This window comes from Myotis yumanensis, unplaced genomic scaffold (genome assembly GCF_028538775.1).
Source record: "Myotis yumanensis isolate MYYU_CA2020_CCGP unplaced genomic scaffold, mMyoYum1.0.hap1 SCAF_6, whole genome shotgun sequence".
NCBI classification, from domain to species: domain Eukaryota; kingdom Metazoa; phylum Chordata; class Mammalia; order Chiroptera; family Vespertilionidae; genus Myotis; species Myotis yumanensis.
This window is the reverse complement of record NW_027223757.1, coordinates 86,200,383-86,269,686: the sequence shown is the minus strand read 5'-3', so window position 1 is coordinate 86,269,686 and position 69,304 is coordinate 86,200,383. Positions and strand designations below refer to the sequence as shown.

Here is a 69,304-nt window from a genome sequence, read left to right as displayed (position 1 = left end):
AATGACCGAGCAGCTGATTTGTGTGCGCCAGGCCCCCAGCTGACCGAACAGCTGGACAGGCTCACCAGCCAGGCGGGGGTCTTCAAAGGTTCTGTTTAACCCTTGACCATCACAGGGAAATATAGGGGGGCTGTGCACCTCTGAAGCTTTCAGGAGGCATATGGGGGAGGGGCCCAGGGTTAGGAGGAGACTCAAGCTTCCCAAGCTGAGGCTGAAAATCACTCAAGTATCAGGGGCAGGTTCAGGGTGGGAGCCGGGCCATCTGAGCCCTCGGCCCCTGCAGCTCCCAGCCTCACCCTGAATCCCACGTCTGCTCACTGTGTGTGTCCCCTGCCTGTCCGCAGCCCCTGAGCCCTCACAGTGACCTGTGACCCGCCTCAAGCACAGCCCTTGGAGAGAAGGTTGGGATTGGGGTCAGGGGGAGGGGTGCCCGGAATGGACCCATAAGCCAGGCCTGCCCAAGCCTGAGGCAGCTTGGTGATGGGTACAAGTCGACAGGGAGCCCTGGGAGCAACAACAAGTGTTCGGAGAAGTGTGTGCGTTGGGGAAGGGAGAAGCCACCGAAGCCGGCAGTCTGAGTTCTGGCGCTGGTTCTGCCTGTAACCAGCGCCGACCTAGGGAAGGGGCCCGGGGTTCAGCCACGAGGGCTGGGGGACCTGACTAGGTCCTTTCCAGCATCAGCTTCCTGTGGTTCAGGGAACCTGAGAAGCACACACAGAGGGAAGGACTCACCCCGAGAGACAGCCAGACGGATGGCTCTGAGAATGTTGATACGGGAAGATTCATAGAGTCCACACCAATACAAGCCCGAGTCCTTCTCTGCCAGCGCAGTCATGATGACGGTGAAGTACCTCTGTCGGGGGTAATCCCTGATGATAAATCTCGGGTCTCCATACTCCTGGCCGAGCCTGGGATGGTTGACTAATGAGGTACAATTTCCTGCTGATATTACTTTGCACCAGGTTTTCATCTTGAAGCCACTCTGGACTCGATAATCACACCTTAGGAAGACTTCCTCCCCTTCCAGTTTCTGCAGCAGCATCTCTGGCTGCTGTTCCCAGGAGCCTGAGAATAAAATCTCAGGTCAGGGAGCCCCCTGCTTGCCTCAGAGCTGAGAGGGGCCCCCTCCTCAGGAAGTCCTCTCTGCTTCACTCATTTCCCCCCCCCCCCCCCCCCCCCCGAGCCCCTTCCGCCTCTACCCTCCTCCCCACGCCCCTCAGGCCACCTCACTAGCATCCCTCCTTCTCTTCCCCTCGCCTCTGCCCTCACCTGAGGCCAGGAGCACCAGCAGGACAAGGGGCAGCAGGTGCGGCGCCTCCCAGGCCATGGCCCTCTGTCTGAGCTGGGGTGGCAGTGGCTGCCCTGAGGAGAGGGTGCCAGAGCTGGCGGGGTCAGCAGCTGCCCATCCTGTCTGGGAAGAAGAGCTGAGGAAGGCAAAGGCTGCAGGGGGGGAGGGGGCAGGGAGGAGGGAGGCCTGGGCCTATGCAGGACCCGCCCCTGTCCCACTGCTTCTGGGCCTGGTGGGGGGCTCTCTGAGGCAAGCCTGCCCACTGCTCCCTCCCCTGGGCTTGGGGAAATAGGTGAAAGCCCCAGAGGAAACAATGGTGAAATAAGAAGCCATTCCTCCTCCCTAGTACTCTCTGTCCCACCACTTCCTTCCCCGCCTCACCTTTCTCCTCGCCACCAAGAAAAGCAGGGCTGAGGGGAGTGACAGAGGCAGGGGACCCTCTGGAGGCCCCAGTGCTCAGAGGCCTCCTGCCCAGGCTGCTGGGAATTGGGGTGTCCTGTGGGGACTGGAGGGCAGGAGGAGGTGGGGAGTCATTTCCAGGGGAGGAGGTGCAGGGAAGGGCCCTGGCAAAGGTGGGAGAGAAAAGCAGACCTGGGGGGGGGGGGGGAGATGGGTGGGGGCAGAGGGGAGGAGGGGGCAGAAAGGGGGTCTCTGCCCTCCGTGTCCCCAGCTCCCAGCCACCACTATCATCACTCCTTAAGCATTTGCTGAAAGACCATACTAACCAAGCGCTTTTAGAAAGTAATTTGTACTTTACATCCCTGTGACTAACAGGGCACCTCGCCAATAATATTGCAGTCACTGGGTGTGGTGCCAGGGGGCACAGACAGGCTGGGGGACCACTTTGTAAAGTATGTGACTGTCCCCCTCTATGCTGTACACCTGAAAGCAGCACAAAATCACACGGAATGCAAACTGGAACTGACAAATAAAAATGAAAATATTAAAGAAAACAACATGTCATTAGAGGAGCTACAGGAACACAATTGTCACGGCTGCTTATAGTCATTAGAGAGACAACCAGGTCAGAGAGCCCTGCACATGTGCAGTGTGGCCTGTGGGCTGACAGGGGCCCGGGGGGCAGGGGAGGGGGGAGGACAGTGCTGGGACCAGGCAAGGGCAGGAGCAGCCCTCGGCCACCAGGAAGCTTGGACCACCCTCTGAGGACAGGCTGCACCTCAGGACCTTGGTTCCCTGCTTCCCATTCAGGGGCGTGGGATGCCCTGGGAGGGGTCACCTGGGGAGGGCCTTCCAACCTCCCTGCTCCCAGCACTGGGGCAAGTCCATCAGCCCTGCAGGAGGGGTGGGTGGCTGAACCCCCACCGACTGCCTGACCCAGGGTGTGCAGCATTTGCAAGAGCTGGGAGCCTCCGGCTTGCCAGCCTGCCTCAGAGTGGAAGGCGGCAGGCCCACCTGCCGGCTCCTCAGTTCAATCATCGGAACCTGCCAGTGGTGCCGGGGACTCCGTGTCCATCCTTCCCCTGGCCACCACAGGTCACACCCGCAGGGGACCCCATCTCAGCCCCTTGCTCAGGAAGTTCGGTTCTCACCGCCTGAGGCAGCCGCGGCCTTGGGCTGCCTGACACCCGGTCCTGCCTGCACCCCTGCCCTGGATCTGCTGGGACCTGGTCCCCTGGAGCTCGGGGACAAGGGTGGGAGAGGCAGATGGGAATGAGATGCTGGGACCTGGGGGAGGATGTCCCAGAGGCCTGGAGCTCCAAAGAGGCCACCAGGCCCCTGGCAGCCGAGGACCCAGGGCCTGGCGTGAACCTCCAAGTCTAGGAGCTGTGTTCTTCCTTGCCATGGGGTTATGAGGGAGCAGGGTCTACAGATTGGTAGCGTGCACGGGTCGGCCTGGTCCCGGAACCCCTGATCTGGGTGCCAGAAGCCGGTCCATCCTTGCTGCTTGACACAGTCGCTGCAGGGAAGAAACATCTGCACAGCATATGTTTCAAGGGACCTGGCGTATATGGCATACTGTTAATATGTTTGCTCCCCTTCTTAGAGCTATGTTTTCTAACCAGGGTCACCTCTCCGAGAAAGCTTGTTTCCCCAGGTGGGGATTTTTCCCTGGAGTTAGGGATTAACAAGACTAAGGAAGGGAATATAAATCAGTAAAACCCTTTAACTAAGTACTAGCCCAGTAGTTAATCACCTTAACTACGAACAATCATGCTTCAGTTACATAATCTTTACTTAGGATAATCTCCTTCAGTTACTTCCTTGTAGCTTAACCTAACAGTAGAGTAGTGACCTTGGAATGGAGATATCAAATGCCCTAACCTTTGGAATAGAATGGATTGGTTTAAAATCAAATGGTATAAATACAGATGTAACAGGAGAATAAAAGAGAGAACCTGTTGGGAGAACCTGACAGGAGAACCTGGCTAGAGAACCTGGCTGGAGAACCTGGCTATGCCGACCAACTGAACCTGCCTCCGTGTCATTCCTTCTTCACCGACTCTGTCCACACCTTTGGGAACCCCTGGACTGCTGGGGCTGGACCCCAACACCTGGGCAAGCCGGGTCGGTGGCCACCCTGCCTGACAGTAGGGCACACCCTGGCCTCTGCCTCGATCCTGTACCGGCCACCTGGGGACCATGTCCCCCTCTGCCCTCCCTTTCCCCTTACAATCCAGGACAAAACAGAGGAGTGGGGTCCAGGAGTCTTTGAAAATATAGAATATGACACTGTATTATAACTTGAAAAGAACTTGAGGGCCAGCAACCACAATGCACGTGCTCAGTTGCATAAAGTTTCTGTTGTTTCATTTTATTCTGAAAAGTCTTGAGGTAGGAATGAGTGTCCCCTTCACAGGAGAGGAAAACTGAGGCCCGGGAGGGTTAGTGACTTGCACAGGGTCACACGGGACAGGTGGCAGCCCTGGTCTCTGGTCCCGATCGTGAGCCCTGTGCAGCCCTCTCCACGGGACAGCCTGCCCTCCAAGGAGACAGGGCAGTTTGGCTGCTGTCAGGGTCCAAGGAGGGGAGCTCGTGGGAAGACCTTTTCCCCAGGGGAGTTCAACTCCCTCCAAGTTGCATAGCAGGTGGTAGCCACACCTTCCTGGTGGGGAGGACAGATGTCAGTCTGTGTGTGTGTGTGTGTGTGTGTGTGTGCACCAGGCCAGCCAGTTCAAGTTGAGTCTCCTCTCTGGCGCCCTCTCCTGGACACAGGGAAGTGGTGCCTCCTCCCGATGGTCCCATAGGATTACCCCAGTCCCCCTTCTCTCTCCATATCCATCTTGGAGTGGCCCCAGGAAGGCCCTGGCTGTGTCGGTCTCCTGACCATGGCCTTTGCTCTCCTGCCTGGGAGGACCCTGTCCCAGAGCCAAGTAGAGAGGCCACATCTAGACCCAGGTGTTCTCCAGCCCGTCCAGGCTGCAGATCCCTCTTCAGGGGACAAATGCAGCCAGATTCTCCAGCCTTCCCTGCAGGAGGGGCCAGACCAAGCAGGCCAACTCCTGGGCTGCATCTGGCCCATTAGTCTCACTCCCCTCCTCCCCACTCAGACAGTCCTGGGCTGTGGGAGCCCTGATCTGGCTCCCTGTGTCAGAGTGGCTCCTCTCTCCCCAGGGAAGGACACCTGGGAGGGGGGCTGTGGGGGATGGTAATCCCCCCTCACTTAGCTGTGGCCCCCATTCAGGGGACTCTTAAGAGCCTTCAGTTCCCTCCAAGGCAGTGATTCTCAACCTGTGGGTCGTGACCCCTTTGGCGGTAGAACGACCCTTTCACAGGGGTTGCCTAAGATCATCCTGCATATCAGATATTTACATTATGAATCATAACAGTAGCAACATTACAGTTATGAAGTAACAAGGAAAATAATTTTATGGTTGGGTCACAACATGAGGAACTGCATTTAAAGGGCCAGAAGGTTGAGAACCACTGCTCCAAGGGCTCAGACCTGCAGCCCAGGTAGGATGTGGGAGACAGTCCTGAGTTCAGCCTCTGCACTCCAGTCTGGGGTCAGGCTGGTCCTGCTGCTGAGGGGGGCTCTCAGCTGCCCATCACACCTGTCCCAGGAGGGATGGCCAGCAGGTGGCAGCAGTGAGAGGGTGGGCTCTGCTGGCTCCCAGGACTTGAGGGACCAGCAGCCTGGCCAGGGCACATGGGAGGTCAGGACATGGCTGCAGGGCCGGGCTGGACATCTCAGGGACCCCTGCTGCCGATGCCTCTGGTACTCTCAGCTCTTAGTCACTTTCTCCTCCCTCAGGGCGGCCGCTGGGACCCCACTGCTTCTGGGACTTTCTTCCCCACGTTCATGGGGAAGATGGAGGGGAGCAGAGGGTCCTGGTGGGGAGAGGGCAGCTGTCCATCTCGCCCCACTCCTCTCAGCTTGACGACTTCTTAAGAATACACATTTAAACTTCTTATATGGAGGAAAGAAATGTTGGAATGAATTGCATGGGGAGACTCACCAGTGTGGGGTTTTTGTCCCTCCTACAATAGAGGATGAAAGACAGAATGTGTATGTCTATCAATTACCTATGAGTTGCAGAGTCCTATAAAATAAAACCCTAGCCGAAACCGGTTTGGCTCAGTGGATAGAGCGTCGGACTGCGGACTGAAGGGTCCCAGGTTCGATTCCGGTCAAGGGCATGTACCTGGGTTGCGGGCACATCCCCAGTGGGGGATGTGCAGGAGGCACCTGATCGATGTTTCTCTCTCATCGATGTTTCTGACTATCTCCCTTCCTCTCTGTAAAAAATCAATAGAATATATTAAAAAAATAAATAAAAGATCTCCTTCTTTAAAAAAAATAAATAAAAAATAAATAAAACCCTAATATGCAAATCAACCGCACAGCAGAATGACTGGGGCGATAATGCCCACTGTCCCCTGAGAGGGAGGTGACGTGCAGCAGCAATCAGGGGGCTGGGCTGGCCAGTGGGCAGCCCAGGCCACCAGCCTAGGTGGGTGCCAGTGGGGGGCCTCCCCATCACACCACTCATGGGTCACCCCACAGATGGCCCTGATTGCTGACCAGGCCTAGGGACCCTACCCATTATATTGGGAACTGTCTCTTAGATCTAAAAATTTAAATCTAGCAAAGCTACTCTCACACTGAAGAAACAGGATGATGCAGTGATGACATGCATGGACTCTGGCTTGCACATTTTGTGGTCAGCCCTGATTCTGACACTTATAACTGTGTGACAAAGCCAATTACTTAACTTCTCTCTGCTCCAGTTTTCCACCCATAAGATGGGGAAAATGGCACTACTGCCTCAGCAGGATCATGTTATGTACTGCTTTTTATAATCAGGGCAAATAATTTTGCTGCCCATACAACAGCAAGATGCCTTTCACCTGTATGAAAAGTATGGTCACAGGTTCATGCAACTTCCCGGATTGCAAGGGGGATGTCCAACTGCTGGGTTAGGCCTGACATCCCCCATGGGGTCCCAGATTGATAGAGGAGCAGGTCGGGCTGAGGGACCCCTTGCCTCCCGTGCATGAATTTCATGCACTGGGCCTCTGGTTATAAAATAGTTGTCATTGAATCAGAATCAAAGAACCAGGAAGAATGTGCTAGAGACGATACAGTTTTCCATGGGAGTGCACATTTTTTTATGGAAAAGTGTAGCTTTGAGAGTCATTCCCAGAAGCTCAGAGGGAAATACCTATAAAATAAAGCACCTGCATCACTTCTATGTGTTTTCAAGGACCCGCACAAATGTAAATACATGTATGGAAAGTAGATTGAAAGGACATATGCATTAACTATATTAAGAGGATACCGATGGGGCATCGGGTAGGGAGTGCAGCGAGGGGATGGAGGTGGACAAAAATAAATTCCATAAAACCAGACCAACGGTAAAGTGCATCCATGGGTGACTGTGTGCATGGACTGGTATGCTGATAGCAGGGAGGCTGTGCACGTGTGGGAACAGGGCCATATGGGAACTGTACTGTGTCTTTAATTTTGCTGGGAACCTAAAACTGTTCTAAAAAATAGTCTATTTTTTTAAATGACCCACTAAATGAAACCTATATAATTTTATTTACCAAAGTCACCACAATAAATTTAATTTAAAAATAAAATGTTTTTAAAATGAGCATGAGAATGATGGGTCTCGCCAGAGGCTTCACTGGAGGGCCAGAGACGCCCCAGCTGAGTGGGTCTGAACAGCAGCGAGGGAACAAGCACAGGTTCATTTGGATGGTTCGTTGAGTCCCAGTTGTTGAATTTAATTTTTATAAAAGCCTAGAGACGTGGTGCATGAAATTCATGCATGGACGGGGGGGTTAGGGAGGGGAGTCATTCAGCCTGACCTGCACCCTCTCCCAATCCAGGACATCTCTCTCACAATCCGGAACCCCTGGCTCCTAACCGCTTGCCTGCCTGTCTGCCTGCCTGATCGCCCCTAACCACTCTGCCTGCCTGTCTGATCACCCCTAACTGCCTCTGCCTCAGCCCCCGCCACCATGGCTTCGTCCAGAAGGATGTCCGGAATGACGTCCAGAAGGTCGTTCAGCTGTCCAGTCTAATTACCATATTATGATTTTATTTTTTTATAAAAGATAGTTTGCCATTTTCTTAGGCCTCTGATTAGTTCAGTGGGTCTCCTTCCTCCCATCTCCCCACACTTTCCACTCAGTACGTTTCTCTCAATAAGAAAAGGGCTGGGCAGAGACCTCACAAAAGAAGTTTCAGAAGCCTTTTACTTCCCTGAGAGATCAGTTTATTTGTTTGTTCGTTTGGGGAACAGAGCAAATGTGATGTTTGCTAGGGAAGGAAGGCATGCCCGTCAGCTCCTGGAAGGGTGACTTTGCTACTCCCCTGGGTTTGGCTCACCTGAGGAGTGAGAGAAATAGACAGCATTTGCAAGTGATCCATCCATGCCAGTCCCGGCTTCAGCCGCCCTCCCTCCTCTGAAGAAAAGACTGGATTGCAGAGCAGCCAAAACCATGCTGGCCGCTTCCACCCCCAGGTCTTCCTGTCCCTGTGAGCCCAGCCAGCGCCATTCACAGGGTTCCCGGGGCTGGACCTGCCTCATAGGCAAAGAAGTGGGCAAACTCAGGGGGCAAGCTCTGGGGAACCCCTGGGACAGGGCCCCTCTGAGCTCTTGTCTGCAGCTACCATCTGGGTCCCCACATTGATTTCCACCCCAAGCCCAGCCTCGGCCCCCCTCACCTGAGGCCCTGGCTTTCCGGAGAAGGACAAACAGGAGTGAGAACAACAGGACCTTGTTCAGGACGAATCCGCAAGTCAGAACAATAGCCATCACCTGCGGCTCGGAAAGGGCCAGGGCAGGCGGCAGGCTCAGCTCCTTTCCTCCTTGGATGGTTGGTGGGACTTGTGCTGCTTTGAGGCAGTAACATTCAAGGCTTGTGTGAGGGCTTCAGAAGAGAAGTAGACCCCAACTACCCTCATTGCCCGCCTGCTCGACCCCAACTGCGTCCCCACCCCCGCCGGGCTGTAGTGTCACCTCCTCTGGGGAGTCCTGCAGACAAGTCCATACTCCTGGCCTCACCAGCAACCTGGCCCCCTCCCTCCTCTGGGCCTCCATCCAACATGCCTCCATTATGCCACCCACCACCCTGCATCAGAACCTTTTATTATGTCTCAGGGTTCCCATTCCCCTTCCAGGGCCTGGCCCCGTGCCCAACATGCAGTGGGCAGTGAGCCCAGGCTTGGGCAGAGAATGACCGAGCAACTGATGTGTGTGCGCCAGGCCCCCAGCTGACCGAACAGCTGGACAGGCTCACCAGCCAGGCGGGGGTCTTCAAAGGTACTGTTTAACCCTTGACCATCACCGGGAAATGTAGGGGGGCTGTGCACCTCTGAAGCTTTCAGGAGGCATATGGGGGAGGGGCCCAGGGTTAGGAGGAGACTCAAGCTTCCCAAGCTGAGGCTGAAGATCACTCATGTATCAGGGCGGGTGCAGGGTGGGACCCAGGCCCTCTGAGCCCTCGGCCCCTGCAGCTCCCAGCCTCACCCCGAATCCCACGTCTGCTCACTGTGTGTGTCCCCTGCCTGTCCACAGTCCCTGAGTCCACACAGTCACGTGTGACCGGCCTCAAGCACAGCCCTTGGAGAGAAGGTTGGGATTAGGGTCAGGGGGAGGGGTGCCCGGAATGGACCCATAAGCCAGGCTTGCTCAAGCCTGAGGCAGCTTGGTGATCGGTATGAGTCAGTGGGGAGCCCTGTGAGCAACAAGTGTTCGGAGAAGTGTGTGCGCTGGGGAAGGGAGAACCCACCGAAACTGGCCGTCTGAGTTCTGGCGCTGGTTCTGCCTGTAACCAGAGGCGACCTAGGGAAGGGGCCCGGGGTTCAGCCACGAGGGCTGGGGACCTGACTAGGTCCTTTCTAGCATCAGCTTCCTGTGGTTCAGGGAACCTGAGAAGCACAGACAGAGGGAAGGACTCACCCTGAGAGACCGCCAGACTGATGGTTCTGAGAACGTTGATCCGGGAAGCTTCATGGAGTCCACACCAATACAAGCCCGAGTCCTTCTCTGCCAGCGCAGACATGGTGACGGTGAAGTACCTCTGTCCGGGGTAATCCCTGATGATGTATCGTGGGTTTCCAGGCTCCTCGCCAAGCCTGGGATGGTTGACTAATAATGTACAAGTGTTTCCTTCTATGATTCTGCACCAGGTTTTCGTCTTTGAACTATTCTGGGGTGGATAATCGCACCTTACGGAGACTTCCTCCCCTTCCAGTTTCTGCAGCAGCAGTGGCTGCTGTTCCCAGGAGCCTGAGAATAAACCCCCAGGTCAGGGATCCCCACTGGCTGCCACGGAGCTGAGAGGGGCCCCCTCCTCAGGAAGTCCTCTCTGTTCCACTCAGTGCCCGAGTCCCCCAACCTCCACCCTCCGCCTCGCCCTTCAACCCCATGCCCCTCAGGCCACCTCACTAGCATCGCTCCTTTTCTCCCTCTCGCCTCTGCCCTCACCTGAGGCCAGGAGCACCAGCAGGACAAGGGGCAGCAGGTGCGGGGCCTCCCAGGCCATGGCTCTCTGTCTGAGCTGGGGTGGCAGCGCCCGCCCTGAGGAGAGGGTGCCAGAGCTGGCGGGGTCAGCAGCCGCCCAGCCTGTCTGGGAAGAAGAGCTGGGGAAGGCAAAGGCTGCAGGTGGGGAGGGGGCAGGGAGGAGGGAGGCCTGGGCCTATGCAGGACCCACACCTGCCCCGCTGCTTCTGGGCCTGGCTGGGGGATCTCTGAGCCAACCCTGCCCACTGCTCCCACCCTCAGGCGGGTGTGGGTAATTTGGTGAAAGCCCCAGAGGAAATGATGGTGAAATAAGAAGCCATTCCTCCTCCCTAGTACTCTCTGTCCCACCACTTCCTTCCCAGCCTCACCTTTCTCCTCGCCACCAAGAAAAGCAGGGCTGAGGGGAGTGACAGAGGCAGGGGACCCTCTGGAGGCCCCAGTGCTCAGAGGCCTCCTTCCCAGGCTGCTGGGAATTGGGGCGTCCTGTGGGGACTGGAGGGGCAGGAGGAGGTGGGGTGTCCTTTCCAGGGGAGGAGGTGCAGGGCAGGTCCCTGGCAAGGGTGGGAGAGCAAAGCAGACCTGAGGGGAGGGGCAGCCAGGAGATGGGTGGGGGAGGAGGGGAGGAGGGGGCAGAAAGGTGGTCTCTGCCCTCTGTGTCCCCAGCTCCCAGCTGCCGCTATCATCACTCCTTAAGCATTTGCTGAAAGACTATACTAACCAAGCACTTTTAGAAAGTAATTTGTACTTTACATCCCTGTGACTAACTGAGCACCTCGCCAATAATATAGCAATAACTGGGTGTGGTGCCAGGGGGCACTGACATGCTGGGGGACCACTTTGTTAAGTATGTGACTGTCCACCTCTATTCTGTACACCTGAAAGCAACACAAAATCACACGGAATGCAAACTGTAACTAACAAATAAAAATCGTAATATACAAAAACCCTTTGTCCATCACAACCGGAGGCTCGACCAACCGGAAGTCAGTCCTGCAGTCAGCCTGGATTGCCATAGCAACCCAGCACTGACTGCTGAGGGGGCTGCGAATCACCCTGGAGAGAGGCCTGAAGAAAGATGCAGGGTCTGATCTGTAGCCTGTGTGGCAGCTGTTGATCAGCACTTGCCTCTCTCTTTCTCCCCTGGCAGGGTCAGCAGCTGGCCCTCCATTTTTCTCAAGTCCTCCTCCAGGGCTGCTGATCTGCCCCCCCTCTCTATTTTTAAATATATATTTTTTATTGATTTTTTAAAGAGAGGAAGGGAGAAGGAAAGAGAGTTAGAAACATCAATGAGAGAGAAACATCGACCAGCTGCCTCCTGCAACCCCCTACTGGGGATTGTGCCCGCAACCAAGGTACATGCCCTTGACCAGAATCGAACCTGGGACCCTTGAGTCCGCAGGCCGAAGCTTTATCCACTGAGCCAAACCGGTTAGGGCCAGAACCCCCTTTCTGATCAGGCCCCATTGATAGGCCCAGAGACACTGACTGCATAGAAACCAACCAATCAGAACCAAATCTGGGTGAACTGTGAGGAGCCAATGGCTGCCAGGAGGCAGAGCTTTTGACGCTGACTGGCTCTTCCCCTCGCCTCTGCCCTCACCAGAAGCCAGGAACACCAGCAGGACAAGGGGCAGCCCCCAACTGTTCTCCCCTGCCGGCCTGATCTTGCCCCCAACTATTTAACCCTTGACCCACTAGCCACTAATAGCACACACCTCCCCCAAGGTACCCATTGTACCTGTAGTTGGGGGTGAGATCAGGCCGGCAGGGGAGGGCAGTTAGGGGCAATCAGGCAGGCAGGCAGAGATAGAAATCGACCAATCAGAACCAAATTGGCCAGCAGAGGAGGGCAGTTGGGAGCCAGATCAGGCCTGCAGGAGAGGGCAGTTAGGGGTGATCAGGCAGGCAGAGACAGTTGGGGACCAGATCGATCAGGCCAGCAGGAAAGGGCATTAGGGGTGATCAGACAGGTAGGCAGAGGCAGTTAAGGGCAATCAAGCAGGTAGGCAGAGAGGATAGGGGCAATCTGGCAGGCAGGCAGAGGGGTTAGTGGCAATCAGGCAGGCAGACAAGTGAGTGGTTAGGAGCCAGCGATCCCAGATTGCAAGAGGGATGTCCAACTACCAGTTTAGGAACCAGGCTAAACTGGAAGTCAGACATCCCCCAAAGGGTCCCTGATTCGAAAGAGTGCAGACTGGGCTGAGGGAACCCCCTCCTCCCTGCACAAATTTCATGCACCGGGCCACTAGTTAAAATATAAAAGAAAAGAATCTATCATTAGAGGAGCAACAGGAAAACAATTGTCATGGCTGCTTATAGTCACTAGACAGACAACAAGGTCAGAGAGCCCTGCACACACGTAGTGTGGCCGGTGGGGCTGGCAGGGGCAGACTCCGGAGGCAGAGACTGGCGGGGGGGTGGGAGGGGCACAGTGCAGGGACCAGGCTTGGAGGCAAGGGTGGGAGCAGCCTTTGGCCACCAGGAAGTTCTGGCCACCCTCTGAGTACAGGCTGCCCCTCGGGACCTTAGTCCCTGCTTCCCATTCAGGGGGGTGGGCTGCCCTGGGAGGGGTCACCTGGGGAGGACCTCCCACCCTCCCTGCTCCCAGCACTGGGGCGAGTCCATCAGCCCTGCAGGAGGGGGGGTGGCTAACCGCCCACCGACTGCCTGACCCGAAGGGAAGCCATGGTGCGCAGCAGTTGTAAGAGCTGGGAGCCTCGAGCTTGCCCGCCGACTCCTCAGTTCAATCATCTGAACATACCAGGGGTGCCAGGGCTTCCTTGTCCATCCTTCCCCTGGCCACCACAGTCACCCCCAGCAGTGTACCCCGTCTCAGCCCCTGGCTCAGGAAGCTCGGTTCTCAATGCCTGAGGCAGCCGCAGCCTTGGGCTGCCTGACACCCGGCCCTGCCTGCGCCCCTGCCCTGAGTCTGCTGGGACCTGGTCCCCTGGAGCTCGGGGGCAAGGGTGGGAGAGGTAGATGGGAATGAGATGCTGGGACCTGGGGGAGGATGGCCCAGAGGCCTGGAGCTCCAACGAGGCCACCAGGCTCCTGGCACTGGGGACCCAGGACCGGGTTGAACCTCCTTTAGGTGCTGGGTCCTTCCTTGCCACGGGGTCGTGTGGGAGCAGGCTCTATGGATGGGCAGTGTGTGCGGGTCTGCCTGGCCCAGGAGCCCTTAATCCTGGGCAAGCAAGGACGGGGGCCACCCTGCCTGACACGAGGGCACACCCTGACCTCTGCCTGAATCCTGCACCCGCCACCTGGGGACCATGTCCCCCTCTGCCCTCCCTTTCCCCTTACAATCCAGGACAAAACAGAGAAGTGGGGGCCAGCAGGCTTTGAAAACATAGAATATGTCACACAGTATTATAACTTGAAAAGAACATGAGGGCCAGCAACCGCAACACACGTGCTCAGTTGCATAAAGTTCACATTCTTTCGTTTTATTCTGAAAAGGCTTGAGGTAGGAATGAGTGTCCCCTTTCACAGGAGAGGAAAACTGAGGCCCGGGAGGGTTAGTGACTTGCACAGGGTCACACGGGACAGGTGGCAGCTCTGGTCCCTGGTCCCAGTCCTGAGCCCTGTGTAGCACTCTCCACGGGACAGCCTGCCCTCCAAGGAGACAGGGCAGTCTGGCTGCTGTCAGGGTCCATGGAGGGGAGCTCCTGGGGACCCATTTTCCCCAGGGGAGTTCAACTCCCTCCAAGTTGCATAGCAGGTGGTAGCCACACCTTCCTGGTGGGGAGGACAGATGTCAGTCTGTGTGTGTGTGTGTGTGTGTGTGTGTGAGCACCAGGCCAGCCAGTTCAAGTTGAGAGTCTCCTCTGGCGCCCTCTCCTGGACACAGGGAAGAGGTGCCTTTTCCCGATGGTCCCATAGGATTACCCCAGTCCCCCTTCTCTCCCCATGTCCATCTTGGAGTGGCCCCACTGAGGCCCTGGCTGTGTTGGTCTCCTGACCATGACCTTTGCTCTCCCGCGTGAGAGGTCCCTGTCCCAGGGCCGAGTAGAGATGCCATATCTAGACCCACGTGTTCTCCAGTCTGTCCAGGCTGCAGACCCCTCTTTTGGGGACAAATGCTGCCCAATTCTCCAGCCTTCCCTGCAGGAGGGGCCAGGTCAGAGCCTTTGAGGCAGGCAGACTTGGCAGGCCACCAGGCCAGGCTCCTGGGCTCATCTGCCCCATTGGCCTTGCCCACCCCCACCCCAGTAGGCTGTCCTGGGCTGTGGGAGCCCTGATCTGTCTCCGTGTGTCACAGTGGCTCCTCTCTCCCCAGGGAGGACACCTGGGAGGGGGCTGTGGGGGGTGGCAATCGCCCCTCACTGAGCTGTGCGCCCCCTTCAGGGGATCTAAAGGGCCTTCAGTTCCCTCCAAGAGCTCTGACCTGGAGCCCAGGTGGGATGGGGGAGACAGTCCTGAGTTCAGCTTCTGCACCCCAGTCTGGGGTCAGGCTGGTCCTGCTGCTGAGGGGGGCTCTCAGCTGCCCCTCACACCTGTCCCAGGAGGGACTGGCCAGCAGGTGGCAGCAGTGAGAGGGTGGGCTCTGTGGGTTCCCAGGACTTGAGGGACCAACAGCCTGGCCAGGGCACATGGGAGGTCAGTCGGAGGGTACGTGGATGCAGGGCCGGGCTGGACAGCTCTGGAGCCCCAGCTGCCGATGCCTCTGGGACCCCCAGCTTTTAGTCACTTTCTCCTCCTCCTCCAGGGGGGCTGCTGGGACCTGCTGCCTCTGGGACTTTCTTCCCCACTTTCAAGGGGAAGATTGAGGGGAGTAGAGGGCAGCTGAGGACACAGGGTCCTGGTGGGGAGAGGGCAGCTGTCCACCCCACACCACTCCCCTCAGCTGGACGGCTGAGCATTTAGCATTCTTAAGAATACACATGAAAACTTCTTATATGGAGTAAAGAAATGTTGAAATGAATTGCATGGGGAGACTCACCAGTGTAGGGTTTTTGTCCCTCCCACGATAGAGGAAGAAACACAGAATGTGTATGTCTATCAATACCTATGATGTGCGGAATCCTGTAAAATAAAACCCTAATATGCACATCAACCGAACGGTGGAAGGACCGGCAGAATGACTGGTGCAATGATGCGCATGCCCCCTGAGAGGGAGGTGACCTGCGGCAGCAATCAGGGTGCCGGGCTGGCCAGCGGGCCGCCCCGCACCCGCCCCCCCCCCATCAACCCACTCACAGGTCGCCCCACAGATGGCCCTGATTGCTGACCAGGCCTAGAGACCCTACCTTCTATATTGGGAACAGTCTCTGAGAGCTAAAAATTCAAACCTGGCAAAGCTTCTCTCACACTGAAGAAACAGGATGATGCAGTGATGACATGCATGGGCTCTGGCTTGCACACTTTGTGGTCAGCTCTGATTCTGACACTTATAACTGTGTGACAAAGCCAATTACTTAACTTCTCTCTGTTCCAGTTTTCCACCCATAAGATGGGGAAAATGGCACTACTGCCTCAGAAGGATCATGTTATGTACTACTTTTTATAATCAGGGCTAAAAAATGCAGCTGCCCATACAACAGCAAGATGCCTTTCACCTGTATGAAAAGTATGGTCACTGGTGCATGCAGCGTCCCAGATTGCAAGAGAGATGTCCGACTGCCAGTTTAGGCCCAACATCCCGTGAGGGTTCCTGGATTGAGAGAGGACACAGGCTAGGCTGAGGGGAACAAACAACCCCATGCATGAATTTCATGCACTGGGCCTTTAGTTATAAAATAGTTCTCATTGAATCAGAATCAGAGAACCAGGAAGAATGTGCTAGAGACAAGGCCGTTTTCCATGGGAGTGCACATTTTTTATGGAAAAGTGTGGCTTTGAGAGTCATTCCCAGAAGCTCAGAGGGAAATGCCTATAAAATAAAGCACATGCATCACTTCTATGTGTTTTCAAGGACCCGCACAAATGTAAATACATGTATGGAAAGTAGAATGAAAGGACATATGCATTAACTATATTAAGAGGATACCGATGGGGCATCGGGTAGGAAGTGCAGCGAGGGAATGGAGGTGGACAGATATCAATTCCATAAAACCAGACCAACGGTGACGTGTGTCCATGGGTGACTGTGGGCAGGGACTGGGATGCTGATAGCGGGGAGGCTGTGCACGTGTGGGGACAGGGCCATATGGGAACAGTGCTGTGTCCTTAATTTTGCTGGGAACCTAAAACTGCTCTTAAAAATAGTCTATTTTTTTTAAATGACCAGAAGATGAAACCTTTATAATTTTATTTACCAAAGTCACCACAATAAATTTAATTTAAAAATAAAATGTTTTTTAAAATGACCAGGAATGTGATGGGTCTTGCCATAAGGCTTCACCAGAGGAGGGCCAGAGACGCCCAGCAGAGCGGGTCTGAACAGCAACGAGGGAACAAGCACAGGTTCATTTGGATGATCCTCTGAGTCCCAGTTGTTGTATTTACTTTTTATAAAAGATAGTTGGCCATTTTCTTGGCCTCAGATTAGTTCAGTGGGTCTCCTTCCTCTCAGCTCCCCACACTTTCCACTCAGTACGTTTCTCTCAATAAGAAAAGGCCTGGGCAGAGACCTCACAAAAGAAGTTTCTGAAGCCTTTTTCTTCCCTGAGAGATCAGTTTATTTGTTTGTTCGTTAGGTGAACAGAGAGTGGATGTGATGTTTGCTAGGGGAGGAAGGCATGCCCGTCAGCACCTGAAAGGGTGGCTTGGCTGCTCCCCTGGGTTTGGCTCGCCTGAGGAGTGAGAGAAATAGACAGTATTTGCATGTGATCCATCCATGCCAGTCCCGGCTTCAGCCTCCCTCCCTCCTCTGAAGAAAAGACTGGATTGCAGAGCAGCCAAAACCATGCTGGCCACTCCCACCCCCAGGTCTTCCTGTCCCTGTGAGCCCAGCCCAGCGCCATTCACAGGGTCCACAGGGCTGGGCCTGCCTCCTTGGCAAAGAAGTGGGCAAACTCAGGGGGCAACCTCTGGGGAACCCCTGGGACAGGGCCCTTCTGAGCTCTTGTTGGCAGCTACCATCTGGGTCCCCTCATTCATTTCCACCCCAAGCCTGGCCTTGGCCCCCACTCACCTGAGGCCCTGGCTTTCCGGAGAAGGACAAACAGGACAGAGAACACCAGGTCCTTGTTCAGGACGAATCCGCAAGTCAGAACAATACCCATCACCTGCAGCTCGGAAAGGGCCAGGGCAGGCGGCAGGCTCAGCTCCTTTCCTCCTTGGATGGTTGGTGGGACTTGTGCTGCTTTGAGGCAGTAACATTCAAGGCTTGTGTGAGGGCTTCAGAAGAGAAATAGACCCCAACTACCCTCATTGCCCACCTGCTCGACCCCAACTGCCCACCAACCCCCGCCGCCTGTAGTGTCACCTCCTCTGGGGAGTCCTGCAGGCAAGTCCATACTCCTGGCCTCACCAGCAACCTGGCTCCCTCCCTCCTCTGGGCCTCCATCCAACATGCCTCCATTATGCCACCCACCACCCTGCATCAGAACCTTTTGTTTATATGTCTCAGGGTTCCCATTCCCCTTCCAGGGTCTAGCCCCGTGCCCGATATGCAGTGGGCAATGAGCCCAGGCTTGGGCAGAGAATGACCGAGCAACTGAAGTGTGTGCGCCAGGCCCCCAGGTGACCGAACAGCTGGACAGGTTCAGCAGCCAGGCGGGGGTCTGGAAGGTACTATTTAACCCTTGACCATCACGGGGAAATGCAGGGGGGCTTTGCACCTCTGAAGCTTTCAGGAGGCATATGGGGGAGGGGCCCAGGGTTAGGAGGAGCCTCAAGCTTCCCACTCTGAGGCTGAAGATCACTCATGTATCAGGGGGGTGGGTGCAGGGTGGGGCCCAGGCCCTCTGAGACCTCAGCCCCTGCAGCTCCAAGCCTCACCCCGAATCCCACATCTGCTCACTGTGTGTGTCCCCTGCCTGTCCCCATTCCCTGAGCCCTCACAGTGACCTGTGACCCGCCTCAAGCAAGCCCTTGGAGAGAAGGTTGGGATTGGGGTCAGGGGGAGGGGTGCCCGGATTGGACCCATAAGCCAGGTTTGCTCAAGCCTGAGGCAGCTTGGTGATCGGTATGAGTCAGCGGGGAGCCCTGTGAGCAACAACAAGTGTTCGGAGAAGTGTGTGAGCTGGGGAAGGGAGAACCGAACTAAGATGGCAGTCTGAGTTCTGGCGCTGGTTCTGCCTGTATCCAGCGGCGACCTAGGGAAGGGCCCAGGGTTCAGCCACGGGGGCTGGGGGACCTGATTAGGTCCTTTCCAGCCTCAGCTTCCTGTGGTTCAGGGAACCTGAGAAGCACACACAGAGGGAAGGACTCACCTGGAGATACCACCAGACGTATGGTTCTGAGAATGTTGATCCGGGAAGATTCATAGATTCCACACCAATACAAGCCCGAGTCATTCACTCTGAGCGCAGTCATGGTGACGGTGAAGTATCCCTGTCTGGGGTAATCCCTGATGACGTATCCTGGGTTTCCAGGCTCCAGGCCGCGACTGGGACTGGTGACTAATGGGGTACAAGTTCCTGCTGATGTTGCCCTGCACCAGGTTTTCGTCCTTACACCTCTCTGGACTGGATAATCACACCTTAGGAAGACTTCCTCCCCTTCCAGTTTCTGCAGCAGCATCTCTGGCTGCTGTTCCCAGGAGCCTGAGAATAAACCCTCAGGTCAGGGAGCCCCCTGCCTGCCTCAGAGCTGAGAAGGGCCCCCTCCTCAGGAAGTCCACTCTGCTCTACTCAGTGCCCCCCCTTCCCCCCCCCCCGCACCCTCTCCTGCCTCTCCCGCCTCGCCCCTCCTCCCCACGGCCCTCAGGCCACCTCACTAGCATCCCTCCTCCTCTTCCCCTCACCTCTGCCCTCACCTGACGCCAGGAGCAGCAGGACAAGGGACAGCAGGTGCGTGGCCTCCCAGTCCATGGCCCTCTGTCTGAACTGGGTGGCAGCGGACGCCCTGAGGAGATGGTGCCAGAGCTGGCGGGGTCAGCAGCCGCCCAGCCTGTCTGGGAAGAAGAGCTGAGGAAGGCAAAGATAGCAGGTGGGGAGGGGGCAGGGAGGAGGGAGGCCTGGGCCTATGCAGGACCCGCCCCTGTCCCTCTGCTCCTGGGCCTGGCTGGGGGCTCTCTGGGCCAACCCTGCCCACTGCTCCCACCCTCAGGCGGGTGTGGGGAAATAGGTGAAAGCCCCAGAGGAAACGATGGTGAAATAAGAAGCCATTTCTCCTCCCTAGTACTCTCTGTCCCATCACTTCCTTCCCCGCCTCACCTTTCTCCTGGCCACCAAGAAAAGCAGGGCTGAGGGGAGTGACAGAGGCAGGGGGCCCTCTGGAGACCCCAGTGCTCAGAGGCCTCCTGCCCAGGCTGCTGGGAATTGGGGTGTCCTGTGGGGACTGGAGGGCAGGAGGAGGTGGGGAGTCATTTCCAGGGGAGGAGGTGCAGGGCAGGTCCCTGGCAAGAGTGGGAGAGAAAAGCAGACCTGGGGGGGTGGGGCAGCCGGAAGATGGGTGCAGGCAGAGGGGAGGAGGGGCAGAAAGGGGGTCTCTGCCCTCTGTGTCCCCAGCTCCCAGCCGCCACTATCATCACTCCTTAAGCCTTTGCTGAAAGACCATACTAACCAAGCGCTTGTAGAAAGTAATTTGTACTTTACATCCCGGTGACTAACAGGGCACCTCGCCAATAATATTGCAGTCACTGGGTGTGGTGCCAGGGGGCACAGACAGGCTGGGGGACCACTTTGTAAAGTATGTGACTGTCCCCCTCTATGCTGTACACCGGAAAGCAACACAAAATCACACGGAATGCAAACCGGAACTGAAAAATAAAAATTAAAATATTAAAGAAAAGAATATGTTATTAGAGGAGCTACAGGAAAACATTGTCACGGCTGCTTATAGTCACTAGACAGACAGCCAGGTCAGATGCCCAGTGTGGCCAGCCCAGTGTGGCCAGCTGCGCTGGCAGGGGCAGACTCCTGAGGCAGAGACTGGCCTGGGGTGACAGAGAGGAGGGGGGGGGGCGGGCACAGTGCAGGGACCAGGCAAGGGCAGGAGCAGCCCTCGGCCACCAGGAAGCTCGGACCACCCTCTGAAGACAGGCTGCCCCTCAGGACCTTGGTTCCTTGCTTCCCATTCAGGGGGGTGGGCTGCCCTGGGAGGGGTCACCTGGGGAGGGCCTCCCACCCTCCCTGCTCCCAGAACTGGGGCGAGTCCATCAGCCCTGCAGGAAGACGGGGGTGGCTGAACTCCCACCTACTGCCTGACCCAGGGTGTGCAGCATTTGCAAGAGCTGGGAGCCTCACCTTGCCTGCTGACCTCACAGTGGAAGGTGGCAGGCCCGCCAGCCGGCTCCTCAGTTCAAACATCTGAATGTGCCAGGGGTGCCAGGGACTCCGTGTCCATCCTTCCCCTGGCCACCACAGGTCACTTCCGCAGGGTACCCTTTCTCAGCCTCTTGCTCAGGAAGCTCAGTTCTCACCGCCTGTGGCAGCCGAGGCCTTGGGCAGCCTGACACCCGCCCCTGCCTGCACCCCTGCCCTGGGTCTGCTGGGACCTGGTCCCCTGGAGCTCCGGGACAAGGCTGGGAGGGGCAGATAGGAATGAGATGCTGGGACCTGGGGGAGGATGGCCCAGAGGTCTGGAGCTCCAAAGAGGCCACCAGGCCCCTGGCAGCTGAGGACCCAGGGCCAGGTGTGAACCTCCTCTAGGTGCTGGGTCCTTCCTTGCCACGGGGTCGTGTGGGAGCAGGCTCTATGGATGGGCAGTGTGTGCGGGTCTGCCTGGCCCAGGAGCCCTGATTCTGGGCAAGCAGGGATGGTGGCCACCTTGCCTGACACTAGGGCACACCCTGGCCTCTGCCTGGGTCCTGCACCCGCCACCAGGGGACCATGTCCCCCTCTGCCCTCCCTTTCCCCTTACAATCGAGGACAAAACAGGGAAGTGGGGTCCAGAAGTCTTTGAAAACATAGAATATGACACACAGTAGTATAACTTGAAAAGAACTTGAGGGCCAGCAACCACAACGCACGTGCTCAGTTGCATAAAGTTTGTGTTGTTTCGTTTTATTCTGAAAAGTCTTGAGGTAGGAATGAGTGTCTCCTTTCACAGGAGAGGAAAACTGAGGCCCGGGAGGGTTAGTGACTTGCACAGGGTCACACAGGACAGGTGGCAGCCCTGGTCACTGGTCCCGGTCCTGAGCCCTGTGCAGCGCTCTCCACGGGACAGCCTGCCCTCCAAGGAGACAGGGCAGTCTGGCTGCTGTCAGGCCTCCATGGAGGGGAGCTCCTGGGGACCCGTTTTCCCCAGGGGAGTTCAACTCCCTTCAAGTTGCATAGCACGTGGCAGCCACACCTTCCTGGGTTTGGAGGACAGATGTCAGTGTGTGTGTGTATGTGTGTGTGTGTGTGTGTGTGTGTGTGTGAGCACCAGGCCAGCCAGTTCAAGTTGTCTCCCCTCTGGCGCCCTCTCCTGGACACAGGGAAGAGGTGCCTCCTCCCGATGGTCCCATAGGATTACCCCAGTCCCCCTTCTCTCCCCATATCCATCTTGGAGTGGCCCCACTAAGGCCCTGGCTGTGTTGGTCCCTGACCATGACCTTTGCTCTCCCGCCTGGGAGGTCCCTGTCCCAGAGCCAAGTAGAGATGCCACATCTAGACCCACATGTTCTCCAGTCCGTCAAGGCTGCAGACCCCTCTTCAGGGGACAAATGCAGCCCTGATTGTCCAGCCTTCCCTGCAGGAGAGGCCAGGCCACCCAGGCCAACTCCTGGGCTGCATCTGGCCCATTGGTCTCACCCCCCCCGCCCCCCCACGCCACTCAGGCAGTCCTGGGCTGTGGGAGCCCTGATCTGGCTCCCTGTGTCACAGTGGCTCCTCTCTCCCCAGGGGAAGACATCCTGGGAGGGAGGCTGTGGGGGGTGGTGATCCCCCCTCACTGAGCTGTGGCCTCCCATTCAGGGGACTCTGAGGGCCTTCAGTTCCCTCCAAGGCAGTGATTCTCAACCTGTGGGTCGCGACCCCTTTGGCAGTCGAACGACCCTTTCACAGCGGTCCCCTAAGACCATCCTGCATATCAGATATTTTCATTATGATTCGTAACAGTAGCAACATTACAGTTATGAAGTAGCAACGAAAATAATTTTATGGTTGGGTCACAACTTGAGGAACTGCATTTAAAGGGCCAGAAGATTGAGAACTACTGCTCGAAGGGCTCAGACCTGCAGCCCAGGTAGGATGTGGGAGACAGTCCTGAGTTCAGCCTCTGCACCCCAGTCTGGGGTCAGGCTGGTCCTGGTGCTGGGCGGGCTCTCAGCTGCTCCTCACACCTGTCCCAGGAGGGGCTGGCCGGCAGGTGGCAGCAGTGAGAGGGTGGGCTCTGATGGCTCCCAGGACCTGAGGAACCAGCAGCTTGGCCAGGGCACATCGTAGGTCAGTCAGAGGGTACATGGCCGCAGGGCCGGGCTGGACAGCTGTGGGGCCCCTGCTGCCGATGCCTCTGGGACCCCCAGCTCTTAGTCACTTTCTCCACCTCCAGGGTGGCCGCTGGGACCTGCTGCCTCTGGGACTTTCTTCCCCACGTGCATGGGGAAGCTGGAGAGGAGCAGAAGGTCCTGGTGGGGAGAGGGCAGCTGTCCACCCCACACCACTCCCCTCAGCTGGACGGCTGAGCATTTAGCCTTCTTAAGAATACACATGAAAACTTCTTATATGGAGTAAAGAAATGTTGAAATGAATTTTACCTATGATTTGCAGAATCCTATAAAATAAAACCCTAATATGCAAATCAACCAAACAGTGGAACGACCGGCAGAATGACTGGTGCGATGATGCGCATGCCCCCTGAGAGGGAGGTGACCTGCAGCAGCAATCAGGGAGCAGGGCTGGCCAGGGGGCAGCCCAGGCCACCAGCCTAGGTGGGTGCCAGTGGGGGGCCTCCCTATCACCCCATTCATCGGTCACCCCACAGATGGCCCTGATTGCTGACCAGGCCTAGGGACCCTACCCTCTATATTGGGAACAGTCTCTGAGAGCTAAAAATTCAAACCTGGCAAAGCTACTCTAACACTGAAGAAACAGGATGATGCAGTGATGACATGCATGGACTCTGGCTGGCACATTTTGTGGTCAGCCCTGATTCTGACACTTACAACTGTGTGACAAAGCCAATTACTTAACTTCTATCGGCTCCAGTTTTCCACCCATAAGATGGGGAAAATGGCACTACTGCCTCAGAAGGATCATGTTATGTACTGCTTTTTATAATCAGGGCAAAAAAATGGAGCTGCCCATACAACAGCAAGATGCCTTTCACCTGTATGAAAAGTATGGTCACAGGTGCATGCAACGTCCCGGATTGCAAGAGGGATGTCCAACTGCCGGTTTAGGCCAGACATCCCCCATGGGATCCCAGATTGATAGTTGAGCAGGTCGGGCTGAGGGACCCCTTGCCTCCCGTGCATGAATTTCATGCACTGGGCCTCTGGTTATAAAATAGTTGCCATTGAATCAGATTCAAAGAACCAGGAAGAATGTGCTAGAGACGATACAGTTTTCCATGGGAGTGCACATTTTTTATGGAAAAGTGTGGCTTCGAGAGTCATTCCCTGAAGCTCAGAGGGAAATGCGTATAAAATACAGCACATGAATCACTTCTATGTGTTTTCAAGGACCCGCACAAATGTAAATACATGTATGGAAAGTAGATTGAAAGGACTTATGCATTAACTATATTAAGAGGATACCGATGGGGCATCGGGTAGGAAGTGCAGCTAGAGGATGGAGGTGGAAAAAAATAAATTCCATAAAACCAGACCAACGGTGAAGTGCATCCATGGGTGACTGTGTGCAGGGACTGGGATGCTGATAGCGGGGAGGCTGTGCACGTGTGGGGACAGGGCCATATGGGAACTGTACTGTGTCTTTCATTTTGCTGGGAACCTAAAACTGCTCTAACAAATAGTCTATATTTTTAAATGACCCAGAAAATGAAACCTATATAATTTTATTTACCAATGTCACCACAATAAATTTAATTTAAAAATAAAATGCATTTAAAATGACCATGAGAGTGATGGGTCTCCCCAGAGGCTTCACTGGAGGGCCAGAGACGCCCCAGCAGAGCAGGTCTGAGCAGCAGCAAGGGAACAAGTACAGGTTCATTTGGACGATTCTTTGAGTCCCAGTTGTTGTATTTACTTTTTATAAAAGCCTAGAGACCCGGTGCATGAAATTCATGCACAGGGTGGCAGGGAGGATTGGGGGGGAGTTGTTTAGCCTGGCCTGCACCCTCTTGGAATCTGGGACATCTCTCTCACAATCCGGGACCGCTGGCTCCTAACCGCTTGCCTGCCTGTCTGCCTGCCTGATCACCACTAACCACTCTGCCTGCCTGTCTGATTGCATCTAACCATTTGCCTGCCTGCCTGCCTAATCACCCCTAACTGCCTCTGCCTCTGCCCCTGCCGGCATGGCTTTGTCCAGAAGGATGTCTGGAATGACGTCCAGAAGGTTGTAAGGCTTTCCCGTCTAATTAGCATATTATGCTTTTATTTTTTTATAAAAGATAGTTTGCCATTTTCTTGGGCCTCTGATTAGTTCAGTGGCTCTCCTTCCTCCCAGCTCCCCACACTTTCCACTCAGTACGTTTCTCTCAATAAGAAAGGGGCTGAGCAGAGGCCTCACAAAAGATGTTTCAGAAGCCTTTTACTTTCCTGAGAGATCAGTTTATTTGTATGTTCGTTTGGGGAACAGAGAGTGGATGTGATGTTTCCTAGGGGAGGAAGGCATGCCCGTCAGCTCCTGGAAGGGTGACTTTGCTGCTCCCCTGGGTTTGGCTCGCCTGAGGAGTGAGAGAAATAGACAGCACTTGCAAGTGATCCATCCATGCCAGTCCCGGCTTCACCTCCCTCCCTCCTCTGAACAAAAGACTGGATTGCCAAGCAGCCAAAACCATGCTGGCCGCTCCCACCCCCAGGTCTTCCTGTCCCCATGAGCCCAGCCCAGCGCCATTCACAGGGTTCTGGGCCTGGGCCTGCCTCCTGGGCAAAGAAGGGGGGAAAGTCAGGGGGCAAGCTCTGGGGAACCTCTGAGCTCTTGTCTGCAGCTACCATCTGGGTCCCCACATTCATTTCCACCCCAAGCCCGGCCTCAGGCCACACTCACCTGAGGCCCTGGCTTTCCGGAGAAGGACAAACAGGAGTGAGAACAACAGGCCCTTGTTGAGGACAAATCCGCAAGTCAGAACAATAGCCATCACCTGCAGCTGGGAAAGGGCCAGGGCAGGCGGCAGGCCTGGAAGGTCAAGCACAAGCATTGGAGTCCTAGGTTTGACCCCCTTGAGCACGAGAGGGTGGGTGTCTGCTGCATGTTCTGCTCCAAAGCTCAGCCTGCTCCCTGCATCCTGGCCACCACAGCAGCCAAGCAGGGACTTTGAGGCTGGGCCTTACCTTTCCCATAATCCTCTGTGCTGGCTCTCAACCTAAAGCAGCAGTTCTCAACCTGTGGGTCGCAACCCCTTTGGAGGTCCAAGGACTTTTCACAGGGGTCGCCTAAGACCATCCTGCATATCAGATATTTATATTATAATTCATAACAATAGCAACATTACAGTTATGAAGTAGCAACAAAAATAATTTTATGGTTGGGGGTCACCACAACATGAGGAACTGTATTTAAAGGGCCAGAAGGTTGAGAACCACTGCAAAGGGATCTACCTGGTCTCCAGCCCCTAATATCTCCCTTTTGCATAGCTCCTGCCCACAGCCCCTGCCCACAGCTCCTGCCCACAGCTCCTGCTTCAATCACCTGGAATGAGCTCTCACTCTCCCACTCAAGGCGCCCGGGAAAGCCCTTCATGCTCCCATTGCCTACAGAACAAAGCGCACACAAGGCTGCAGGCGCCCAAGGCTCTCGCAGTCTGAATCCACCACCGGTCCTGCTTTAGCCTCACCATCTCCTCTCCACTCAGCCCACCTGTCTCCATGTGCACCTGACACTGTGAGTGCATGTCCCCACCTGCTCCTGGTGGCGGCCACCCCTCTTCTGCATGTGTTACTCCTCTGCTACCTTCACAGTTTCTCCTCCTCCGGGTAGTGCTCTCTACACCCCTCCGGGCCCCATGGCCCAGCAGCTCTGTGCAGAGGATTTCTGTCCATACCCTTCCTTTAACTCCAAGGAAGTTTGCTCAAATCCATTCGCCCCTAGGCCACGTTTTCTAGGTGATGCTCTGTCAGCAGGGGTAGAAACACCTTTGTAATCATAGCTCCCCACCCCAGCTCCTTTCCTCTGTGGCTGGTTGATGGGACTTGTGCTGCTTTGAGGCAGTAACATTCAAGGCTTGTGTGAGGGCTTCGAAAGAGAAATAGACCCGAACTTCCCACCGCAGGCCTGTTCGCCCCCCACCTGCCCCTCCCTGCCGACCTGCTCGCCCCCAACTACCGTCCCCACCCCAACCGCTGGGCTGTGGTGTCACCACGTCTGGGGAGTCCTGCAGGCAAGTCCATACTCCTGACCTCACCAGCAACCTGGCCCCCTCCCTCCTCTGGGCCTCCATCCAACATGCCTCCATTATGCCACCCACCACCCTGCATCAGAACCTTTTATTTATATGTCTCAGGGTCCCATTCCCCTTCCAGGGCCTGGCCCCGTGCCCGACATGCAGTGGGCAATGAGCCCAGGCTTGGGCTGAGAATGACGGAGCAGCTGATGTGTGTGCGCCAGGCCCCCAGCTGACCGAACAGCTGGACAGGCTCGGCAGCCGGACGGGGGTCTTCGAAGGTACTGTTTAACCTTTGACCATCATGGGGAAATGTAGGGGGGCTTTGCACCTCTGAAGCTTTCAGGAGGCATATGGGGGAGGGGCCCAGGGTTAGGAGGAGCCTCAAGCTTCCCACTCTGAGGCTGAAGATCACTCATGTATCAGGGGGGGGGGGGGTGCAGGGTGGAACTCAGGCCCTCTGAGCCCTCGGCCCCTGCAGCTCCCAGCCTCACCCTGAATCCCACGTCTGCTCACTGTGTGTGTCCCCTGCCTGTCCGCAGTCCCTGAGCCCTCACAGTGACCTGTGACCCGCCTCAAGCACCGCCCTTGGAGAGAAGGTTGGGATTAGGGTCAGGGGGAGGGGTGCCCGGAATGGACCCATAAGCCAGGCCTGCCCAAGCCTGAGGCAGCTTGGTGATCGGTAGGAGTCGACAGGGAGCCCTGGGAGCAACAACAAGTGTTCAGAGAAGTGTTTGCGCTGGGGAAGGGAGAAACCACCGGAGCCAGCAGTCTGAGTTCTGGCGTTGGTTCTGCCTGTAACCAGCGGCAACCTCGGAAAGGGGCCTGGGGTTCAGACACGGGGGCTGGGGGACCTGACTAGGTCCTTTCCAGCATCAGCTTCCTGTGGTTCAGGGACCCTGAGAAGCACACACAGAGGGAAGGACTCACCCCGAGAGACCGCCAGACTGATGGTTCTGAGAACGTTGATCCGGGAAGATTCATGGAGTCCACAGGAATACAAGCCCGAGTCCTTCTCTGCCAGCGCAGACATGGTGACGGTGAAGTACCTCTGTCCAGGGTAATCCCTGATGATGTATCGTGGGTTTCCAGGCTCCTCGGCAAGCCTGGGATTGTTGACTAATAATGTACAAGTATTTCCTTCTATGATTCTGCACCAGGTTTTCGTCTTTGAACTATTCTGGGGTGGATAATCGCACCTTACGAAGACTTCTTCCCCTTCCAGTTTCTGCAGCAGCAGTGGCTGCTGTTCCCAGGAGCCTGAGAATAAACCCTCAGGTCAGGGATCCCCACTGGCTGCCACGGAGCTGAGAGGGGCCCCCTCCTCAGGAAGTCCTCTCTGCTACACTCAGTGCCCCTCCCACCCCACCCCAGTCCCCTGCTCACCTGCCTCCTGCTGCCTCACCCCTACTCCCCACGCCCCTCAGGCCACCTCACTAGTATCCATCCTCCTCCTCTTCTGCTCGCCTCTGCCCTCACCTGAGGCCAGGAGCAGCAGCAGGACAAGGGGCAGCAGGTGGGGGGCCTCCCAGGCCATGGTCTTTTTGCTGGTTGGCAGCGGCTGCCCTGAGGAGAGGGTGCCAGAGCTGGCAGGGTCAGCAGCTGCCCAGCCTGTCTGGGAAGAAGAGCTGAGGAAGGCCAAGACTGCAGGTGGGGAGGGGGCAGGGAGGAGGGAGGCCTGGGCCTATGCAGGACCTGCCCCTTTCCTGCTGCCTCTGGGCCTTGCTGGGGGCTCTCTGAGCCAAGCCTGCCCTCTGCTCCCTCCCCCGGGCGGGTGGGTGTGGGGAAATGGGTGAAAGCCCTGGAGGAAATGGTGGTGAAATAAGAAGCCCTTTCTCCTCCCTCTTTCTCTCCTCTGTCCCCACCTCACCTTTCTCCTCGCCACCAAGAAAAACAGGGCTGAGGGGAGTGATGGAGGCAGGGGACCCTCTGGAGACCCCAGTGCTCAGAGGCCTCCTGCCCAGGCTGCTGGGAATTGGGGTGTCCTGCGGGGACTGGAGGGGCAGGAGGAGGTGGGGTGTCATTTCCAGGGGAGGAGGTGCAGGGAAGGTCCCTGGCAAGGGTGGGAGAGCAAAGCAGACCTTGGGGGGTCAGGAGATGGGTGCGGGAGGAGGGGAGGAGGGGAGAAAGGGGGTCTCTGCCCTCTGTGTCCCCAGCTCCCAGCCGCCACTATCATCACTCCTTAAGCCTTTGCTGAAAGACCATACTAACCAAGCGCTTGTAGAAAGTAATTTGTACTTTACATCCCGGTGACTAACAGGGCACCTCGCCAATAATATTGCAGTCACTGGGTGTGGTGCCAGGGGGCACTGACAGGCTGGGGGACCACTTTGTAAAGTATGTGACTGTCCCCCTCTATGCTGTACACCTGAAAGCAGCACAAAATCACACGGAATGCAAACTGGAACTGAAAAATTAAAATTAAAATATTAAAGAAAAGAATATGTCATTAGAGGAGCTACAGGAAAACATTGTCAGGGCTGCTTATAGTCACTAGACAGACAGCCAGGTCAGAGAGCCCTGCACACGTGCAGTGTGGCCTGTGGGGCTGAGAGGGGCAGACTCCTGAGGCGGAGACTGGAACAGGGGCGGGCAGGGGTGCGGGGGGGGGGAGGGGGGAGGACAGTGCTGGGACCAGGCAAGGGCGGGAGCAGCCCTCGGCCACCTGGAAGCTCGGACCACCCTCTGAGGACAGGCTGCCCTTTAGGACCATAGTCTCCTGCCTCCCATTCAGGGGGATGGGCTGCCCTGGGTGGGGTCACCTGGGGAGGGCCTTGCACCCTCCCTGCTCCCAGCACTGGGGCGAGTCCATCAGCCCTGCAGGAGGGGTGGGTGGCTGAACCCCCACCGACTGCCTGACCCAGGGTGTGCAGCATTTGCAAGAGCTGGGAGCCTCCGGCTTGCCAGCCTGCCTCAGAGTGGAAGGTGGCAGGCCCGCCTGCCGGCTCCTCAGTTCAATCATCGGAACGTGCCAGTGGTGCCGGGGACTCCGTGTCCATCCTTCCCCTGGCCACCACAGTCATCCCGGCAGGGGACCCTGTCTCAGCCCCTTGCTCAGGAAGCTCCGTTCTCACTGCCTGAGGCAGCCGTGGCCTTGGGCTGCCTGACACCGGGCCCTGCCTGCACCCCTTCCCTGAGTCTGCTGGGACCTGGTCCCCTGGAGCTCGGGGACAAGGGTGGGAGAGGCAGATAGGAATGAGATGCTGGGACCTGGGGGAGCATGTCCCAGAGGCCTGGAGCTCCAATGAGGCGACCAAACCCCTGGCAGCTGAGGACCCAGGGCCGGGTGTGAACCTCCCAGTCTAGGAGGTGTGTCCTTCCTTGCCATGGGGTCATGTGGGAGCAGGGTCTACAGATGGGCAGCGTGCACAGGTCGGCCTGGTCCAGGAGCCCCTGATCCTGGATGCTGGAAGCCGGTCCATCCTTGCTGCTTGACACAGTTTCGCTGCAGGGAAGAAACATCTGCACAGCATATGTTTCAAGGGATCTGGTGTATATGGCATACTGTTCTTAATATGTTTGCTCCCCTTCTTAACGCTTTGTGTTCTAACCAGGGTCACCTCTCCGAGAAAGGTTGTTTCCCCAGGTGGGGATTTTTCCATGGAGTTAGGGATTAACAGGACTAAGGAAGGGAATAAATCAGTAAAACCCCTTAACTAAGTACCAGGAGGGTAGTTAATCACCTTAACTATGAACAATCAGGCTTAAGCTACATAATCTTTACTTAGTATAATCTCCTTCAGTTACTTACTTGTAGCTTAACAGAACAGTAGAGTAGTGACCTTGCAATGGAGATAACAAACGCCCTACCCTTTGGAATAGAATGGATAGGATTAAAATCAACTGGTATAAATACATATGTAACAGGAGAATAAAGACAGAACCTGGTGGGATTTGTGTGCGGCTCCTCTTTCAGACTCGAACCCTGAACCACGCAGAACGTCGGGGGAAAACATACTCGACAATAAGGAAACTACTAAACTTCCTGTGCAAGCCAGTAGAATTTCATAAGAGCATAATGGATGGAGAAGAGAAAACCTATGGTGGCTGTGAAGGCCCTGATGCCATGTATGTCAAATTGATATCTTCAGATGGTCATGAATTTATTGTAAAAAGAGAACATGCATTTACATCAGGAACAATAAAAGCCATGTTGAGTGGCCCAGGTCAATTTGCTGAGAAGGAAACTAATGAAGTCAATTTTAGAGAGATCCCTTCACATGTGCTATCAAAAGTGTGCATGTATTTTACTTACAAGGCTCGCTACACTAACAGCTCCACGGAGATTCCTGAATTCCCAATTGCACCTGAAATTGCACTGGCACTGCTGATGGCTGTGAACTTCCTAGATTGTTAAATAAAATAAATTATAATAAACTGTTAAAAAAATAAAGAACCTGGTGGGAGAACCTGGCTGGAGAACCTGGCTATGCTGATCAACTGAACGCTGCCTCTGTGTCATTCCTTCTTGGCCGACTCTGTCCACACCTTTGGGAACCCCTGAACCTGCTGGGGCTGGACCCCAACACCTGGGCAAGCAGGGTCGGTGGCCACCCTGCCTGACAGTAGGGCACACCCTGGCCTCTGCCTGGATCCTGCACCCGCCACCTGGGGACCATGTCCCCCTCTGCCCTCCCTTTCCCCTTACAATCCAGGACAAAACAGAGGAGTGGGGTCCAGGAGTCTTTGAATATATAGAATATGACACACAATAGTATAACTTGAAAAGAACATGAGGACCAGCAACCACAACGCACGTGCTCAGTTGCATAAAGTTTGTGTTGTTTCATTTTATTCTGAAAAGGCTTGAGGTAGGAATGAGTGTCTCCTTTCACAGGAGAGGAAAACTGAGGCCCATGAGGGTTACTGAGTTGCACAGGGTCACACGGGACAGGTGGCAGCCCTGGTCACTGGTCCCGGTCCTGAGCCTTATGCAGCGCTCTCCACGGGACAGCCTGCCCTCCAGGGAGACAGGGCAGTCTGGCTGCTGTCAGGGTCCATGGAGGAGAGCTGCTGGGGACCCGTTTTCCCCAGGGAGTTCAACTCCCTCCAAGTTGCATAGCAGGGGGTAGCCACACCTTCCTGGTGGGGAGGACAGATGAGAGAGAGAGAGAGAGAGAGAGTGTGTGTGTGTGTGTGTGTGTGTGTGTGTGTGTGAGCACCAGGCCAGCCAGTTCAAGTTGAGTCTCCCCTCTGGCGCCCTCTCCTGGACCCAGGGAAGAGGTGCCTCCTCCCCATGGTCCCATAGGATTACCCCAGTTCCTCTTCTCTCCCCATATCCATCTTGGAGTGGCCCTACTAAGGCCCTGGCTGTGTTGGTCCCTGACCATGACCTTTGCTCTCCCACGTGGGAGGTTCCTGTCCCAGGGCCGAGTAGAGATGCCACATCTAGAACCACCTGTTCTCTAGCCCGTCCAGGCTGCAGACCCCTCTTCAGGGGACAAATGCAGCCAGATTCTACAGCCTTCCCTGCAGGAGGGGCCAGGCCACCCAGGCCAACTCCTGGGCTGCATCTGGCCCATTGGTCTCCTCAGTCCTGGACTGTGAGAGCCCTGATCTGGCTCCCTGTGTCACAGTGGCTCCTCTCTCCCCAGGGGAAGACACCCTGGGAGGGGAGCAGGGGGGTGGTGATCCCCCCTCACTGAGCTGTGGCCTCCCATTCAGGGGACTCTGAAGGGCCTTAGTTCCCTCCAAGGCAGTGGTTCTCAACCAGTGTGTCGCGACACCTTTAGCGGTCGAACGACCCTTTCACAGGGGTCGCCTGAGACCATCCTGCATATCAGATATTTACATTATGATTCGTAACAGTAGCAACATTACAGTTATGAAGTAGCAACGAAAATAATTTTATGGTTGGGTCACAACATGAGGAACTGGATTTAAAGGGCCAGAAGGTTGAGAACCACTGCTCCAAGGGCTCAGACGTGGAGCCCAGGTAGGATGGGGGAGACAGCTCTGAGTTCAGCTTCTGCACCCCAGTCTGGGGTCAGGCTGGTCCTGCTGCTGAGGGGAGCTCTCAGCTGTCCCTCACACCTGTCCCAGGAGGGATAGCCAGCAGGTGGCAGCGGTGAGAGGGTGGGCTCTGCTGGCTCCCAGAACTTGAGGGACCAGCAGCCTGGCCAGGGCACATGGGAGGTCAGTCGGAGGGTACGTGGATGCAGGGCCGGGCTGGACAGCTCTGGAGCCCCAGCTGCCGATGCCTCTGGGACCCCCAGCTTTTAGTCACTTTCTCCTCCTCCTCCAGGGGGGCTGCTGGGACCTGCTGCCTTTGGGACTTTCTTCCCCAAGTTTATGAGGAAGCTGGAGGGAGCAGAGGGCAGCTGAGGACACAGGGTCCTGGTGGGGAGAGGGCAGCTGTCCACCCCGCCCCACTCCCCTCAGCTGGACGGCTGAGCATTTGGCCTTCTTAAGAATACACATGAAAACTTCTTATATGGAGTAAAGAAATGTTGAAATGAATTGCATGGGAGACTCACCAGTGTGGGGTTTTCATCCCTCCCACAATAGAGGAAGAAAGACAGAATTTGCATGTCTATCAATTACCTATGATTTGCGGAATCCTATATAATAAAACCCTAATATGCACATCACTGAAGAGTGGAACGACCGGCAGAATGACTAGTTGCGATGATGCGCACTGCCCCCTGAGAGCGAGGTGACCTGTGGCAGCAATCAGGGAGCTGGGCTGGCCAGTGGGCAGCCCAGGCCACCAGCCTAGGTGGGTGCCAGTGGGGGGCCTCCCCATCACACCACTCATGGGTCGCCCCACAGATGGCCCTGATTGCTGACCAGGCCTAGGGACCCTACCCTCTATATTGGGAACTGTCTCTAAGATCTAAAAATTCAAACCTGGCAAAGCTTCTCTCACACTGAAGAAACAGGATGATGCAGTGATGACATGCATGGACTCTGGCTTGCACATTTTGTGGTCAGCCCTGATTCTGACACTTATAACTGTGTGACAAGCCAATTACTTAACTTCTATCGGCTCCAGTTTTCCACCCATAAAATGGGGAAAATGATACTACTGTCTCAGCAGGATCATGTTATGTACTGCTTTTTATAATCAGGGCAAAAAAATGGAGCTGGCCATACAACAGCAAGATGCCTTTCACCTGTATGAAAACTATGGTCACAGGTTCATGCAACTTCCCGGATTGCAAGGGGGATGTCCAACTGCTGGGTTAGGCCTGACATCCCCCATGGGGTCCCAGATTGATAGAGGAGCAGGTCGGGCTGAGGGACCCCTTGCCTCCCGTGCATGAATTTCACGCACTGGGCCTCTGGTTATAAAATAGTTGTCATTGAATCAGAATCAAAGAACCAGGAAGAATGTGCTAGAGACGATACAGTTTTCCATGGGAGTGCACATTTTTTATGGAAAAGTGTGGCTTTGAGAGTCATTCCCTGAAGGTCAGAGGGAAATACCTATAAAATAAAGCACATGAATCACTTCTATGTGTTTTCAAGGACCCGCACAAATGTAAATACATGTATGGAAAGTAGAGTGAAAGGACATATGCATTAACTATATTAAGACTATACCGATGGGGCATCGGGTAGGAAGTGCAGCGAGGGGATGGAGGTGGACAGAAATCAATTCCATAAAACCAGACCAACGGTTAAGTGTGTCCATGGGTGACTGTGTGCATGGACTGAGATGCTGATAGCGGGGAGGCTGTGCACGTGTGGGGACAGGGCCATATGGGAACTGTACTGTGTCTTTAATTTTGCTGGGAACCTAAAACTGTTCTAAAAAATAGTCAATTTTTTTAAATGACCCAGAAAATGAAACCTATATAATTTTATTTACCAAAGTCACCACAATAAATTTAATTTAAAAATAAGATGTTTTTAAAAAGACCATGAGAGTGATGGGTTTGCCAGAGGCTTCACTGGAGGGCCAGAGACGTCCCAGCAGAGCAGGTCTGAACAGCAAGCGAGGGAACAAGCACAGGTTCATTTGGATGATTCATTGAGTCCCAGTTGTTGTATTTAATTTTTATAAAAACCTAGAGACCCGGTATATGAAATTCGTGGGGGGGTTGGGCGGGAGTCATTCAGCCTGGCCTGCACCCTCTCGAAATCCGGGACATCTCTCTCACAATCTAGGACCGCTGGCTCCTAACCGCTTGCCTGCCTGTCTGCCTGCCTGATCGCCCCTAACCACTCTGCCTGCCTGTCTGATTGCCCCTAACCACTTGCCTGGCCTGCCTGATCACCCCTAACTGTCTCTGCCTCTGCCCCTGCCGCAATGGCTTCGTCCAGAAGGATGTCCGGAATGACGTCCAGAAGGTTGTAAGGCTGTCTGGTCTAATTAGCATATTATGCTTTTATTTTTTTATAAAAGATAGTTGGCCATTTTCTTGGGCCTCTGATTAGTTCAGTGGGTCTCCTTCCTCCCAGCTCCCCACACTTTCCGCTCAGTACGTTTCTCTCAATAAGAAAGGGGCTGGGCAGAGACCTCACAAAAGAAGTTTCAGAAGCCTTTTACTTTCCTGAGAGATCAGTTTATTTGTTTGTTCGTTTGGGGAACAAGAGCGAATGTGATGTTTGCTAGGGGAGGAAGGCATGCCCGTCAGCTCCTGGAAGGGTGACTTTGCTACTCCCCTGGGTTTGGCTCACCTGAGGAGTGAGAGAAATAGACAGCATTTGCAAGTGATCCATCCATGCCAGTCCCGGCTTCACCTCCCTCCCTCCTCTGAAGAAAAGACTGGATTGCCCAGCAGCCAAAACCATGCTGGCCGCTCCCACCCCCAGGTCTTCCTGTCCCTGTGAGCCCAGCCCAGCGCCATTCACAGGATTCCCGGGGCTGGACCTGCCTCCTTGGCAAAGAAGGGGGGAAAGTCAGGGGGCAAGCTCTGGGGAACCCCTGGGACAGGGCCCCTCTGAGCTCTTGTCTGCAGCTACCATCAGGGTCCCCACATTGATTTCCACCCCAAGCTGGGCCTCGGCCCCAACTCACCTGAGGCCCTGGCTTTCCGGAGAAGGACAAACAGGACTGAGAACACCAGGCCCTTGTTCAGGATGAATCCGCAAGTCAGAACAATAGCCATCACCTGCGGCTCGGAAAGGGCAGGCGGCAGGCCTGGAAGGTCAAGCACAAGTGTTGGAGTCCTAGGTTTGACCCCTTGAGTCTGAGAGAGTGGGTGTCTGCCGGATGATCTGCTCTGAAGCTCAGCCTGCTCCCTGCCTCCTGGCCACCACAGCAGCCAAGCAGGGACTTTGAAGCTTGGCCTTATTTTCCCATAATCCTCTGCGCTGGCTCTCACCCTTAAGCAGTGGTTCTCAACCTGTGGGTCTCAACCCCTTTGGAGGTCCAACGACCCTTTCACAGGGGTCACCTAAGACCATCCTGCATATCAGATATTTATATTACGATTCATAACAGTAGCAACATTACAGTTATGAAGTAGCAACAAAAATAATTTTATGGTTGGGGGTCACCACAACATGAGGAACTGTATTTAATAGGCCAGAAGGGGGTGAAAACCAAGATGGCGGCATAGGTAAACACCGGAGATTGCTGCCTCGCACAACCACTTCAAACATACAACTAAAAGACAAAACGGACATCATCCAGAACCACAGGAAGGCTGGCTGAGTGGAAATTCTACAACTAGAAGGAAAGAGGAAAGCACACTGAAACTCAGAGGAGGTGCAGAAGTAAAGTGCAGAGGTACGGAGGCACACGCGGAAAGGGCTGGCAACTGAGGACATGGTTGTTTTTTTCAATCAGGAGGCAGTCTCAAGCTCCAGACTGCTCTAAACTCCAGTTCTGAGTCTTGGGACCCAGACTCATACGGGGAGATAGTGGACTGTCTGGCATCGGTCAGAACTCGAGGGCAGCTTTCTCTCAGAGGTACTTGCAGCGATTACCGGGACACTGAGACGCGGGGCCTCTTAGGGTAGGACTGAGGAGCAGCCATAGCTCTTTGCTCCACCCTGTTGATCCCCTGAGACCCTGCCCCACCCAAGCTGTGCACAGAGGCTTTTGCATATGAAAGTCCTGGCCCTTTGCAATCTGAAAATTACCTAACAAACTCCAGCTGGGTCAGAGATACCCAGAACTTCCAAAAGAAGGCCCAAGGCCCCACAGCAGCTTGCATTGCTTCACAGCTGGGCCTCATCTGGGCACCTCCAAACCCCAAACAAAGAAGAGGAATCTGCAGATCTCTCCATAGCTCCTGCTGGGTAGCCTCAGGAAGAGGCTAAATTAGCACCTCCTTAGAGATCCAAGAGCCAGTGTACCCAGTGGTCAGAGTGGGACCATCCAGATTACAACTCAGATCCATAAGGGACACACTCAGGGGGCAGACTCAGTGAGCACCAAAGCCCCACTGAAGCAAGTCTTGCCCCAGAAGGGTGTCTCCAGCACACAAGTTCTCCCACCATAACCACAGCTGATTCTCACAGCCAATTGACCTGGAGGTCAATTCCTCCCAGTGATAACTACAACAATCAAGGCTTAACTACAACAAGATTGTGCACAAAGCCCACAAAGGGGTGCACCAAGAGTGTCCACCTCAGGTAACTGGGGAGGCTGAGCCACTGGGCCCTATAGGACACCTAGAACAGAAAGCCACTCTATCAACACAGGGAAGCATAAAAAATGTGGAGACAAAGAAACAGGTCACAAATGACAGAAATGGAGGAAAGAAAACTACTGGATATAGAGTTCAAAACCACACTTTTAAGGTTTTTCTAGAATTTTCTAGAAACCACTGATAAATTTAGTGCGACCCTCAAGAAATCTAGTGAGACCCTTGAGGTTATGAAAAAGGACCAACTAGAAATCAAGCATACACGGACTGAAATAAAAAAATATTATACAGAGATCCAACAGCAGACTAGATGATCAAAAGAATAAAGTAAAATATTTGAAATACGAAGAAGCAAAAAACACCCAACTGGAAAAGCAAAATGAAAAAAGAATCCAAAATTACGAAGATAGTGTAAGGAGCCTCTGGGACAACTTCAAACGTACCAACATACGAATTATGGGGGTGCCAGAAGAAGAAAGAGAGCAAGATATTGAAAACCTATTTGAAGAAATAATGACAGAAAACTTCCCCCACCTGGTGAAAAAAATGGACTTACAGGTCCAAGAAGCGCAGAGAACCCCAAACAAAAGGAATCCAAAGAGGATCACACCAAGACACATCATAATTAAAATGCCAAGAGCAAAAGACAAAGAGAGAATCTTAAAAGCAGCAAGAGAAAAAAAGTCAGTTATCTACAAGGGAGTACCCATACGACTGTCAGCTGATTTCTCAACAGAAACTATGCAGGCCAGAAGGGAGTGGCAAGAAATATTCAAGGTGATGAATACCAAGAACCTACAACTAGGATTACTTTACCCAGCAAAGCTATCATTCAGAATTGAAGGTCAGATAACGAGCTTCACAGATAAGAAGAAGCTAAAGGAGTTCATCACCACCAAACCAGTATTATATGAAATGCTGAAAGGTATCCTTTAAGAAGAGGAAGAAGAAGAAAAAGGGAAAGATGCAAATTATGAACAAAAAATACACATCTATCAAGTGAATCTAAAAATCAAGTGAATAAATAATCTGATGAATAGAGTGAACTGATGAATATAATAGAATTGGACATAGAAAGCAAGTGGACTGACTCTTCTCAGGGGGGTGGGGAAAGGGGTGTGGGTGGTGTGGAAGAGACTGGACAAAAATCGTGCACCTATGGATGAGGACAGTAGGGGAGGGGTAAGAGCAGAGGGTGGGGTGGGAACCGGGTGGAGGGGAGCTATAGGGGGAAAAAAGAAGAACAACTGTAATAATCTGAACAATAAAGAATTAATTAAAAAAGTAAAAAACAAACAAACAAACAAATAAATAAATAAAGGGCCAGAAGGTTGAGAACCACTACCCTAAAGGGATCTACCTGGTCTCCTGCCCCTAATATCTCCCTTCTCCATAGCTCCTGCCCACAGCTCCTGCATCAATCACTCTGGACTGAGCCCTCATTCTCCCTCTTAAGGCTCCAGGGAAAACCCTTCGTGCTCCCATTGCCTACAGAACAAAGCGCACAAGGCTGCAGGCGCCCAAGGCTCTCGCAGTCTGAATCCACCACCGGTCCTGCTTTAGCCTCACCATCTCCTCTCCACTCACCCACCTGTCTCCATGTGCACCTGACACTGTGAGTGCATGTCCCCACCTGCTCCTGGTGGCGGCCACCCCTCTTCTGCATGTGTTACTCCTCTGCTACCTTCACAGTTTCTCCTCCTCCGGGTAGTGCTCTCTACACCCCTCCGGGCCCCATGGCCCAGCAGCTCTGTGCAGAGGATTTCTGTCCATCCCCTTCCTTTAACTCCATGGGAGATTGCTCAAATCCATTCACCCCTGGGCCATGTTTTCTAGGTGATGCTCTGTCACCAGGGGTAGAAACACCTTTGTAATCATAGCTCCCCACCCCAGCTCCTTTCCTCTGTGGCTGGTTGATGGGACTTGTGCTGCCTTAAGGCAGTAACATTCAAGGCTTGTGTGAGGGCTTCAGAAGAGAAATAGAAGTGAAAGTCCTTCTGCCTGCGGGGGCTCAGGACTCCCTCGCCTGCCTGGAGCAGGAGACAGGCCTCCATGTGGTCTAGCCTGGCTCTGTGGAGCCCACCTGTGAGGCCTGAGCCGAGGGCCCAGCTAATGACCCCAAAGTATCATTCTACTTTGCTGTGGCCTCTGGGCAGTGACCATCATTCAGACTCAACTGATGTTGAATCCAGATTACCCTTCAGGGTTGGTTCTCTTTGACTGACACCGCCCCGGCGACTGCATTCCCGGAGGCTGCCAGTCTGCTGGACAACCTGTCTGACTTAACCTGAACCCGAGAGGGACCTCCAAGATATTTGGAACCATTTTTCTTCCACAGACTGAGCAACTATGTCCCAAGTTCATTGCTGTGGGACTGTACTATATGTGGGGGATAAATATTCACAGAGTCCTAGAAGGTCAAAGGTGAAAGCAAGCATTCAATACCATCCAATCTAAGCCCTAAGGAACAGGGTGGACAGGGAGTGTCCAAGGCCACTCAGTAGACATCAGCAGAGCCACACTGGGTCCCATGTCTCCTGTCTCCTTGGCGTGTATTTCTGTGACATTTGCTGGTCTCAGTCTTCAGAGTCTTGTCCAGGGAGCCTGGCCTAATCTTTTAGCTCTTGGCTCCCAGGTCCACCCAGCCCTTCACAGTCAAGTGGCCCACTCACCAGGCCACAAGCCCTGCTCTCACTTCTGACCCTTCTCCTCCCTCCCACGCCCCCTTCTCTCCCTAAGTTCCCATTTCAGGCCTCTCTTCCTAAGGCAGGGTTGGGTGGACAACATCCTTCACCTCCGAACAGCATGACATTGTGTAAGTTTCTCTCTGTGGGCATCTGCTGCCATGCCCTCCTCCACCTGGAAAAGTGGAGGGAAACGCCGACGGATTCCCCAGAGTTCATTGAGAGTAAGTCCATTTACCGGGGCAGGCCTAACACCACTCCAGGAAGAAGTCTCCATTCATTTGTTTTAACCTGACTGAAAACGGTACCTGGCTGCCACCCGCTCCCAGGCCACCTCATGTTACCACAGGTGTCCTTACAGAGGACTGTGCTCTTGTTTCCCCTGGGAGACCAGTAAGTCCTTCAGGCAGGAACAAGCTGTGCTAGACTCAGTGTCCTTAGCTACAGCAGCCAAAGTTTTCTCCAATTACTGCAGATAGAATAGGAAGCTGCTATGAAAACTCCACTGCCCGCTATTTGTGGATTGATGAAAATAATTAGGTTCACATTTATCCTGTATTAAACTTGATATCATTCTCATTCAATAATATGGGTTCAGTCATTCCCAATAATCCCTTATTGTCTTTATTAGGATTTGCATTAAAGAACAAGGCAGCTATTAATTGATGGAGTCAGACCTGGTGGGCCCAAGCTGTCTACTGGAGTGGGCAAACGTTGCCAAAGGTGTAAATAAAGCCCACTTCTCTGAACTTAAACATAGAGAACCCCAGAGAATTGGAGCCATTGAACTTCACTATGGAGGAAGCCTGGAGGAGGAGGAGGGACATTCTCAAGGTCACTGAGTAGGTTCTGGGTTGAGGAGGAGTGGAAACCAGGCCCGTGCACCTGTTATTATCCTGTGACGGCACCACTTACCTTTGCAACCAGCAACCATTTCAGCACTTCCACGTGTACGGGTACTAAGAACAAATTACTAAATTGCTCCTGTGTAGAGAGGACAGTGGAACTGCTTCACCAACTGCATAAATCACTTGTAACCAGTCTCTTCATTTCTGGACATCCCTGGGTGTTCCTAAAGGCCTGGGGGCTGTTTTCCTATTATGTGGGTTCAGTAGCTTCCTTCCATTCCTGCCTATAGCACCTTCCTTTTGCTTGGTCAACTCTTTATTTCCAGACATTACTATGAAGTTTGACTCTAGCCCCACCCTGGCCTAATCCTATCTAATAATAGACAAACATGGCAATTAACCGTACCTCCGACGTGCTTCCCATTGGCTAATCAGGGCGATATGCAAATTAACTGCCAACCAAGATGGTGGCCGGCAGCCAGGCAGCTGAAGCGAACAGGAGGCTTGCTTGCTCCAGTGATGGAGGAAGCCAAGGTTGCCTGCCTGCCTCTGCCCAGCTCTGAACTGCACTCTAAGCAACTATGTTGCAATTATAGAAGCTAAACAAAGCCCAGAAACCAGCTTTCAGCAGCCGAGGTCTCAGAGCTGGAGCCGAGCCTCAGAGCTAAAGCCGGCTCTCAGCTCCATTGACAGCCATAGAAGGTAAATAAATCCCAGAATAAAAAAAAAAAAAAAAAAAAAGGAAAAAAGGAGAGGTTGGGAGCTTCAGTCACCCGCCAGCCTGAAAATGGCCCTCAGACCCTCACCCAGACTGGCCAAGCACCCCGGTGGGGACCCCCACCCTGAAGGGGGTGTGACTAGCTGCAAACAGAAATCATCCCCTCATCCAGGCTGGCCAGGTACCCAAGCGGGACCCCCACTCTGATCTGGGATACTCTTCAGGGCAAACCAGCCGGCCCCCACCCATGCACCAGGCCTCTATCCTATATAGTAACAGGGTAATATGCAAACTGACCCTAACAGCAGAAGGACTGGGAATGACTGGTCACTATGACACACACTGACCACCAGGGGGCAGACGCTCAATGCAGGAGCTGCCCTCTGGTGGTCAGGGCACTCTCACATGGGAGGAGCTCTGCTAAGCCAGAAGCCAGGCTGATGGCTGCCAGTACAGCGGTGATGGTGGGAGCCTCTCCTGCCTCCTCAGCATAGAAGGTAAATAAATCCCAGAATAAAAAAAAAAAGAAAAAAAGGAGAGGTTGTCCGACTGCAGTTTAGGCCTGCTCCCAGCTGGCAAGTGGACATCCCCTGAGGGCTGCCGGGCTGCCAGAGGGATGCCAGAGGGAGCGGGCCTAAGCCAGCAGGTGGTCATCCCCTGAGGGGTCCCAGACTGCGAGAGTGCACAGGCCGGGCTGAGGGACCCCCCCGAGTGCACAAATTCTGGTGCACTGGGCCTCTAATCCATATATATAAAAGGCTAAGACACCAGTGGACTGGACAGTAGGTATGATGCACACCAACCACTAGGGGGCCGACATTCAATGCAGGAGCTGCCAAGTGACAGCAATTTGCATAGTGCCCTCTCACACTCCAGGACCCCTCGGGGATGTCCGACTGCTGGTTTCAGCCTGATCCCTGCAGGCCAGGCTGAGGGACCCTGCAGGGATCAGACGCCCTTCCAGCTCCTTCGAGTCCCAGCTTCGCCCCATTCGGTCGACCAGGGTAGGGATGGCGGGAGGTTGGCTCCAGGGCATGTTGTGCCCATCTCCCCCAGTCCTTCCCCGCCAGACATCTTCTAATTAATTTCCTTTCAATGTGCATGAATCTGTGCACTGGGCCTCTAGTACTTACATATTGGGATTTGCAGGAAGTGGAGAGCAGGGTCCTGTGTGGTGGAGGCCTCTCCAACTCTCTGGTTCAAAGGGAGAAGGTTTATTGGGGAGCTCAGGGCAGAAGTATTGGGTTAGGTGGGTAGACAGGCTTTCTGAGAAGAGAGGGGGAGAACTAGCAGGCCTCCACCCATGAGAAGCAATTCAAGGACGTGAGACGCCCTTTGTCTGGCTAACACCTATTCCTTGTTTCCTACTATGTAAATCCCTTGAGAAAGGGAACAGTTTCACTGGCCACACTGGTCCCCTTCCAGGATCCACCAAGGACCATCGGATCCAATGGGTCTCCTTCGGATCCCAGCCGCTCCATGTATCGGCTGAAAGACACAGTGAGTCTGGTGCCCTCCCTGAGCCTTCTTCCCGTGTACAGTGGAGACAGCCATAACCTTGGCCATGCAGCTGGTGTTCAGTACCTGGTCCTCCTAGCGGCACTCTGCACAGAGTGAGAGAAATTTTGACATCACCTAGTCTAACTTCCTTGCCTTAACCGGTGAGAAAACTGGGGTCCAGAGAGAGGAGCTATGGCTCTCAAAGTCACAAAGCGAGAGACAAGAAGACCCACGTGCTCTGATTTCGGATGGAGGGCTTTCCATGACTCTGCGCTCTCTCTCCAAAGCCCCGCTGAGGCAGACATGCCAGCCTGCGGCTCAGGAGAGCAGCCTCCACAACCTTCCCTGTCTGGGCTGCTCACCTTCACATGGTACCAGCCGAATGCGAGGAGGCAGGACAACGGGGGTCCGGGGTGAGAGGTCAATCACACACTGATAGAGCCCCACGTCCTGCCTCTGGAGCTCCCTCACGGAGACTCTGAACGTGACCTCGGTGGGGTCGTCCTCCAACAGGTATCTCCCGGCCTGGGCAAGGTTCATGTCCGCGTTCCTGGTATCTGTGCGCACCAGTGTCTCCGGGGGGCCGGGGCTCCTCACCCGCTGCCAGGCCTTCAGGCTGGAGGCGTACTGCCTGGTGTACACACAGGAAATGGTCAGGTTGCTGCCTTCCAGCAGGCACATTTGCTCCTCATCTTCGCCTCTGAGACCTAGAATGAGAGGGCGGAGAGCTTCACTGAGCAGCCTTCCTCCCACTGTCCCCACAGGCACAGGCCGCTTCGCAGAGCCCAGGGCACAGGCGGGCATCCTGGTAGCTCCCTCAAGCCCTTGGGAGTCATTTGGGATTTCCGTGCACTCTGTGAGGTGGCTCGGCGTCTTTGGCAATATACACACATATGGAGCCAAGAGGGCAAAGTACCGATCCTGGTTCAGTGTTTGAAACTAGTAGATGAGTTTATGGTGACTGTTTTTTCTATACAGTACTTTATAAATTGAAATATTTCCATAATAGAAAGCTTTTTATTTTTCAAGTAGAAAGAGAACTGAACCAGTTTTGCCACCCATGTTCTTTTCTACTTGTAGTTCCCAGGCATAAACCTTGCTGTCAGGGACACAATACCTTGTATTACCCGCTGGGGTCCCCAAGCCAGATGTGCTTCCACTCCTCTCTGCCCATATCCACCCAATTAGGTCCCAGAGAGGAATCTACTGAGCAGTTCCAGCTGGTACTACCCTCAGTCTCCCCGCAACCCTCAGCCCACTGACCACCCTACACCTGTTCCATCTCCAGCGTCATGGTCCTGGGCAGCCGCCAAGTGCTTGGCCAAGTGCTTTATGCAGGTGATCTCCCTGGGCTTCGTTAAGCACTTACTAAGCCCTAAACACTGAGCCAAGTGTTTCACATCCATCGGCTGTGTGGCTCTTAGGACAACCCCCCGAAGTAGGCGCTCTTTACAAATGAGGAACTGAGGCTCCGAGGAGGCAGAGGACTTCTTACGGTCACATCTGTACAAAGTGGCAGAAACAGGATTGGAACCAGCTCTGCCTGCTGCCGGAACCTCTTTGCCCATCTGCCTCAGCCCCGGAATGTTCCTCTAAGGAGGGACTGTGCCGCTTTCCATCTCCCAGGGTGTCCGCACGGCGAGGAGAGGCTGTTTGATGACTTCACATCATTTTCTCACTTGGAGATGCACTGGAGGAACCTCCGGCATCCACTGGTCACCCAGCCCCGCTGGGTCGGGGCCGGGCAGCACAGTCTGCCTTCATTTCCTTCCTTCCCCCATTCCTGTCTCCAACACATACCTGGCTCCCATCCCAGTCCCCCTAAAGGAGGGAGGGAAAACCCTCTTAGGAGGTACCTCCCCTTGGCCATCTACGTCCCTCTCCCTTCCTCTCCTCACCTGAGACCCAGAGCAGCAGCAGCAGCAGCAGCAGCCGTGGCCGCCCCCAGAGCCCTTTCCTGTCCATTCTATCCATCAGGTGCTGGCCATCCCAGGGCTCTAGCACTTGCTGGATGATGTTGCCCCATGTGGGTGTCTTCCACCTTCTCTGAGCTGTTCCTTTGCAATTGAGAAACCCTGAGGGAAATGCAAGGAGAGGGACCCGCTCGGGAAATGCAGAAGGAGAAGAGCAATCACTGTCCTTGTGACATCTTCCTTCCTGCTCTCATTATGCCATAGCCTGTGGGGCGGCACTCCCCGTTCTCCACCACAGCACCTCTGCTCCACTCACTTCCTCAGGGCACCAAGACATCCTCCCCGAGCATCCCTGAGCCCCTCTGGTACATTCACATTTGGTTTGCCCTTCAGGGTCTGGTTCAGACCTTCCTGATGACATGCCTTGTTTAATTTCACTCCCCGCCACGCTTCTCAAGTATGAGCATGTGGCTGAATCGTGTGGGAAGGCTGGCAAACACACGCATGCGCGGGCTCCACCCCCAGAGACTCCAGTTTAGGAAGTCTAGAGAGCGCCCAGGATCTGCATTTTAACAAGCAGCACAGGTGATTGTGAGGCAAGTGGTCCCAATGGTGATGCCTGGAAAAGCTCTGCATGAGGTCAGAGGGGCCCCAAGACTTCCCAGGGTCCTCAGCCTGTGTCTGAGGTGAGCGCTTCCCGGAGCCCCAGTCTAGACACTGGGCATGGAGACCACAGTTGTAACGGTGCTGGGAGTGAGTGACTGCCATGGACTGAAGGCCCTCGTGCACCAGGTGCTTTACGCAGGTGATCTCACTTAATCCTACCAGCTTCGGGAGACTGTGTAGGGAATATTTATCATCTTTTGAGTCTCCAGCCCCCAGTGCCTTTTCTATTTGGGGGATATTCCCCAATGTGTGGGTCTCACGAGGACGCAATGCTGCCCGCCCCGCCCCCCCACCCCACCCTTCCACTCTTTGGCGCCTATGGCACAGACTTGGGACTTGACCTAAGCTTGGCCAAACGCATGATCCTGTGATGAAAGACGTGGGGCCAGTTGGAGATGAGTGCACACACAAAGCCCATGAACAGCATGGTGGCAGGTTCGAGTGGCTTCAAGTGTGCAGGGAGGGGCTGTAGCATCAATGGCAAGTTCACCACTAGACGACCTCATGCTCTAACCTCAGCTGTGGCCTCTTGCCCACTCTCTCTTGGCTTCTGCTGTTTTCTAAGCCAGGTCCTCCAGCCTTCTCATGGAGTCTGTGAGCCCCTGACCTCTTTCTCAATTCCTTTGCTGTTCAAGACAGCCGGGCTTGCATCCAGCTGTTGGCAGCAGGAAGCGTGACTGGCGTTGGTTATTTGGTCCACGAGGCAACGAGGAGTGTCTCAAGGGTGAGGCCCAGAGAGATGCATGGAGTCTTTCGAGGTCAGACATACTTCAAGGACGTTGTGGAGCTGGGGTTCACCCTGGGCGTTGCTTACTTCCAAGGCCTGTGTAATGAACCACGTAGCACTGTTGTGCCAGCCAATGTCCAGCAGGAGACAGGTGGCTCACTGACACCGAGTAAATGAGCCGCGTTTGACAAAAGTGTGGTGGGATTTAGGGAAATCAGTAAGGGATGCTGCAGTACCCTGAGGCTGCGGACAGTGGTGAGTCATCACCACCTCTAGGCCTAAAGGGGCAGGGGGATGGAGCAGTTGCCTGAACTTGGAGATAGCTGCTGTCTGGTCAGCGGCATGAAGGGGCCTCCATTCCAAAGAGGAGGCCAGAGGATAAAATCCCTGCCCTCATTCTCTTCCCGTCCTCTGCCCTGCTTTCATGCTGCCCATGGGTGAAACCCAACTGGAAGCTAGTTGGCCAGGGAGAGAAGGATGGAGAGGGGGCCTACAGGCACAAACGGAAGTGTCCAGCACAACCATTTGTCTTCCAATTCAGTGTTCAGGATCTCTCAGGCAAGTTTAATATATTGGGCTTAAACACTACGTAACCTATCATTATGTTAAGCACACAAGCACACGAACTCCTGCAGCTGGTTACCTCTACTATGAACATGTCGTGGTGTTTGGTAAGAAGCTTGATGACTTCTTGGAACTCTATCTCACAAACAAGCTTGAGAACCACCAAAAGAGAGCTGCATGTGCTGGGATGCAGTAGGTACGGAGGGGCCCTGGAATCTGCTTTATAAACAAACTAGAGGGCTGGTGCATGAAATTCGTGCACGGGGAGGGGGGGTTCCCTCAGCCCAGCCTTCACCCTCTCCAATCTGGGACCCTTTGGGGGATGTCCGACTGCCGGTTTAGGCCCGATCCTCAGTTTAGGCCTGATCTCACAATCCTGGACCACTGGCTCCTAATTGCTCACCTGCTTCCCTGCCTGGTCATCCCTAACTGCCCCTCCCCCCCCCCCCCCGCCAGCCTGATTGCCCCCCGCCCATCAGCCTGATTGCCTCTCATTGCCTCTGCATGCCGGCCTGATCGCCCCTAAGTGGCCCCCCCCTGCCAGCCTGGTTGCCCCTAACTGCCCCCTGCTGCTGGCCAGTTCACCCCCAACTGCCTGCTCCCTGCCAGCCTGGTCACTCCTCACTGCCCCCCTCAGTTGGCCTGGTTGCCACTAACTACCCTCCCACCCCCCACTGGCCTGGTCACCCCCAACTGTGCCCCCCTATTGGCCTGGTCGCCCCCAACAGCCCCCATGCTGGCCTGGTCACCCCACATAGCCTGCTTGTCCAGTCGTTTGGTCATCCCTCACTAACCCTCCTGCTGGCCTGGTTGCCCCATGCATCCTGCTTGTTCAGTCATTTGGTTGTCCCTCACTAACTCCCCTGCTGGCCTGGTCATAGGCAGCCATCTTATGAGGGTGTGATGGTCAATTTGCATATTACCTCTTTATTATATAGGATGTTCCAGGAGACACTGATGCAGGAGGACTAGAGTTTGAGAAATGCTTCACTAACTTGTTCTGCTTCTCCTAGTTAACACTTAGCAATGGCACCTCCCTTGTCCCTTCGTGAACAGGAACAGCATTGGACCTGCTGGCCTGCAGGTCCCAGACAAGCAACCTCAGAAAGCAAACACTGCGTGTCCTGTGGTTACTACCTCTGAGCTGCTTGGCTTCCTTAGGGAGGAAAATAGATGCACCGAGATGAACAGTTGCTGGAAGAAGTGCTTTTCAGAGACAAGAATTCCCTTTGCACATCTTCTGATGGACTCAAAATTGGGGGATGAGAGACTCTGGGGTCAGTGCCATCCTCCTGGAGGCATCAGACAGAGCAGCTGCTCTCAGGTTGATGCAGAAGTCCTTGTATGAGGGCCCTGTGATCAGGACGGGTTGGGCAGGACTGTACCTCAGCACTCAGGTGTCTTTTTTCCCACAGCAGTGGGGGAAACTGTGCTGATGTAAGAATATGTTTTCCTAACACAAGCTGGAAGGTGTGTTTGTTCTTGGGGAATTTGATATGAAACTAGAGGCCCAGTGCATGAAATTCATGCACTGGAGGGGGGGGTCCCCTCAGCCCGGGCTGCGCCCTCTCGCAGTCCAGGACTCCTCAGGGGATATCTGCCTGCCAGCTTAGGCCCGATCCCCTGATGGCAGTGAGACATCCCTCTCGCAGTCCGGGGCTCTTGCAGTCTGGGACCCCTTGCTCCTTAACCGCCCACCTGCAGTGGAGGCGGGAGCGGCTCCCATCACTTCCACTGTGCTCGCCAGCCATGAGCCTGGCTTCTGGCTGAGCAGCACTCCCCCTGTGGGAGTGCACTGACCACTAGGGGGCAGCTCCTGTGTTGAGCGTCTGCCCCCTGGTGGTCAGTGCACGTCATAGATACTGGTCACTCTGCCACTCGGCCGATTTGCATATTAGGGTTTTATTATATAGGATTAGCCTTGGCCATTGCTGAATTGGAGTAGGAGGACCCATCATTTTTTCCCCACCGATGGGGGATCCTTCCGCCTTTAGAGCCAAAAGAGGTAGGAGATTGGAAAGTCCTGATTTAAATCTGTTGGATTTTGGAAGTCACAGGGGGGCCTGCACACCTGCTGCATGGGTGATCGTGGGAGCTGAAGGGGACTCTCAGGGGCAGACCTAGAGAGGAAGAGGAAGGCAGAGTGGGGAGCCGGGAGTGCGCATAGGGGAGAGCCTCCCGAAGCCTAATGTTGAGGTCTTGTCATGCCACCATCCCTGCCCTTGTGAGATACAAGGGAAAGAGACACGTGGAGGCATCCCAGGAAGAGCTCCTGGCTGTTCTATTCTCTATGGGCTGAGTCTTCAGGAAAGGGACTCTTTAATTTTTGTTCCTGCCAACAAGCGATGACTTTCTACTCATGTGGCCTCATTCCAGCCACACTCTGCGCTGCCTTCCTGGGCTTGTTCTGCGGGTCCAGGGATGATGCACACAATAGACACATGATATTCTCTGTCAGTGACATTCTCTGCCAGTCTCGTCCTTCGAAGCCTCTCTCATCCTCCCAGTACTGTCCCAGGAGGCTGCCTTCTGGTTCGTTGGTTTCTCTTGGCCAAAGGGGAATTCTCCCCGTGGTGTCCTGTGTTCTCCCCATTCCGTGGCTTTCAACATCCTTTCCTGGGAGTGTTGGAAAGGCTGCAGCGGAAGGGAGGACCCCAAGCGTCTGATTCTAGAAGAAAGGAAGGCCCCCGTGGCCGTGGCTGGGAGAGCAGGATGCTTCTGTGGTGCCGCTCTGCCCGGGTCCGGCCCCAGTGCAGTGGTCCAGGGCAAGGACCAAGGCAGATTTAGCAGCTGTGCCCTCTGTACCTCATGACCCCACAGGACAGCGAGTGACAGTGAAAAGCATTGGGCTGTTCGCAGCCACCCTTCGCTCTCTAATGCCTGTGCCGCCTCCAGCTCCCCGAGCTCCAGCAGAAGGAGAAGGGGGGTAAGTGGTCTCTCTACCATGACTCCTACAAAGCAGACTGCCTGCAAATCCATTGGGGGTAAAGCACCCAGGAAGCAACTGGCTACCAAAGCCGCTCAAAAGTGTGCGCCCTCTACTGAGTGAGTGAAGAAACATCATCTTTACAGGCCTGGTCATGAAATTAGACATTGTCTGAAGTCCACTGAACTTCTGATTCACAACCTTCTCTCCCAGCGTCTGGTGCGAGAAATGGCTCAGGACTTCAACACAGACCTGCGCTCCAAAGTGCAGCGATTGGTGCTTTGCAGGAGGCAAGGGAGGCCTGTCTGGGTGGCCTTTGTGAAGACCCCAACCTGTGTGCTCTTCATGCCAAACGTGTAACAGTTATGCCCAAAGACATCCAGCCAGCACGCTGCACACCTGGAGAAGGAGCTTAAGATCCACTATGCTGGGAAACATTTCATTCTTTTAAAAGATTTCTCTTGTTCCTGTTATTGGTAGTTCTGAACATTAGAGTTGTTGGTTTTTTTTACCATGGGGTCAAAAGGTACCTAAGTATATGATCGCAAGTTGAAAATAGGGGACAGAAACCAGGTACTGGCAGTTCTTCCATTTTCATTTGTGTGTGAATGTTTTTAATATAAATGCGGGGACATAAAGCATGATTGCAAGTCAAATGTTTCCGAGAAGAAGTTCCAGCAGTTCCCCTTTATAACAAAATAAATAAACCTGTTAAATTTTTCTAGGCAATGTCAGCAATTGGATTTTTTTAAAAAACAAGTCAATTCCTTATTGATGGCAATGAAATGGTGTTTGTAGCATTTTTATCAAACGGTAGATTCCATCCATTCATTATACTTTTCTAACTTAGTTGTCCTACATGCAAGTACATGTTTTTTGTTTGTTTGTTTTAAAATATATTTTTATTGATTTTTTACAGAGAGGCAGGGAGAGGGATAGAGAGTTAGAAACATCGATTAGCTCCCCCCTGCACACACCCCGCTGGGGATGTGCCTCCAACCAAGGTACATGCCCTTGACTGGAATCGAACCTGGGGCCTTCAGTCCACAGGCCAACTCTCTATCCACTGAGCCAAAACAGCCAAGTGCAAGTACATGTTTTTAATGTTGTCTGTCTTCTGTGCTGTTCTGGTAAGTTTGCCATTAAAATACATCAAACTAAAAAAAAAAAAAAAAAAAAAAAAGGCATTGGACTCGGTTTTTATTTAATGCAAACCCCGGGCCGCTGGGGGGATGGAGGCCCAGGGCACGTCAGGGGCTGTATCTTCTCCTCTGATGGGGCAGAGCACACACCCACGATTGTTAGTGACATGAAGGGAGTCAGCAGGACCAGCAAGGGGGGTCCTGAGCCTTAGAAACAACCCGTGTCACAGATTCAACTCAGTCCTTGCCCTCCCCACCCGCCTGGCCTCCGCTTTCACACGCTTCTTCTGGCACAACTGCCAGATGGACGTGGATGGAGGTCGCAGGGCATTCTCAGGGCGTCATGGACCTAGCGGCCAAATGACCTCTGTGTGGCGATCAACAGGAAAGTGAAGACCAGGCTCTTACTGAGGATTCCACACACCACGATCGTGACGATGCTGATCACGGAGATCCTGGGGGGTGGGGAGAGGGAGAGAGGAGATTTAACGCTGCTGCTGGCCATGACACCCTTCACACTTGAGCTTTACTCCACAAAGGTTCTTCACAGGCTATTTTATCAGCGTGGGGTCTCCCAGTGCCTTTCCCCACACTGGCTGCCTCTGTGCATTTAGTTTGTCCCATGGCCTAAAACTGCTGAAGTAGGTTTAGTAGAGAACATGGGGTCAGGAGAGGCAGCGAGGGGAAAGGCAGGTTGAGCAAGCTCCTCTTCCTCCGCTGTGATGACTAGAGAGAGCGGCCCCAGAGCCAGGAAGCCCAGTTTCTGTTCTCAGAATCAGGACCTACTTCCGCAAAACGTCCCTCGCCTCTTTGGCCTCAGTTTCCTCCTCTATCAGCGGAGAAGAATCCAATTCTTATCAAAATCCCATCATGAATTTGTAGAGATTTTTAGCAAAACTTATTCTACATGTCCTGGGTAAATGTCATTAGATAGAATAGAAAGGGATAGAACTGAGTGAGGAACTTGGCCCGTCTAGACTCAGTAGACATGGGACTAGATTACAGCACAACTGGCCTGCGTGACAAGACACGGAACCTCCGGAGAAAAGGTAGCAGGGAAACACTGAAATCCAGAGGCAGATCTAATGTTACCTAAGAATTTAAAATTTAAATTTGACATTTTTAAGTAACTGAAAAGTCACCAGGAAATAGACTCAGGCACAAGTAAGGAATAAAACAAAGCTGTCAGTCTAGAATTGGCATTTGCCTACACAGAACTAAAAACCGAATGTACAAACTAGCAAGGTGACCCATGACATCATGGCTCTAGAAAGTGGGAAGCAAATCTGCGGCCTCCTCATCCACCCCCTGCCTGTGAAACTGTCTGAATCACCGGAAACGACATGTGGAAGGGGAGCTGGTGGCTGGAGGGCATGGGGTGGGGGCCAGCCAGCCCAGCCAGCGCCTCTCTGGCCCTCCTCCCTGTGGCCTGGGCCTGGGTCGGAGCCCTGATGCAGAAGGACCCCAGCTAGGGCGCCTATAACTCCACCTCCTTCCAGTCTCTCCTGCCAGTGCCCTGCCTTATCCCCTCCCAACCTTACAACACGTCCCTTATAATGGATCTCCTGGTGAGGGGCGGGGGGGGGGGGGGGGGGGGGGCACTCTCCTGGGCCAGCACGCAGCCCTTTGGAGAGGAGACTTCACCCAGGGCAGATCTCTGCAGTGCCTGGGAGTCCGTGGGCCGCCCTCACTGGGGACTGGAAATTCCGGAACAGAAATACTCCAGCTCTCTGGCCCTGGTACAGACAACTCTAGGTGTGACCTGTGAGGCCCCAGGACCTTCTGTAGGACTGAGCCAGAGTTCCACCCCTCTCTCCACTGCCCCCCTCCCCCCCGTGGGACTCAGCGTGGTTACCACAGCCTTTGCTAGGCTACCCTCTCCCCGGTCCCACTTCCCTAATGGGTTTATCTGTGCAGCTTCCTAAATCTTCTGCACAGACTTTCCCCACAGCCTGCTTCTGGGGAGCCCACCCCCAACAGGGAGACAAGTGGCTTCCTCCGAGAGGCCTCTCCCTCTGCCCCCAGACTCAGCGCCATCACCTGGACAAACCGCTCCCTGTATTGAACTGCCTTGTTTTCAAACAGCTCAGTGGCTTCGACTCTCCTTCCCGGACTCTGAGAAACTAGCTTATAATGAATTATAGATAAAGTGAATAGATAAAAGTGGTGCCGGTGCTGGCTCCAGTAGGAATGTGGGCAAAGGTTATGCACGCTCATTAACATACTAGAAATTAAAAGTTGTGAATAAAAATGTTGGCCCTGGCCAGGGTGGCTCAGTTGGTTGGGCATCCTCCCATGCACCAAAAGGTTGTGGGTTCAATGCCAGGTCAGGGCACATGCCCAGGTTGTGGGCTCAATCCCTTGTTGAGGGCCTGCAGGAGGCAGCCTATTGATGTTCCACTCTCACAGTCATATTTCTCTTTCTCCCTCTTCCTTCTTCTCTCTCTCTCTCGCTCTCTCCCTCTCTCTCTCTCAGATCAATGAAAACATTTAAAAAGAAAAATGTTGACTCTCACTAGATCACTTAGTTTATTTAGCTCCTGAAGATTTAATGAGCACCTACTCCGTGCCAGGCACTTAGGCTGGTGCCAGTGAAACAATCCAAGAGGGAAAGGCACTACCAGCACCGAGCTCACCACCCACAGTGACAGGGACATTCCAGTTCGCACCTCTGTGGGCAGGACCGGTTCAGAAACACCAAGTCCCCGGAGGCCCTCCTGCAGCCACCGCGCCCGCTGTGCCTTATGGTCGCACCGCTCCCCATCTTTGGAGGAGCATTGGGCATACAGAACGGTGCAAATGTTCCATTTCTCTCAACTGGAGTTTTGTTTGAATAAATGATTTAAAAGAAAAGACATCTGCAAAAGTATGTCCATCTCAGAGTTAATACTATGAAGAAAAAGGAAACAGTCTCAACATCTAAAAATGGGCCAGTGATTACGTAAGTTACGGTTTCCCCACTGACACAAAAGCACACATTCCTTGAAATTATAATTAGGAAGAATAGGCAGCAACATCAGAGACGTGTTTTCGCACGGAAAATTCATGAAACTTTAGAATTATCACTGTGTTAAAATATGTACAAACAGAAATAAGCACTGGAGTTCAGCGAAGATGCCATTTCCCTCCCTCCTCTGGCTCCCCAGGAAAGCGAGGATGAACCGGGGAGATGGCAGCCTCGCCAGAGCCTCCTCCTCCCTCCATCTCCCTCCTCCCTCCTCCCTGGGAAGTCCCACCAGATGGAAGTGACTCGAGTCTGCTCCTGGGCTTCACCCTCCCCCCCATCCCTCACTCCCCACACCCCTCAGGACAAGGACTGGGAATCAAAGGCCTAGGGGTCCAAGCCAGCCACCCATCCCCCGCGGAGAGACCTGGGCTCCATATTGAGGACATCCGTCCCTTGTGTGGGGTTGACTCCGAGGCCGACAGTTGACAGGGTCAGGAGCTGGGTCACAGGACTGGGGCTGGTAGGAGTTTTGCCCTGGGCCTTGGTGGTAACAGGAGGAAGAGTGGACCTCTGAGCCGAATCCTGGGCAGGATCTGCAAGAAGACACATTGGATGGATGGATGGATGGATGGATGGATGGATGGATGGATGGAAGGATGGATGGAAGGATGGATGGAAGGATGGATGGATGGATGGATGGAAGGATGGATGGATGGATGGAAGGATGGATGGAAGGATGGATGGAAGGATGGAAGGATGGATGGATGGATGGAAGGATGGATGGAAGGATGGATGGATGGATGGATGGATGGATGGATGGATGGATGGAAGGATGGATGGAAGGATGGATGGATGGATGGATGGAAGGATGGATGGATGGAAGGATGGATGGATCGTAAGGTAAATGGATCTGAGGAGGGAAATGAACTTTGACATTCATGACACAAGGTTTTCTTTTGCTAAGATTTTTTTTTTTAATGTGTAGGGTCAGCCTGGGTCAGAGACCGGAAAAAAGAAAAGAAGGGAGGAAGAAAGAGAAGGAGGAAGGACTTTTCTGTTCCTGTCATTGGAAATGTACTTGCCTGCTATTCTTCACCAATCCATATGCCCCCACCTTCTTCAAGAATAATCCTTGAGCCGAACCGGTTTGGCTCAGTGGATAGAGCGTCAGCCTGTGGACTCAAGGGTCCCAGGTTCGATTCCGGTCAAGGGCATGTACCTTGGTTGCGGGCGTGCAGGAGGCAGCTGATCGATCTCTCTCATCGATGTTTCTAACTCTCTATCCCTCTCCCTTCTCTGTAAAAAACCAATAAAATATATTTTTTTTTTAAAAAAGAGAATAATCCTTGATTCCTCCAGCTCTCACTATTCCCTCTGCCTTGCACTCACCTGTACCTGTGGCATATTGCTTCACAAGTCATTGTTTATTAATGTATCGCATGCGTTACTTGTCTTCCTGAGGCTTAGGCTTCCCCAGGTGCTGGGAACTTGAACCTGTCTCTTTCCTCTGCCTTCCTTAATTCATCAGATCAACATCTATTGCAGACCTACTGTGTGCCCCGCACTGCATTAATCAGACTACATTAGTTGCTGGGGATACAGGCTCCTCCCTCACACTGCTCAGAGATAAATAGGGGAGACAGGTAAGTGAACGGCCACTGCTACTCAGTGAGATAGTGTTGTTCATGAAAGGGGGTGCAAAGTGAACTGAGGAGCCTTGCTACCCACAATGGGAGCCATGGACCTCGGCATCAGCATCATCTCTAAGCAGATCAGAGATACAGAATCTAGGTCCCACCCTAAACCTGTCAAATCCTCTGTATTTGAAATAAGATCCCGGGTGATCTGTGCCCACAGGGAGGTCTAAGAAGCACTGCTTTGTAAGCACACAGGAGGACCATCAAATGCACCTTTGGGAGGGGGAGAGCGGGTCCCAACTACATGAATTCTAAAGAATGAGACAAAATTATCCCAAGTCTACCACTCACCTTTCACTGTACCCCTCTTCCTATAAGAGCACCCCAAATTAGACTCTGCAACCCAAGAGGAATCCTATACATAGAAACCCTTTCTCACTGTTGGACCAAATGCCTCGCATGGACCTCAAATGACAGACCTGGAACTTCTGGGAGAAAGACAGGCTGCTGGGAACCCTGGGCCACAGCCCTGCAGGTGCCATCACCACAGCCCCTGCCCCCACCCAGCCTGGCTCTCCCGCTCCACCTCCCAGCCCCAGGCCACTCACCCTTGGTCACCACCAGGCGTATGGGATGGTGCAACAGGATGGGGTCTTTGGGAGGCTGGTAGATCACACACTGATACAATCCCGAGTCCTCCACTCGCAGGTCGGCCATATGGACATGCAGTATGCCTTCAGTGAGGATGTCTTCTAGGGAGCACCTGTCCACATGGACTTTGGAGCTCAGCCCGGAGACCCCATCTGTTATTGCCAGTGTCTGGAGCTCCCCTCTGTCTCCCAGCCTCTGCCACGCCTTCCGGATGCTGAAGTACTTCATCACATTGAAGGGACAGCTCTCATTCAGGCTCTGGCCCTCGGTCCGAGTATACTTTATCTCCTCTAATCTGGGCGCACCTTGGAGTTCTGTGAGCAGGGAATCAGAGGTAGGCTCTGTAAGTTTTCCTCTCTTTGGAAAGAAAGACAGGAACCACCTTTCTTTCTTGTTCAACCACCCATTTTTTTTCAGACAAGATCCTTATGGCCTCCAGCAAAGAGCAACTTTCACTGTGAGTAGCTTCTGTTTGATTGTTTGTTTTTTAACTACACCAGCTAGACTGCAGATGGTTCTTGCAAATGGTCTTTTATGAATGACTAGAGGCCTGATGCACGGAATTCGTGCGAAGGCCACTGCCACAGCGGCCAGGGGCCTCTGCCGCCTCTGCCTCGGCCCTGCCCTCTGCGGCTTTGTCTGGAAGGAAGGAGGTCTGGAAGGACGTCTGGTCTAATTAGCATATTATGCTTTTATTATTATAGATTGTTTTTGGAGGAAGAAATACCTGATTAAAGACAGAACATGGGACACATGCTAAGACCATGCATGACGAGGGCATGATGGGAGGGAAAGATTATAGAGAAAGACAAACAGAATGAAGAGTGGATGTGTAGACACTCTACTAGCAGAGATGGACTCCTTCCAACAGCTAGAGGAACTTCATCTAAGTCAGGAAAAGAGATCAGTTTGAGAAACTATTGAATAAACAGCGAGGAAACCATCTTGAGGACATGGCATAGGTATCTGACTGGCTGGTATTCCTCTGCGCCTTCCTCGGGTAGCAAAGCACCTCTCTCTAAGGGGACCGATCCTATGTGGCTTTACTCCTGGGGCTGCCCACATGCTCAAGGATGGAACACGGCACAGGCTTACCCAATCAAAGAATCTCATCACCCTGGCCACTCTGATTGGTTTACGAATGGGCACGTGACTGGAGCTGAGCCAATTAGAATTCTCCCTGAGACTACTGTAACTGTTGAGAAGAATGCTCTTTCTTGCTAAAGTTGATAGGTCAGTGGGATATGGAACTTCAATTGCTATATTTCTACCGGGGGCAGTTTTGGCCCCCTGGGGACATTGGGCAATACCTGGAGACCTTTTGGTAGGGGCCAGGGATACTGCTAAACATCCTACAATGCACAAAACAGTCCCGTGAACAAAGAACCATCCTACCCAAAGTGTCAATAATACCAAGGTTGAGATCCCTTGGGTTCCACTGACACTAGTTTCAATCAGCAGTCCCAGCCCAAGTGTGAATGGGTGCCTAGTGACTCTGTTCCCTGGACACAGAAGCTAGAAGGAGCTTTTGGTTAACCCCAAGCCTTCCCCATAGGACACGGCAAGTACACAACCCTCTTCTCCCCGTTCTCCTTTTGAAAAACATGAAATGCACTGGTTCATGACAGTCAAACTCCATCCGCCCACCTAGATTATCACCCCTGGTTCTGCTAAATTGGCATAGCCAAAGCCAGCCTGACATAACTACTGGTCAGCTCTAATGTGGGCGGTCAGAGCCCTGGAGATTTAAAATAAATGGGAAACCTTTCCATGCTGGGACCTCCCGGGCTCCTGGCAGAGGCCTCGCCCGCTCCCTCCTCTTCCTCGCCTTACCTAAGATGAAGGACGTCCACAGCAGCCCCCAGAGCCTGGCCTTCCTCATCCTTCATGGGCACCAACTCCAACTGCCACCCTGGCTCCTGGGACAGCTATAAGGTGGCAGTCTGACCTAATGGCTCCCGAAGGTTGCACAACAGGATATGATGCTGCTGCTGGGAGGTTCTGGGTCTGTTGTTGTTTCCATCACTGGTTGCCTCGGCTCCAGACGTCAGAGACAACGCAAGAGTCCAGAACCAGGGCTCCAGTCTTAACTGAGCTAATCCAAACCCCAGCTTCCTGTTCTCTGGGGACAATGACAATGACCTTTTCAACTATCTCATGAAATTGTTGTGAGAATAATATTTTTGTGTGAACAAAAATGAGGTGTGAACATTATCAGTGGACAAGAGAGCCACCTTGCTCTCTGAGGCCCACTCTCCATCCCATCCAGTCCTCAGAAGTGAGAGGGCCAGGCACACCGTGGACGGGTTGAGTCTCGATATCGCGTTGCTAGGGGCTGTGTGAGACTAAATGAGGTCCATGGGGAAAGCGCTCAGTGAGGTACCTCACACACAGTGTGTCTACGTCCTCTCCCTATTCACCCTACGCTGTTTCCCGTGGCTTTTTTTAAAAAATTGATTTCAGAGAGGAAGGGAGAGGGACTGAGAGAGATAGAAACATCAATGATGAGAGAGAATCATTGATCGGCTGCCTCCTGCACGCCCCCTACTGAGGATAGAGCCCACAACCCAGGCATATGCCCTTGACCTGAATCGAACCTGTGATCCTTCAGTCCGCAGGCCGACACTCTATCCACTGAGCCACGCTGGCTAGGGCCCTTGGCTTTTTCTGATATGAGGCCCACCCCCTCCTCATCACTAGACTGGCCCACACCAGGCACTTGCCCTCAGCATTCTATACCAGACATGGCCATGGTATAGGAAACCCAGAAACACGTTGAGAGGATATAGCCACCATCAAACAAGAATAGACTTAGGCCCTGACCGGTTTGGCTCAGTGGTTCGATTCCGGTCAAGGGCATGTACCTTGGTTGTAGGCACATACCTAGTGGGGGGTGTGCAGGAGACAGCTGATCGATGTTTTTCTCTCATCGATGTGTCTAACTCTCTATCCCTCTCCCTTCCTCTCTGTAAAAAAATCAATAAAATATATATATATTTTTTAAAAAAAGAATAGACTTAGATTTCAAAAAGTAAGAAAGAAAGAAAACAGGGTGCTCTGTCATTACAGCACAGTGATGAAAAAATGGGGGAAACTCAGTAGGTTCCATTCTAGAAGCAATAGATGACAGCTTTGATGGTGTGAAAACTCTAATGAGTGGAGAGAAGATTCACATCAGAAATACTCCCAAATGCAAAATGAATAAAGACATTTTGAAGAGCTCAGAAGTAGAGTGGAGGACAAGTCATAGAAATCCAACCTGCAAATAATCTAGAAATAAAAGATATTCTTTACTCTTTCTTAAACTTTTACAAATTGATTTCAGAGAGGAAGGGAGAGGGAGAGAGATAGAAACATCAAAGATTAGAGAGAATCATTGATCTACTGCCTCCTGCACACCCCCTACTGGGGATGAGCCCACAACCTGAGCATGTGCCCTGACAGGGAATCTAACCGTGACCTCCTGGTTCATACATAGGTCAATGCTCAACTACTGAGCCACACCAGCTGGGTGAAATAAGAGATGTTCTTGAAGTATAACATGGAATAATGGGACATAAATGAGGATAAAATGTATATATTTTTAAAAACTTTCAGTACACCATGGCAACTATAGGTAGCAATGTTTGAAAGTTGATAAGATCTGCCTGGCTGGTGTGGCTCAGTGGTTGAGCATCGACCTATGAACCAGAAGTTCAAGGTTTGATTCCCAGTCAGGGTACATGCCCCGGTTCCAGACTTAATCCCCTGTAGGGGCATGCAGAAGGCAGCCAATCAATGATTCTCTCTCATCATTGATGTTTCTATCTCTCTCTCCTCTCTCTTCCTCTCTGAAATCAATAAAAATGTGTGTATTTGAAAAATATTTAGAGATATTTATTGCCCCAGTATTGCATTAATCTAAAGTTTGTTAATAATCTTATAAAATATGACTAGGTTATGATCAATAATCCACTCAATTATATGAAGAATTATTATAGACATATTATACTTGAAAAAATTTACCGAAAGACCCAAGTGGAATGATAGCACTGATTTTCAATTTTAGATGGATTACAAAAACCAATTAATATAGACACCAATTATTTATACAATAAACACGCAATTTTCATTTGTATATGAATTACAAAAGCCAATTTATGTAGACACCGTTTATACAAGGGCAACTTTTAAATTTTTTATAAAATAATTATAACAGAAACCATTAGCCTTGTATGAAAGAACTGCCATTCATTCCACAGTAACTGCACTATTATCAAACAGAAGGAACACAAAGTCACTTTTTAAAGAAAAATAGTTTTAAAAATAAGTTACAAATGTCCAAACGCAGTCTTTTGCTGTTGTTGTTTTTTCCTTTTTGTTGGTTTTTTTAAATTTTTATTTGTTTTTTGTCCCCAAGAAAAAGCAGAACCCTCAGGTCGCTAAACTGACCACTAGAGGGAGCAATTTACCTGGTTTATCTCCGGAGGAGCTTCTGTCATTTCATAGGTCCTAATCAAGTGGGGGTGTGGGGTGTGGGGTGTGGGGTGTGGCATTCTAAGAGGCCGTTAGTTTTTAGTCTCCTCATCCTCACCCCTCAATACTCGAAAGGTAATATCTTTTATCCTGTTAATATCTTTCACCCTAAAGTAATTTTAGCCTGGAATAATTTTTTAATTTTATAGCAGCTGCTATTTTTAAAGAGGGTCTACCCATGGAAGCACAAGGTTGCCTTTCGGTCTAGCTGAATCTTGGTTTACATACAGGCTTTATGTTCTGGGAAGGTCCCAAGGACAAGAGGATCCTCTATACATGAGTGTATGCCTAGCTCTGATTCAGTTAGAATTAGTTGGCTAAATATAACAAAAATCAGCCCTAACCGGTTTGGCCGAGTGGATAGAGTGTTGGCCTGCGGGCTGAAGGGTCCCAGGTTCGATTCTGGTCAAGGGCATGTACCTTGATTGCAGGCACATCCCCAGTAGGGGGTGTGCAAGAGGCAGCTAATTGATGTTTCTCCCTCATCGTCGATGTTTCTAACTCTCTATCCCTCTCCCTTCCTCTCTGTAAGAAAATCAATAAAATATATTTTTAAAAATCAGAGTGGCTTAGGCAAAATAGTAGTTTATTATCTCTCACTAAAAAAGTTCAGCGATAGGCATTTCAGGGCTGGCGTGGTTCATCATCGGGACTCGGTTTCTACTCCGCATCCCACCATCCCAGTTCACAGCTTCCCACTTCTGTCATCGTGTGGCCCAGATGACTGCTGGAGCGCCAGCCATCACACTGTGTTCCAGGCAGCTAGAGAGTGTTTTCATGTTCACTACCTTAGCTCCAATGGGTCCTCCCCTCCGCTCTGGGCATCAGGGCTTGGTGCCCCTCCCCTCCGTGGCTTGATGCTTGTTCTACAGAGGATGAAGGCCTCTTTCCCACTTCCTTTCTCCAGGCTCTCACCGAGGGAGACCCCCAAGCCCCAATCTTTCTCATGAGCCCCTGGAGAGGAGATTGCAAGTGAATGTGAACACTCCTCTTGTGTCTTGGCGTCTCGGGAGTTTTGTACTGTCATGCTAGCCTGCATTGACCTGTGACAATTTGTAAAATTCTTAGCTGAGTGGTTCATGCCGACCTGTTTGGCATGCTGCGTCTCTTCCTCCCTTTCTGTGAAGAGGTGAGCCAGTGCTCAGATCTCAAGTGCGCTTGGTTGCCTTACAAGTTCAGCTCTCTTGTAAGTTCAGGAAAAGTTTGCCCGGCTTTTCCTTCTCGGTCAGATGAGAGCAGAACTCACTTGAGCTCTCAAAATCCTAGGCATGAACTGAATGTGAGAGACCATGTGTGAAGAAGGGATGAGAATTTTTCAGAGCAATGGGAAGTCCTCAAGCCACAAAAGCAGGTTATCATAAACCCACCAATAGAAACAGAAAGAAACCCTCGTCTCCGCATCTTGAGAAGAAATTGCAGAACAGAGAGGAAGCAGCCATCACTTTGAACAGCAGACTTTTCAACTGCAATAGTGCAACCTGGAAGGTAGTAGAATCGTGTCACCAAAATGCTTAGGAAAATTCACTGTTGGACTAAAATGGTAAACCCAACAAAACTCTTCTGTGTTCCTTAGGATTAGGCTCAGCTATAAAGAATAGAAAAACTATGAATAACAGTGCTTATCATAGCTAGAAGTTTATTTCCACCTTGTGCGAAACCCAGAGCTAGACTGACGAAGGGGTGGGTGAGTCTGTGCTCCACAAAGTTCTCAGTCTCGGGCTTCTTCCAGCTCAGTATGCTGCCATCACCCATTGTTCTTGTGCTCGTAATCCAAGGCCACATTCACAACTTCAAAATCCCTTTTCTTCGATACTCAACTTCTCTAGCTATTAGGGAAAAGCAAATGAAAACTACAATGAGAAAAAAAAAAAAAAGAAAACTACAATGAGATACCACCTCGCACCTGTTAGAATGGCTCTTATCAACAGACAGGCAATAACAAGTGCTGGAGAGGTTGTGGAGAGAAAAGAACCCTTGTTCGCTACGGGTGGGAATGTAAACTGGCACAGCCACTAGGGAAATCAGTATGCAGGCTCCTCAAAAACTTAAGAATAGAGTTACCACATGACCCAGCAGCCCCTCTTCTGGGTATCTAACTGAAAAACTTGAAAACATTGGTTCATAGAGATATATGCACCCCTATGTTCACTGCAGCCTTATTCACAGTGGCCAAGACATGGAAACAACCAAAGTGTCTTCAATAGATGATCAGATAAAAGGAGATGTGGTATAGATACAATGGGACACCACTCAGCCATAACAAAGGATGAAATACTGCATTTGCAACAACATGAATATCATGTGAAGTGAAATAAGTCAGAAAAAGCTAAGAATCATGATTCCACTCATATGTGGGATATAAAACTGAACGCAACAAGTGAACAAACAAAACAAACAAAAGCTCATAGACACAGACAACAGTATGGTGGTTTCCAGAGGGAATGGGAGAGGGAGGCAATAAAGGATAAAGGGTGTCCAATATATGCTGACAGGAGATTTGACTTGAGTGGTGGACATACAACACAGTATACAGACCATGTGTCATAGAAATGTACACTTGAACCCTATATAATCTTATTAACCAATGTCACCCCAATAAATTTCATTTAAAGAATAACAGGTACAGCCCTAGCTGGTTTGGTTCAGTGGATAGAGCATCATCTTGCGGACTAAAGGGTCCCAAGTTCGATTCCAGTCAAGGGCACATGCCCAGGTTGCGGTCTTGATCCCCAGTAGGGGGCGTGCAGGAGGCAGCCAATCAATGATTCTCTCTCACCATTGATGTTTCTATCTCTCTTTCCCTCTCCGCTTCTCTCTGAAATAAAAAAAAAAGATATATATTTTTTAAAAATAATAACAGGTGCAAAAATAATCCCTTTTCTTTCATGAAAGTGATGGTCATAGAAAATGGAAGTAATATTTTCGTAAAATAAGAACTTGGCCTTATGTAACATATTTTATATAACATGTTTCATGAAATGCTGTTGGTCTGAGAAATCCACACTCCTGGAAGCTGTGGTTCTGTCTAAAGGAATGTCCTAGCCTTGAACTTACATCCTGGTGGTGGTGGGAGTAGGACCAGGCCTTTCTCTCTTTCCTTTCAGATTCTAAAGCAGTGGTTCTCAACCTTCTGGCCCTCATGTTGTGACCCAACCATAAAATTATTTTCGTTGCTACTTCATAACTGTAATGTTGCTACTGTTACGAATCATAATGTAAATATCTGATATGCAGGGTGGTCTTAGGCGACCCCAGTGAAAGGGTCGTTCGACCGCCAAAGGGGTTGCGACCCACAGGTTGAGAACCGCTGCTCTAGAGCATCTGAAAGGGTATCAAAGCTTGTCACCTGCGTCTTCCCAGGCTTGGAGGCGCTTCACCAGGCACCAGTCATTCCATTCTTAAGAGACTCACAGCCAGCCCTCTGCCCTACGTGGCCCTGATTGGTCCGCTCCATCTTTCACAGGGGCCCAGGCAAGTCACCATCTGCGGCCAGAGGGACTTCACCGCTCCCAGCACTGAGGGCTCACAGCCCAGGACTTCCCAGAGCCTCCCACCCGCAGGCCCATTCTGAGATGGGAGTCAGGACTCAGACGCTGATGTGACATCCTCAGGGGACCTCTGGACTGTGGGCGGCACCCCAGAGACGTAGGCGACAGTGACCAGAAGATTGGGGGAGGGATAGAGACTGGTCACGGGAAGAGATATCCTCTTATTGTGTCTGCTCCCGGACGCTGGGCTGAAAGAAGGGGTCGGAGGCAGAACGGGAGGGAGAAATAGGAGGAATTGGAACCAGGGACAGAGGAAAGGTCCCTTGGTGGGAAGGGGTCCACTTGAGGGGTAAGGGGACACCGTTGGGAAAAGGCTTTATTCCATTTCCTGAACTTTCTCCTCCCCCTTTCTGCTCGGGCCATGCAGAAACCAATGGAAGGAGCCATCTGTGCTGCAGCCTCCAGTTGGGTCTGGACCACAGGGTTCATGAGCATCCCCACCAAGCCTGGCCACCCAGGATGCATACGCACTCCCCTGCCACGCCTGTCGGCTGGGAGGCACTGCAATGAGCCAAAGGCCCCTGACTCTGTGCGCATGGGGAACAGTGCCGGCACCGTGTGCTTTCCTCACCCAGGCCCGCGATTCCCAGACCCCCCCTCAGCCCGGACCTCCCTCCTCCAGGGGCCCCCTCCTCTCTCACAGGCCCCATAGATCTGCACGGGCCCAGCCACTGCTGGATCAGCTGTGGTTCCTGGTCCTCTCCCTCCTCTCCCACACCCCGTTTCCACCAAGACCAGCAGTTCTGTGTCAGCCTGATGCCCCTGCGCCCTCCTGCCCCTTCCTGGTCCGTCTCCCGTGTACCTCCTTGTCAGCTCTCAGCAGACCCGCGTTGAAGCCTCCGGAAGCTGATCCCACAGTTCCCACCCCATCTTCCTGAAGCGTGTCTCTTGGCAGTACTTCGTCATTTGAAACCACTTGAACGTCAAAGAGATCAGTAAGAAAAAGGCCAATAACCTGATTTTTTTTCTTTTTAGAGAATACTTTTTTTATTTCCTTTTTATTGATTTCAGAGAGGAAGGGAGAGGGAGAGATAGAAACATCAATGATGAGAAAGAATCATTGATTGGCTGCCTCCTGCACGCCCCACACTGGGAATCGAGCCCTCAACGTGAGCATGTGCCCTTGGCTGGAGTCTAACCCAGGACCCTTTAGTCTGCAGGATGACACTCTATCCACTGAGCCAAACCAGCTGGGGCCCAATAACCTGTTTTTTTTTTAAAAAAAAAAAAAAGCACAAAGGACATGAAGAAGCAGGTCACTGGGAAAAGCAATGTAAATACTCTGTCAATGTTCAAAAATGAGGACCATTCTTCCTCAAAACAGAAATGATGCAAAACAAAACGACGACTAAATATAATCTGAGCCCACGGGATGGGCAAAAACAGAAAAGGCCGATGGCCAGCATTAGCAAGGTTTCGGGCAGCCCCATGGCCGCTTTGTGAGGCTACTTTGAAGAACTGTTCCATCCGATGGCTCCTTGTCAGCAATGACTACTTGTTCTACAGTAAAGCCTCTCTTACTGTATTCGCCTGCGACTTCTCACATCTTCTCCGTCTGATACCGGGCATCCGAGGACCTGCGTGACTAGACCACCACTTAAAAATCAAAATCCAGCCCTAGCCAGTTTGGCTCAGTGGATAGAGCGTCGGCCTGTGGACTGAAGGGTCCCAGGTTCGATTCCAGCCAAGGGCACATGCCTGGGTTGTGGGCTCGATCCCCAGTCGGGGGCGTGCAGGAGGCAGCCGATCAATGATTCTCTCTCATCATTGATGTTTCTACTTCTCTCTCCCTCTTCCTTCCTCTCTGAAATCAATAAATATATATTTTTTAAAAAAATAAAAATCCAAACGTATCGTTATCATGGGATCTGGGGAGGGATAGGCAACCCCAGGCCCAAAAGCATTTTCAAAATACAGATAGTCCCTGATTTATACAACTTAGACCAGGAAATGAAAAATAGCGACAACCTGGCCTTGCCATTTCCGTGACCCAAACAGCACTGACTCCACCCCCACGAGGAACCAATGACAAGAGGCGAGGAGCCCATTGGTTTATGACCACAGACCCAGTGGCCTACGACCAACATGCAGACCAACATGCAGACTTGCCCGTAAGGACAGCAGATAGAACACGCCCTTATTGTTGCTCTCCCCTGCAACCCTCAAAATGGGAACAACACAGGGATGAAGGGAACTAGAAGATAAAAGAGAGAACATGGAGGGAGCTGAAAAGGATACGAACACCTGGGAAATGACTTAGCAGAACTGAGAAAACTGAATCCTTGTTGGAAACTGAGGAACATAGGAATGGAAGCGTGTTTACTCTGCAGGATGTCCAACGTGCCTGAGGCCTCGGAGGGACCATGGGGGCGTCCGGTACGCAGAGGTGGCAGGAAGCCCTTACGAAGCAGGGACCCCCAGGCCCCCTGGCTGAGGCGATGGCTGGCGTCTCCTCACCTTGGGTAAGGGACTGGGGGGGATCCCTAGAGCGGTTACAAAGGGGGTTCTGGGCGAGGTGGGAGGGGTGGGCAAGAGGAGTGGCTGAGGGTGGGGTGGCCTGAGGAGTAAGCACCGAGGCTGGGAGGCACCCGCCCTCTTCTCTTCACCCCGAAAGCTGGCAGCCAGACCTTCCTCCAGGCCAGAGACTGGACAGCCTTCCTGGGAATCCGAGCAGCCGGAGCGGGGAGACTGGACGACATCACAGGGTGTTTCCTCAGCGAACAGCAGAGGACGCGGGCCTCCCCGGGCTCCCAGCGCACAGACCGCCGTGGCTCCCAGCACCCAGCGATCTTCAGAATCTGACCAGCTAACCTCCTGTGTCTCGATGTCCGAGGGAAAGCTCGCAAGTCAAAGAGACAAGAAAGAAACCGAACAGAAGTGAGGAAGCAACTTGGAAGAAACACGAATAAAAACAGGAAAAGCTTTTACAGGAGACATTCAGAGAAGCAAAGCAGCCCGGGCGGATTTAAACATCTGTGCATGTGAGAGCAGAAATTAAGATTTCCTTGAAAGGATGGAGTATGCAGTCGAGGACCTCTCCCAGAAATAAGAGTGAGAGAGAAGGAGGGGGAGAGGGAGGAAGAATGGGAGCAGCAGAGAAATGAAAGACAAAAATAAATAAGTAAGTAAATGAGTAAATAGACAGCTGGTTTCTGATTACGTGTGTGTGTGTGTGTGTGTGTGTTTCTCTTGAGGGAATAAAATTTATTTTTTAATTCTTTATTGTTGAAAGTTGTACGTTACTTCTGTGTTTTTATTAATCCTCACTTGAAGATATTTTTCCATTGACTTTTGGAGAGAGTGAAAGGGAGAGGGAGAGCCAGAGAGAGAGAAACATTGATGTGCTGGAGGCACATTGATTGGTTGCCTCCCACACGGGCCCCCGACCAGGGCTGAGGATGGAGCCTTCAACCAAGGTCTGTGTCCTTGACTGGGATCAAGCCCGTGACTGGAAAGGAACCCCGGACCCTCCAGTCTGCAGGCTGACGGTCTATCCACTGAGCTAAACCGGCTAGGGCTCACTTTTTTCACTTTACCTCAGTGAATTGAAGTAAACTTTCTATCTATATTTTAAAAGAAAGCTACCATAGGTTCTTTCATGTGAAAACTCTTTGAATTGTCTTTACAAAATTAAGACAATTTAATTAGGCATCAAATTACTGAATCAAAATATCTTCGTGTCCCCCCCCCACCCCACCCCCGCCGTCCCTTCTCAAGAGAGGCTAATTTGTTGCCTTCTAACATCTAGTGCAGCTGCAGAAAACGCTGAAATCACTGAAACTAAGATCTGTTTTGTACTCAGGCCCCTGGAAGTGCCCCTTCTGCTGCGGTGGCAGCCCTGGGTGACTGGGAGAGGCCATGAGGCAGAGGCCACGCTGGAAGGAGGGCGCCCTGCAGGCCTGCGGGCGTGGGCAGACAGCGCGGGAGAGAAGTAAGCCCTTGTCGCTGAGGTCACCGAGTTCCTCCCGCAGACAGGAGCCTGTCCCCATGGACACAGACCTCCTCCCCTGGCTCTGTCTGGGATGCAGTCAGTTCCTTCCTTCCAGGGGAGTTCCCTCCTCGGCCACCGGCAGTCGTTCTGCTGTCACTCCTCTGGCCTGCCCTTCAGGAACGAGGCGGATGCGTTTGCCGCCTCCCCACTCCGCACTGTTTTTAGACCATTTTCAAATTAAATCACTCTTTCTCTCTGCATTCTGGGGGATTTTCTAAAGTTGTGACTCATGCCAAGGATGCCTTACCACAGCAGCAACTGGGATTCGAGCCTATTAGCAGCGAGGCTCAGGCCCTCTCCCCACCCAGATAGAATGTTAGAGGACTCATTTCTGGGGGGGGGGGGGGGGGGGGGCGGGGGGGCGGGGGCGGGATGACCAGTTCATGAGAAAAGTGCTACAGATGCCGAGAGCTGGGGGTCCTTCAAAAAGTACAGAGGATTTCATCTGATTGCTCTAGATCAGTGGTTCTCAGCTGGGGGTGGTTTTCCCTCTAGAAGAACTTCGACAAGGTCTAGAGAAATTTGGGGTTGTCATAACCAAGGGGGAGGGGCTGATGGCATAGCAGGGGGAAGTTAGGGTGCTGCTACAGGTTCTACAATGCCCAGGACACCCCGCCGCAGAGAATTATCTGGCTCGAGGCGTCACTAGTACCAAAGCTGAGAAACCTTAGGGCAAAATCCAACACTCAGCAAACCACACACACACACACACACACATTTTCTATTACTTTTACTCTGCAGTCTTTCTTCTCTAATTTTCTCTCTTTTAAAAAAATGTGCACAGCAGCCTTATTCACAACAGTCAAAAAATTAGAAACAACCCCAGTGTCCATCGTGGTGAGATGACGAATAAGTTACTTCTGCCTTTTAATTCATCACCACATCACCCCCGGGAAGAAGCCATCAATTACGTCCTTCCCACGAGTCCCCAGGACCCACTTTCCCCACACCTCCGCACCCCGGGATATGATTATCATTTATTTTAATCTTCTTTGAACTGATGGGCCAAGCTCGGGGTCTCACTTCATTTCACATCTCTTTGATTATCAGCCATTTTGAACACGTGTTCAT

General features: G+C 52.9%; 3 protein-coding genes and 1 pseudogene across 3 annotated transcripts; 1 reads left to right on the top strand and 3 right to left on the bottom strand.

The window, feature by feature from the left end:
- Window positions 1-25,226: 25,226 nt before the first annotated feature.
- TREML4 (triggering receptor expressed on myeloid cells like 4) lies at window positions 25,227-28,320 on the bottom strand. Its single transcript, XM_070419126.1, has 5 exons — window positions 28,192-28,320; window positions 27,643-27,972; window positions 25,991-26,083; window positions 25,380-25,508; window positions 25,227-25,255 (listed from the first exon to the last, which is right to left on the bottom strand). Exons 1-5 carry the CDS (start codon window positions 28,247-28,249, stop codon window positions 25,227-25,229), a joined length of 639 nt encoding a protein of 212 aa, XP_070275227.1. The 5' UTR covers window positions 28,250-28,320.
- Window positions 28,321-30,730: 2,410 nt separating this feature from the next.
- Window positions 30,731-31,108, top strand: LOC139013228 (elongin-C pseudogene; annotated as a pseudogene).
- A 4,109-nt stretch (window positions 31,109-35,217) lies between these two features.
- LOC139013227 (triggering receptor expressed on myeloid cells 3-like) lies at window positions 35,218-45,056 on the bottom strand. Its single transcript, XM_070419398.1, has 4 exons — window positions 44,905-45,056; window positions 43,369-43,713; window positions 35,678-35,800; window positions 35,218-35,337 (listed from the first exon to the last, which is right to left on the bottom strand). The coding sequence occupies exons 1-4, from the start codon at window positions 44,978-44,980 to the stop codon at window positions 35,315-35,317; spliced, it is 567 nt and encodes a 188-aa protein (XP_070275499.1). The 5' UTR covers window positions 44,981-45,056; the 3' UTR covers window positions 35,218-35,314.
- Window positions 45,057-50,532: 5,476 nt separating this feature from the next.
- Window positions 50,533-58,098, bottom strand: LOC139013226 (triggering receptor expressed on myeloid cells 1-like). Its single transcript, XM_070419397.1, has 4 exons — window positions 58,013-58,098; window positions 56,137-56,493; window positions 54,316-54,484; window positions 50,533-51,399 (listed from the first exon to the last, which is right to left on the bottom strand). The coding sequence occupies exons 1-4, from the start codon at window positions 58,059-58,061 to the stop codon at window positions 51,294-51,296; spliced, it is 681 nt and encodes a 226-aa protein (XP_070275498.1). The 5' UTR covers window positions 58,062-58,098; the 3' UTR covers window positions 50,533-51,293.
- Between the last annotated feature and the right edge of the window lie 11,206 nt (window positions 58,099-69,304).

Excerpts from the sequence above, each read along its gene's own strand:
- TREML4 (XM_070419126.1), bottom strand. The coding sequence starts at position 28,249 with ATGGCCTGGGAGGCCCCCCACCTGCTGCCCCTTGTCCTGCTGCTGCTC. Across the intron at positions 25,509-25,990 it reads AGGAGCTGTGGGCAGGAGCT|GCCTGCCGCCTGCCCTGGCC; the intron begins GTGGGCAGGGGC and ends TTGACCTTCCAG. Across the intron at positions 25,256-25,379 it reads CCGGAAAGCCAGGGCCTCAG|GAGGCAGGCCCAGGCCCAGA; the intron begins GTGAGTGTGGCC and ends TTCTTTGCCCAG.
- LOC139013227 (XM_070419398.1), bottom strand. The coding sequence starts at position 44,980 with ATGGATAGAATGGACAGGAAAGGGCTCTGGGGGCGGCCACGGCTGCTG. Across the intron at positions 35,801-43,368 it reads TCGGCTGGTACCATGTGAAG|GCCTGCCGCCTGCCCTTTCC; the intron begins GTGAGCAGCCCA and ends TTGACCTTCCAG. Across the intron at positions 35,338-35,677 it reads CCGGAAAGCCAGGGCCTCAG|GTGAGCCAAACCCAGGGGAG; the intron begins GTGAGTTGGGGC and ends CTCACTCCTCAG.
- LOC139013226 (XM_070419397.1), bottom strand. The coding sequence starts at position 58,061 with ATGAGGAAGGCCAGGCTCTGGGGGCTGCTGTGGACGTCCTTCATCTTA. Across the intron at positions 56,494-58,012 it reads GTGGACGTCCTTCATCTTAG|AACTCCAAGGTGCGCCCAGA; the intron begins GTAAGGCGAGGA and ends CCCTGCTCACAG. Across the intron at positions 51,400-54,315 it reads GTCCTCAATATGGAGCCCAG|GATCTCCGTGATCAGCATCG; the intron begins GTCTCTCCGCGG and ends CCCACCCCCCAG.